The 72089-nt window shown below is 37.0% G+C and overlaps 4 protein-coding genes and 1 long non-coding RNA gene across 7 annotated transcripts; 2 read left to right on the top strand and 3 right to left on the bottom strand.

The window, feature by feature from the left end:
* On the top strand, positions 9956 to 18269 carry LOC109819611 (lysophospholipid acyltransferase 1-like). The gene is made up of 8 exons (XM_020385389.1): positions 9956 to 10323; positions 11873 to 11928; positions 14110 to 14330; positions 14439 to 14847; positions 15776 to 15861; positions 17173 to 17236; positions 17412 to 17530; positions 17889 to 18269. Exons 1-8 carry the CDS (start codon positions 10022 to 10024, stop codon positions 18027 to 18029), a joined length of 1398 nt encoding a protein of 465 aa, XP_020240978.1. The 5' UTR covers positions 9956 to 10021; the 3' UTR covers positions 18030 to 18269.
* LOC109820169 lies at positions 20804 to 21772 on the bottom strand. The gene is made up of 3 exons (XR_002241742.1): positions 21753 to 21772; positions 21326 to 21472; positions 20804 to 21216 (listed from the first exon to the last, which is right to left on the bottom strand). It is a non-coding gene; the product is annotated as an uncharacterized LOC109820169 (long non-coding RNA).
* On the bottom strand, positions 21915 to 22563 carry LOC109820775 (BAG family molecular chaperone regulator 1-like). The gene is made up of 2 exons (XM_020386971.1): positions 22114 to 22563; positions 21915 to 22030 (listed from the first exon to the last, which is right to left on the bottom strand). The coding sequence occupies exons 1-2, from the start codon at positions 22304 to 22306 to the stop codon at positions 21915 to 21917; spliced, it is 309 nt and encodes a 102-aa protein (XP_020242560.1). The 5' UTR covers positions 22307 to 22563.
* LOC109819932 lies at positions 37278 to 41424 on the top strand. Of its 3 annotated transcripts, XR_002241665.1 has the most exons (4): positions 38119 to 40043; positions 40326 to 40400; positions 40489 to 40524; positions 41248 to 41424. XR_002241665.1 is itself a non-coding variant. In XM_020385921.1 (2 exons), exon 2 carries the CDS (start codon positions 38377 to 38379, stop codon positions 40018 to 40020), a length of 1644 nt encoding a protein of 547 aa, XP_020241510.1. In that variant the 5' UTR covers positions 37278 to 37639; positions 38361 to 38376; the 3' UTR covers positions 40021 to 40116. The 3 variants fall into 3 exon arrangements, 1 of the variants encoding a protein (XP_020241510.1); XR_002241664.1 differs by having other exon boundaries at positions 40489 to 41424; XM_020385921.1 differs by lacking the exons at positions 40326 to 40400; positions 40489 to 40524; positions 41248 to 41424 and adding an exon at positions 37278 to 37639 and having other exon boundaries at positions 38361 to 40116.
* Positions 42125 to 43218, bottom strand: LOC109819933 (heavy metal-associated isoprenylated plant protein 39-like). The gene is made up of 3 exons (XM_020385922.1): positions 43076 to 43218; positions 42812 to 42887; positions 42125 to 42719 (listed from the first exon to the last, which is right to left on the bottom strand). Exons 1-3 carry the CDS (start codon positions 43085 to 43087, stop codon positions 42304 to 42306), a joined length of 504 nt encoding a protein of 167 aa, XP_020241511.1. The 5' UTR covers positions 43088 to 43218; the 3' UTR covers positions 42125 to 42303.

The raw sequence follows: 72089 nt of genomic DNA, 5'->3' as shown, positions 1-72089 counted from the left end.
GAGTGTGAGGTTTGTTCTCCCAAGCAATGTGGGACTAAAACCCACTACAATACACTATTATCAACAGCCCCCTTCAAACTCATGTTGGATCAAACAAAGTGAGTTTGCGTACAAGAAACTGGAACCGATGAACAGGTAAGGCCTTTGTGAAGAAATCTGCAAGCTCATCAGCGGATGAAACATGAGGAAGTAGAATTGTCTTGTCCTTGATAACTTGGTGACGGACAAAATGAGCGTCGATCTCAATATGTTTGGTCCTTTCATGAAATACTGGATTATTAGCAATCTGGATGGCACTCTTATTATCACAGTAGAGAGGAGTAGGAGTCGTAACAGAAATACCGAAATCACTGAGAAGGCGACGAAGATGAATAATCTCTTTAGCTGTTGTGGACATTGCACGATACTCTGCCTCAGTACTGGAAAGAGCAATAACATCTTGTTTCTTACTTCGCCAGGAAATAAGGGAATCACCAAGAAATATACAATAACCTGTGGTAGACTTTCTGGTAGTTGGATCACCAGCCCAATCAGCATCAGAATATGCACAAAGCTCTAACTTAGATGTAGCAGGAAACAAAAGTGAGCGAGTGCTAGTACCCCGGAGGTACCGAAGAATCCGTAATAAGACAGCATAGTGTACAGAACGTGGGGCACTAACAAATTGACTGACAATACCAACAGCATGAGAGATATCTGGTCGAGAGATGCACAAATAGACCAACTGACCAACAAGATGTCGATATCGGGTAGGATCAGATAGAGGCTCACCGTCAGTAGAGCAAAGTTTGACATTCTGCTGGAGTGGAGTATCGACAGTTGTATTATCAGTTAACTCAGCTTGATTTAGAATATCTGAGAGATACTTCTGTTGAGACAGTAATACACCCCGCGGGCCTTGAGAAATTTCTAGACCAAGGAAATACCGAAGAGATCCAAGATCCTTCATGTGGAACTGTTGTTGCAACTGAGATTTTGCGTATTGTATACCTGTCATATCATCACCTGTAATGATCATATCATCTACATAGATGAGTAATAAAACCCTGCCACGCGATGTAGTGCGAACAAACAGAGAAGCATCTTGATGACTTTCTATAAAGCCCGCTTTGAGCACAACATCGCGAAAACACTCAAACCAAGCGCGGGGTGCCTGTTTGAGACCATAAACAGCACGACGAAGGAGACATACATGTCCCGGAGGAATATTTGACCCTGGAGGCGGTTGCATATATACGGTCTCTGATAAAGAGCCATGAAGAAAAGCATTTTTGACATCCATCTGGTATAAGGGCCAACGATGAGCAGCAGCGACCGCAAGGAGAGTACGCACAGTGGGCATCTGAGCAACAGGAGCAAAGGTCTCCTCATAATCAATACCTTGTTGCTGAGTAAAACCTCTAGCCACTAAACGAGCTTTTCGACGTTCAATGGTGCCATCAGGACGAAACTTGACCTTATAAACCCATTTACTGCCAACAAGAGAGATCCCAGGAGGACAGGGAACAATATCCCAGGTATGAGTTTGCTGAAATGCTTGAAATTCCTCAGCCATAGCTTGTCGCCACTCTGGAATTTGAACTGCCTCTTGGAAGGACTTTGGCTCAACAATAGTATGAATGGCAGCAAGAAAGTTATGAAAGATAGGTGAATAAGAAGTAACAGAAGCATACCGGGCAGGCATGACATGTGGGCGTTTGCCTCGACGAAGAGCAAGAGGAACCTCAGGCGGGGGAGATGCTGGCGCAGGTGCATGAAGATCAACAGTATTTTCTGGAGTGAGAGTTGTGTCCACAGGATATGGATTAGATGGTGTAAGAGAAGACTCAGGTGAGGAAGAGTCAACAGAAGGAGAGGGAGAGATGTCAGGGAGATCTCGAAAGGAAAATTGAGGTGAAGAAGTGGGTGATGCAGTGGACGGGGAAGCATGATCGGTAGAGTGGAGGAAATTAAAGTCATCAGAAGTAGAATAATATGGAGAATCCTCTTCGAACTGAACATGACGAGATATATGAACTCGACGAGTTGCGGGATCATAACAACGATAACCTCGATGTTCTGAACTAATTCCTAAATAAACACAAGAAACTGCTCTGGGAGACAATTTATCACGTTCGTGAGATGGCAGAAAAACAAAACATCGACAACCAAAAACGCGAACTAGATCATAACGGGGAGGATGAGTATAAACACGACTATAAGGAGTAGCACCGGAAAGAGAGCTAGATGGAGTGATATTAATGGCATGAGTCGCGGTGAGAATAGCCTCAGCCCAGAAACGACGAGGAACAGAGTAAGAAATGAGCATTGATCGGGCAGTATCGAGGATATGACGATGTTTGCGTTCAGCAACACCATTTTGCTCATGAGTGTAGGGACATGACTGTTGAAAGATAGTCCCATGAGAGGACATGATAGAGCGCATGGCAGAGGATAGGTACTCTTTGGCACAATCAGAACGAAAAACTTTAATACGAGATTGCCATTGAGTGAAAATCATAGCAGTGAAGGCTTGATAAGCAGTAAGTACGTCAGAGCGATTCTTAAGTAGGTAAACCCATGTAAAACGAGAGAAATCGTCGATAAAACTAACATAATATAAGTAGCCAGATGAAGAAGGCAAAGGAGCTGGCCCCCAAATATCAGAATGTACTAAATCAAATAAGGAAGTGGATACAGATGTACTCATTTTAAATGGTAAAGCAGTGAATTTAGCCAATTTGCAACCAGCACATGACTCAATACTAGAACTAGATGATACAGGACCAAGTACTCCAGACTGAATAAGACTCTCCAGCCTTTTATTACACACATGACCAAGTCGTCTATGCCATAAATTGGCAGGAAGCGAGGTAGAGGGTTTTGACGAACAAAGAGAAGCAACAAGAGAACGTGGACGTATGGACTCTGGAAGGTGAAGATATTCCAGAAAATACAGTTTGTGCCTCCTACGACCCGCCCCAACCGTCTTGCCCGTCTGTGGATCCTGCACAATACAAGTATCAGAAGAAAATGAGACAAACAGGCCCGCCATGCATAAAGAGCTAATAGAAATTAAATTCAAGCACAATTGTGGAGCCACATAGACGGGACCAAGTGTTAGACGACCAGATGGATCATTTTGTGGGGTAATAGAGCCATACTGAGTAATGGACAATGGTTGTCCAGCAGCTGTGTAGATAGGAGGAAGAGAGGATGAAGTAAAGACAGAGGATAAAAGTGAGGCATTACAAGTCATATGAAAGGAACAACCAGAGTCAAAAATCCAGAGATCATTCATACCAGAGACTGAAGGATTAGCTGAAGAACCAGCAAAATGCATACCAGAGAGTTGTGCGGCGGATGTAGAGGTGATATGTTGAAAAGCATCAAGTTGACGGCGAAGACTTTCAATAGCTTGAATAGTAGAGTCTGAAGTAGTAGAAGGTATAGCATTGGCCAACAATCCTGGTGTACGAGAGGGTTGAGACTGAGGGGGTCGCCGACCACGTCCAGTACCTGAGGAACGTAACTCAGGATGAAGCTTGAAGCATGTCTCAATGCGGTGTCCTTCCTTCTTACAATATTTGCAAGAGAGCTTAGATCGAGCCTGTGGAGAGGGAGCCTGTGGAGAAGTATAATTCATAACAGGAGCAGTGACAGGTACAGACAAAACAGTCTCGAGTGAAGAGGTAGGAGTGTCTGTTGACAAATTGAGTCGTGCTGTCTGCTGCCGGGTCTCATAAGCAGTGAGAGCTCCCATAACTGAGGCCAAAGTCGGAAATTGAGGCTGGTGAAGTAGTTGATCAGCCATAGTTGAATATTCAGGAAGGGACTGAAACAATTGATGCACCTCATGCCGTTCGTACCAGGCTAGCCAGTCTTCATATGTGGAATTACGTCCAGGAAGCATGGAGCGTAACTCTGTCCAAAAAGCTTGCATTTGTCCAAAATGGGACTGCAGAGATGAACTACCTTTGCGTTGTAGAGAAATGCGTTGCAGAAGATATGCCTCCCGTGCACCCGAGCACTCAGTGAAACGCTCAGTGAGACGAGTCCACATGGCCTGAGCAGAGGGAAGCGAGCCAATCTCGACAGTGAGACCAGAGCCAACACAGCGAGTGAGATAATCCATAACACGAAATTCCTGCAATTGCCACTCTGAACTCTCCTTGACATAGAGAGCACGAGCAGTCTGAAGATCGACATCACCACTGCCAGAGGCAATAGTACTGGATGAAGCAACAGTGCTGATGGACGGTGGAACTGGTCCCGTACTGGTGAGATGATCAAGCAAACCAGCGCCACGCAAGGCATTGGTGACAATGGTGGACCACCCTGCCCAGTCACTTTGATCATTGAGGGGCAAAGGTGGTTTGGGAATCTTCTCTGAAGGAGCCATAACAGCAATCTTGAGACGTTAAGATGTCGAGATGCTGTTACTAATGTCGTTCGTTTGAGGCCGAGAGACGGCTTGAAACGACGATGCCGTTAATTTGAGACCGAGAGACGGTCTTGAAACGACAGTGGCGTTAAAATAGAACCCGAAGGTTAGAATGAAACCCGAAGGTTTAAAATAGAACCCGAAGGTTAGAATGAAACCCGAAGGTTTAAAATAGAACCCGAAGGTTAAACGAGAACGCGAAACGCGTTAAGAGGCCGCAAAACGACAAGGCCAAAATATCTGGCAGATGAACGCCAAATAATTAAAAATAAAAATAAAAAAAATAAAACATTAAACGGCTGCAAAGCAATAAGGCCAAGATTTGGCAAAAGAACGCAAAAGCGTTAAAAATTTTATTGAAAGGGAAATAGCCCTAGCTCTGATACCATGTTAAAGTAAGAGAGAGAGAGAGAGAATCTTGGGTAAATTTCCCTTGAATTGAATATTGAGTGTGCACATATATTTATACAAGTAGAGGAGTGTGAGGTTTGTTCTCCCAAGCAATGTGGGACTAAAACCCACTACAATACACTATTATCAACACTTATCAATCCTTTCATACACCCACACAAGGGGGAAAAAAGGACGTCCAAAACAAATGTTGTTGCACTAAGAATTGAATTCCAAAGCATCACTCTACCATCTATATATAGGAAAATTACCAATCATGCAATTCATCATAGCGGCTAATTGCTGCTGCATGGGAAAGTAGATTATCCATCCAAAGTGACTAAGACACTTTTTAAACAGTTAATCTATAGACCAGACACCATTTCATAAGCATGCAAAAGCAATTTTAACAAAATCAAATGTTGTTGATTAGCTTCCTCAAAAACAAAACAGAAAAAAAGATTCCTTAAAAAGAATATTGTTGATAATTAGCATGAAAAAAATATCAGTATATCATCAGCATACTGAAGACAAGGAATCTTGGGGTTTAATGCATCCGGACTAAGCCCAGGGATAAAGACTAGCACATTATGCAAGTTTCAGAATATTTATAGAAGCAACATAGGCTAGAATAAATAAAAGAAGAGATAGGGGATCTCCCTGTCTTACTCGTCTCTTTGGTAAAATTCACTTTCCAAACTTTCCATTATGAATATTAATGGGAGTTTAAGTCACCATACAAATATGATTCGATCCATTTTAACCACCTATTTCCAAGTCTTGTAGCTCTCAGTCAAGTTTGTCATGAGCCTTTGCAGAATCAATTTTAGAGACAAATTAATTTGTTTTACAAAATGTATGTTCTTTTGGGCAACCTTTTCATTATCCTTGGATTTTTTTCCCCCTTTTTTATTTTTGACGCTTTGGGCGGATTTGTCGATCAAGGGATATCCTCCTCAGTTGAGTAGGTACAATTTGGGTTGGATTGCTCGAGATATTCTAGCCCAACGTGAGCATTTTTTTTTGTTTGAATTGTATGTAGCCCATCGGGCTGTACATGTAGCTTAAATTTACTCTAAAAATATAGCAGTCTGGGACTTTGTCCCATATATTTTTTTGAAAGAATATTTTTTCCCTTTTAAAAAAAAAGGAAACTCTATATAAAAAAATTGTAAAATTAAAAAATACATATTATACAATGAAATTTAAGCGATCCATTTCCTTTCAAGATCATCAAAATACCTTAAGGCTGTGTTTGGATTGAGGGGAAATGAAAGAAAAGAAAAGGAAAAGGAAAAGGAAAAGGAAAAAAGAGGGAAAGAAAAAGAAAAAGCAATGGATTACTTTTTCATGTTTGGTTAGGATGAAAATTAGAAGAAGAATTTGAAGGAAAATAATGAACAATTACTTTTTCATGTTTGGTTAGGATGAAAATTAGAAGAAGAATTTGAAGGAAAATAATGAACAACCAGTTTATGTTTGATTGTTCTGAAAATTAGAAGAAGAATTTGAAGGAAAATAATGAACAACCAGTTTATGTTTGATTGTTCAAAAAAATGATATAGATAATACAATTGGTTTATATTATACAATAGTGCCCATCAATTTATTAATTTTATAAATATTTTCAATTTAAAATTATTTATAATGACTTAATGAGGACAATATGTGGATCCTAAACAGGCTTTTTTTTAAAGATACAAGCGTTTTTGTTTTTGTTTTTGTTTTTATTTATTTGTTTGTTTGTTTTATTTTTGTTTCTTTTGTATAGGAAGAAAAAGAGTCTTGCTGAATGCCTTCTACAAAAAAAACTATATAGAAGAAAGTTATATATGTTGCTATAATTTAAATCGTTGAGAATAGTATATTTAATCCATATAAGTGAAAATAAGTACAAGCATATCACATTGAAAAATTTAAACAGCTAGAAATCACACCGAGAAAAAAAATAAACCAAGCGGATTGCTAACAATTTTCTATCAATACAAATAATAAAAAGTCAGTTTAAACAAAAAAAAATCAATAATAACTACTAAGATTCTAAAATGAGTCCCTAAAATTATTGAGACTACTACTAAGTCCCCTTAAGTTATTTCAAAATTTAGACCTCAAATCATTTAAGTTCTATTAAGTTCACCAATTATCATAACTTGTCTCAAATTAGTTCAGCAACAGCAACAATAACAATTAGAGGAAATCTTTTTATACAACTTATGGGAATTGAGACCTAATGGAAACTTCAATGATTTTAGGGACTAATTTTGAAATAGCTTAAAAGTTAGGGTACTTTATAACAAATTTAATGATTTGAGGTCTAATTTTGATATAAGAATGTTTAAAGGGTCTAGTGTAGAAACATCTCTCTTTATGTGTAACTACAAATAGCACGTGTCTAGTGACACATTTTAATGATACCAATGGAGCCGACATGATAATGACTTACATCCACCGCATCCTGGACTCGTGAAGGGGCTATACTTGGCCCCGGCAAAATATTCCGTCCATTTCCTTAAGTTCCGGGAAAGAAAAAATGAAATGAAAATTTTAGAAGCACATTTTCTTCAAGTAATATGGCTTTCAGTTTCCTTTTATATTTCCTTCTAACCAAACATTGGAACCTAGTTGTCCTTTTTTTCTCTCTCAATTTACCTCGAACCAAACATAGCCTAAATCGGTTGTCAATGAAAAATCATACATTGAGTAAACTGCCTTAAAGGTTATTATGGTGTTCAATCACCCAAGATACAGTATTTGCGAAATGATACGATAAGAGTCCTAAGTAAAACAAGCTCAACCCTTTGGCTGACTCCCACAGTCATCTCTTAGTCTTAGGGGAAAAAAGACCTAGTCAACTCTCAAGAGTTCTAGGCACAACGACTCCTAAATCGAATATCAAGAACTCGGCTCTTTATTAAGGGATAAGCCCAATGCACAATTACAGAGGTCTCGGCCCACCGACTCGTCAAGCTAGCACCCTGGTATCAACACAAGAGGCGATACTAGCTGATACAAGAGATCCTGACATGCCAGACAAGTCAGCATCTGTATACTGACTCAAAAGACGGTTATTAAGCTGAGATAAGGTGACGTTTCGCCCAGTCAGACAGACCGACACTCCTAAGTCGACACGAAAGTCGGTGTCGGTCGACCTTCTTATCATGGACGACCCTATTTAAGGCATGATAATCTCTAATGCACATAGCATAAGAACGCATAGTTCTAAACTCCACTCAAGCTTATGTTTATCAGCTGACTTGATCGTCGGAGCAATCACAGGGGAACCGGTCCCTCGCCCTCTCACAAGTTATTTATGTCTGTGCAGTGCGGACATCAGACCCTCATTCAAGAACTAGGCATAAAGCTGGAGAAGGGAACGAGCCCTCCATCTTCCTTCACCACCCCGTAACAATCCTCTTCTGGATTAATTGGTTGTTTGATATCGAACATCAACAAAAGTGGTTGTAGAATTCAACTGTTGCCGGCAACACAACTAAAAAGATGAACGATTCAGACCACTTTATCATAATTTGCTGGCTAAATAACACTTATATACTCTAAAGTTTTTTAAACTTGCACTTATGTACCCTTACTTTTTTTGGCAGCACTTAAATACCCTAAAGTTTTTTACAACTAGCACTTAAATACTTTAAAATTCTTAAAACTTGCATATAAATACCCTTAATTATGCAAACTTAAGGAAATTTAAGAACAAGTTTTAAAAATTTAGGGTATTTAAGTGTAAGATTTAAATTTTTTTGAGTAGTATTAAAGTGCAAGTTTTAATAACTTTACGGTATACAAGTGCTAAAAAAATAAATGAGAGTATATAAGTGTACATTTAAAAAACTTTAGGGTGTTTTCTTGCTACCAAATACAAATAAGAGTATACAAGTGAAAAGTAGATGAAACAGTAGGATATATAGGATATATAAGTGTTATTTAGCCTAATTTGCTATCATAAAAGGAGTAAAGATTAAAAATTGATATCGTATGCGTTCTATCCCTGGCTTCATATTGTCTCTTTAGTTATGCCCTGGTAAAACTATTAATTTTTAAACTACTTTAGACATAACATACAGCTATATGGGCCCATCTCTAGACTCGTTTTGCAGGCTTCAGTCCAAAATGTATTATTTCCTTCCGTATGCTTTGGACTCTAATCATAGCCACCATCGTTGGTGTACCAAACCCAACCATAAAATATGTGGGGCCCACGAGGCAGACCTCCAACTGCACCAAACTAATGTGGGCCCATTACAACGCCCAGGGCCCGCAAAAACTCATAGTTCCGTCGTCGCTGGATCGCGGGCTTTCAAATTTGTAACGGTCCATGACGATAGACATCGCACGTGATGCGCACGCGGCGATATGTTCGAGGGGGGGGAGAGAGGCGCCGAGTGTCACGTGCGTTTCGCACCACGTTGCGGCCTCTCGCGTGACCCCCGACGCCTGAGCTCTGGACCCGACTTGAGGCGTTTGTTGCCTACTACGATGGAATCTTGCAGTAAGACCATCTGCCATTTGCTAGTTTGCAGTATTCAACTTGTTATGTATCTTGTAATACCGTTACAAATTCAAATTAGAGCTCATAACCAATCGAGCTCAAATCATCTAAAATGCAAGATAAGACTGCATAAAACACATTTAAAAAATATATATTTTTTAAACCCTTAAATAATGGAAGATTCATGTACCGAGCTGCTGACCAGTATTGTCATATATGATTTTAATTCTCTTGATCATCAAGAAGAAACTTGTAGTGGAGAACTATATTTTTATACATTTAAACTAGATTAAACTTCAAATGGATGACATAAACCTAATTAAATTATTCTTTTTATCTCATTACAGTTGTTTCTAAATTTTAATTATGTATGATATTATATTGAAAAAAAATACTTCTTAAACTTGTGTACTCCTAAAATTTCGCTAGTGAAAATTGGGAGGCATAATACTAATAACAAGAAAAATTGCATTTTTTACGTGATTAAGTTGATGCGTGGGCACGCTCGACCCGACCAGATTTCTTATCTAGAAATAAATTTCAGATAAAATAAATAAAAATATGTCTAGGGTGCTTTATGCAAAATCCCTTTTTCTTATTCCCACATCTCTCTCCCTGATAAAATCTGGGATGGGATAGGGAGGCTCTCCAAATTCTATTCCACAAATAAAGAAGAATCCCAGTCAAGCTCTCGACTTTCGCCAATGGAGCTCGAGATGGAGTCCATGGCGTCGGCGATCGGGGTCTCGATCCCCGTGCTCCGGTTCCTCCTCTGCTTCGTCGCCACGATCCCTGTGAGCTCCGTGTGGCGATTCGTCCCCGGTGCCCTGACGAAGCATCTCTACGCTGCGATCTCAGGCGCGGTTCTATCTTACCTCTCGTTTGGCCTCTCGTCGAACTTCCACTTCTTGATCCCGATGGCGCTTGGATACGCGTCGATGATCTTGTGCAGGAAGTACGCCGGGATCTTCACCTTCTTCGCTGGATTCGGTTATCTCATCGGATGGTATTTGAACTTCTGCTGTTCTTGATTTGCGATTTTTTTTATTTTTATTTTTTTTGCTAAAATTTAGGATTTTTATGGGGAATCAGGAGGTGATTAGGATTGTTTTAGAGGAGATGAGTGATCTCAGTTAAGGTATTGAATTGAGTGGAATGCGCTTTTTTGGAACTAAATCTGGAGCTTTTATGCGAGGAGTTTCAGTAAATTTGAAAATTTTAGCTATTTCATGGTGCTTTGTGTTTGGCGTTGACTAGGAGTAGGATATTAGGTCTGTTTTCGAGGAGAGGAATGATCTGGAGCTATGTTTTTTAATTTAGTTTGAGTAGCATTGCTAATTCTGGAAGTTTTTTCGTAAGGATCGTTTAAGGTTTCAAAGTTCTAGCTATCTTTTCACTGATCTGCATGATTTTAGAGATTAGGAGACGAGTATAAGTAGAACATGAGGTTTCTTTGGAGAAAATGGCTGGCTGGAGTTATTTTTTTAAACCAAGTTCTATGATTTTTGTGAGTTTATTTGGAGATTAGGACTGTTTGTCACCTATAACAAGCAACTAAAGATTAATTGCATTTGAGTGGTTTGAAAATCGTTTCTGATTTCATGTCAGGATGTGGATGCTTTGCATAGTTTACATGTATCACTATTTGTGTTTAGTTCCTCAGTGACATCATTTCCAATTAAGCTGGTCAGGTGTGGAATATTTTTTTTAAATAATAAATCACCTATGAGTATGTCCTGATTCCATGCGAAAAAAGTCTAGTTTTTAAAGACATGCCATAATTGATGAATTTTGATATTACATGTTTAATTTGGCAGGCTTTTAAGAAAGTTCTTGAAGCATGATGCCACACATAAAAGCTTAATGATACGCCTAACTACCAAACGCCAACTAAAGTCTTGTGTGAAAATGAGAAATTTCACCCCTTTCACTTGATAAGGAGAAACATAGTTGCATTGAACATGGTTCACGGGACAGGAACGGGTAGGCTTATATGCTATGCTTGGGAACGTGGTACGTTTCAGGTTCGGTTCTTACATGTGGGAATCAGAAATTTTGAAGAGTCAAATTTCAGAAATATGCTAGTTGATATAAGTAATGGTAAAAAGAACCTTGAGAATTATGTTGCGCTTAAGGCATGCGTATTTATTTTCTTAATCTATCATTTTTTTTTTGTCTATTCTTTTGAAAAAGAGTTAATTTGTCGAAATTTTGATTGGTTTGAGTTCTATATCGGGTTGCTGGTGTTGGTGAATTGGGTCATGTTCCACCGCGAATCCGGAGCTATTGAGCCCAGGTCGCGATTCGCTAGTGTCCTGTCTTCCTGACATCTATGGGTAGAAATTTTCAATGTGCAATTCTTCTTAAAATTTTCCATATCCGCATTCTGGTGTCCATTTCTGCTCTTAGTGTCAATGCAACATAATTGATCACCTATCTTGGTTCTCACTATTTTAAGTTCTTAGCAGTTAACATTTCAGCCCATATCGCTATCCAGACATAATTTCTTAAATTATTTCTAATTCTCCCAAATACATGTGTCTTTATTTTTGCAGCCATGTGTACTACATGAGTGGTGATGCATGGAAAGAAGGTGGAATTGATGCTACAGGTACTGTCTCTCTCGCATTTGAGGCTCTAATTATCTAGCTGCTTATCATCATTTCATGCGGTTGTCTTTCAAAAACATATTAGCCTTGACTTGTCTTTAGTCTTGATGCGACAATCACATGAACACAACTCATGCTGACATATATACACTCATTTAGTAACATTAAAAGATTAGCAACAAACACCCATAGATGTTTGCGCTTTGTAAAGCTTGTTTAGTGATAGTTGTGCTTGTGTTCACTTCAAGTACAAAAGATATATGAGTACTGTATTGGGTGAGTATTATAGATTTTGGTGCTTTGTATTGAGTGTCTTGAAACCCCTATTCAAATTTTGGTGTCTATATTGTGTGAGTATTTTAGTCTGATCAAAAATTCCTAATGGCCTTTTTTCTACTGTTGAAAGTTTGTGCATTTAGTACCACTTGTTTGTTGTGCGCAGCGAAAATTTCGGCAGCACCTCTGATGCTCGACAAGAGAGTATATCTCAATTAAATCCATGTTTCATAAAGGAAATAAGAACCAAAAGCAAAATATACCAACAAAGTGGGATATCGGCTATTTCTCTCATCAGTTCTAGGACTGACCTGTTGAGAGAACCTAAACTCTCTATTACACATCACAACACGAATAATCAATTTTAACGTGGTTCGGCAAATTGTCTATGTTCACGGGGCAAGGAGGGGGGGAGATCTACTATTAGAGAGAAAAAGAATACAAATAGAGTTTACAATCACACAACTTAAACCCACAATCTCTCAATTCCTCTCTCAAAATCTCTCTCAAAACAGCCAAAATAGCCTCTGTTTTCCCTGTTGCACGCAGCCTAAGAAAATTTCTCCTTTGCAATTTTCCTTTGCTCTTGCACGCAACCCTAGATTGTGATATCAAGCTATATATATATCTTCGGGAATTCGGTTCGTGGGCTCGTGAATCTTATATCTTCACGCTTGAGAACGTGGTGGCTCCCACGTGTTTTATTGGCCTATCTCTTCACGCGCAAAGATTGTAGCCCCCATCCCCACTCACAATAAGTAGTATCAGAGCTCGGGCTCCGCTTGGATAATTTGGAGGAGTAGATCATTTTGGAAGCTCGATTAGGTTTCAATTGGAGTTAAAGGTGGTATTTTTTTGGTAAAGGCTCAATCTTTCTCAAGTTTGGATCTATTCTTCAGTTTGTTCCGTATTGGTTGTTGGTGTGTTGAGGAATATGATCGGGAAAGAAGGTGTTGAGGGTGGTGCTTCTGGTGTGAAGATCATTCAAAGTTTGAATATTCACTCTACAAAAATAGATGTGGAGAAATTTAATAGTACGAACAAAATTTTCTTGGGCTGCGTGCAACAGGAAAAACAGAGGCTCTTTTGACTGTTTTGAGAGAGATTTTGAGGGAGGAATTGAGAGATTATTTGAGGGTTTAAGCTGTGTGATTGTAAACCCTATTTGTATTCTTTTCCTCTCTAACAGTAGATCTTCCCCCTCATTGACCCGTGAACATAGGCACTTTGCCGAACCACGTTAAAATTCATTGTTTGTGCTGTGATTTGTAATAGAAAGTTTAGGTTTCCTCGACAGGTCAGTCCTAGAACTGATGAGAGGAAGAGCTGATATCTCACTTTGTTGAGATATTTTACTTTCGGTTCTTGTTTTCTTTGTGAAACAGGGTTTTAGTTGAGATCTACTCTCTTGTCGAGCACCAGAGGTGTTGCCGAAATTTCCGCTGCGCACAACATTGTTACATCTCAAAACAACATAATTTTTCATGCATAACCATTTTAGATCATATATATCATGATGAACAGTAAAGATCATCCACCAGATGACCCACCAGTTTTCTGACTAGTACAAAAACTGTTTTAGTCCTTAAAGAAGATTCTTTGAATTTGTTCTCATATCAGACTCATGTAAGTTACGTATCTTAATTGGGTTTTTCAGTTCATGACATATGATAGTCACTGTTCTTCATTAAACAGAACACGTCAAACTTATTGTATGCATTGCTATACTCTATACATTCAGTAGTTTGCTATTTTCCTTACGAGTACATATTTCAAAGCATTTTAACCTCCCCAAAATTCCACGTTATCATTTAGGAACCTTTGATCTCTCTAAGTTGAAGGAAAACACCTAATCATTTAATCTTTGTCCAATGAGGCATTAATTTTCATTTTATCCTCAAATTTAGGAGCACTGATGGTTCTGGTGTTAAAAGTCATTTCCTGCGCAATAAATTACAGCGATGGGATTTTGAAAGAAGAAGATCTACGTGAGGCTCAAAAGAAATATCGGTTAATACGCTGCCCATCTATAGTTGAATATATAGGTTACTGCTTATGTTGTGGCAGTCACTTCGCAGGCCCTGTATTTGAAGCTAAGGATTATCTTGAATATACTGAAAGGAAAGGGGTAATAGCAACATTTATTTTTCGTGTAAAGATTGAGGTTCATTTCTTCTATTGTTTTGTTCATGGAGACTCACTTTACCCTTTGCCTTTTCTTCCCTGACTTATCCAGGTTTGGGCACCTTCGAAGGACAAACCAGCACCATCACCTTTTGGCCCGACTTTGCGTGCTTTAGTTCAAGCAGCTGTTTGCATGGGTTTATACTTGTATTTGGTACCGCAATTCCCACTTTCCCGGTTCAGTGAACCCATGTATTATGAGTGGGGTTTCTGGCATAAGCTTTTCTACCAATACATGTCAGGATTTACTGCCCGGTGGAAGTATTATTTCATCTGGTCAATCTCAGAAGCATCAATAATTATATCTGGTTTCGGTTTCACTGGTTGGTCAAACTCTTCTGCACCTAAACCCCAATGGGATCGTGCAAAAAATGTTGATGTACTTGGCGTCGAGCTTGCAACTAGTGCTGTTCAGTTGCCTCTTGTGTGGAATATACAAGTCAGCACTTGGCTAAGATACTGTGAGTTTCTACTACCTTTGCAATACAATTGCATTTATTTCTTACATTGTCTATCTTATGCTGGAAAAATGAGATGAGTGTAAAACCTGTCATGTTCTATTATCATTTTCCCCCTAAATTGCTAATGAGAACTTTTCTGAATTGTCTATGACTGTAGTTAGTCTCCCTTTCTTTCTGTCACACACACACTCATGCACATACACACAAGTGCTTCTATTTTCAATTTGAAATCGTGCATGTGTGCAGTCACACAAGCAATCCCATTTTCCACCACAGGATTGTACACGTGAACATGAATTTACTCGTCATTTTGCGATTGAGTATTCTATGACTTTAGCTGATCTCTGGACAGTTTAGGGTATGGTTTATGGTAGGGGTATTTTTGTGCGCAAGTATGTCAAGCACAAGTACTCCCATTTTTTCAATTCAAAATTGTTGCTTCGTCAAATGGCTAGATGATGTTTGTAGTGAGAGCTCACTAGCTGCAACAGGCCAACATGACAGCGTTACATTCCTATAGCTATAATCATTACAAGGTCCCTTTTTTCTCAATCACAAACATATATGTGGACATGTTTTTTGTTCTCCAAGTTGCATTGAGAACACTAAACTGCTTTTTCTTTAACTGTAGCTGGTCTCTTCCTCTATCTGCATGTGTACATTTAGGTGGTTACATGCAATAAAACAGCGACATGCACACACACACAAACACAAAAGCCTTTCAAACTTTGATCTGAAAACATATGTGCTTGTCATTTGCCAAGTACTGAACTCTCTTCATTACTGTACTCTGCAGCTAATTAGTGTCATTTCTAATTAGCCTGTCTTGTAAAATTTGTAACCTTTTGTACTGAGCACTAGACGATCTACTTGTTTAACTCTGTTCACGTAATTATTAATTATATTGAATGTGTAACTTTCATTGTAGATGTTTATGATAGGCTTGTTCAGAAAGGAAAGAAGCCTGGATTCCTCCAGTTGCTGGGTACACAAACTGTCAGTGCTGTTTGGCATGTGAGTATATTCTTCTATGTCCTCCGTTTTTCCATACGGTTACCCTATAATTGAACACGATTATATTTCTTTAAGTTTCCATTTGTGTATTTGTAAAATAATTTTGTTAAAGCATGTTGTTTACATTTTTATGGTCCATGTGGTCGCAGGTAGTATTTCTTCTCCTTTTTTATATGTTCATTATAATTTCTTTTCTTTTAAAGAAAAAGACTGAGGATATGGTGTTGGTAGAGTACCAAATCTGCTGTTTTGTTACTCCACCGACACAGTATCTTCAGTCTTTTTCTTTTTTGGTCGTTGACCAAGTTAAAACTGCATTTAAAATCAAACATTTCAAGTACAAATTTATTTTATAATTTGTTATTGATTGTTGTAGACTGATGAAGTTGTTACTTTTACTGGTCATTGTATGTGAAAGAACATTCCTTTCTGTGTATTTCCTTGAATTAGAACGAATGGTAACCTTTGAGTTCTAGCCATGTAACCCCATGATGGAGAAAAACAACTCTTTGTGAGGTTGAAGATTTTCACCCATGGCATGGAGATCATTTCTGTTCTTCTGATTTACCGAGGCAGCAATGTTATTTGACCAAATTATATGCTTTCCACCATAACATCAAAGAATTAGAGCAAAATATCTAACTGTCATGGAATTTTGAAGTTAAGTGCCTTCCTGTGAAGGCATGTATCTTCGTTCTTCCTATTTTCACCATCTCAAGTACAATTCTTGTTCATGTTGATCTTGGATTATTTTTCTTTGATCCTTGGCCTGTTCATAGGAAATGCTGAAATAGTTGCAAATCATTCTTGCGCTCCTTGCTTCTGGTCAATCAATGGACTGTGTTAGAATTTAGAATTTGAGCCCGTCATGTCTTTCACCATAGGACATTTTAAGAATTTGCCCCTCCCATTATCTTCTGTTTTATATTTTAACTGAACGAGCCGTCCTGTGCCCACTGATCCGGAGACCTACTCTGATCGTCTAAAGAAGAGATAACTTAGTCATTACACTGCTACTTTCTTTTTTATATTCTGAACAGTTACAAAGGGGCAATTTTCTAAACATTTCATATGAAATGGGAGATTTATTTCTAAATGTTATGAATCTTGTGCATTTGCATCTGGGGAGTTTGGGAAAGAAAGAAGAGGTAAGGTGGGTCCTCTAGTTTTCCAAATCTGAAGGACTCGAGGCATATGTCATTGGACAATCCAAGTAAATGTGGCATATCTGCATCTGTTATTTACTGCATATTTTGATTCCTTGTATTGTTGTGAATGCTTAGTGCATCTAAATTTCTGTTTCTTGTTCAGGGATTATATCCAGGATACATCATATTCTTTGTTCAATCAGCATTGATGATTGCAGGTTCACGAGGTACTTTATTCTCGGCAGTTTCACCATCTGAAATGCCGGGTTGCTTTTATTTTTCGGCTTCTTTTTTAACAGCTTAATTATATGTTCGAATAGCTGATAAAATGCCCTGATGTCTGAGATTGTTTATTTTCTTTATTACCCGCGCTAATTTCTCTCTTTTCTCTTGCTTAAACAGTACTATACAGATGGCAGCAAGCTGTTTCCCCAAAGAATATGCTTGTTCGAAAGATGCTTACATTGACGAACTTTGCATATACCTTGCTAGTTCTGAACTATTCCTGCATTGGTTTCCAGGCAAGCTTTTTCTTCTGATCTGCTTATCTAGTTATATTGATAATTTCCCAAAAGCCAGCTTACTTCTTTAAAGTTACATTCCATCCAAATCAAATTAAGACCCTACATATTATGATTATTGCATCATATTTTGAACTTCAACAAAAATCCCATTCCCATCGTTTTCTGAAAATTAAACTGTGTGATATCTCGACTTATTGTTAGAGTTGTATCAAGGACACTTATAATGTTTTGAGTCATTGCCCCACACACACACACACACCCACACACCCACACACACACACCCACACCCACACCCAAATATTTGTTACTGAGACCTCTATATTTGTCTAACATTTTCGCCTTATGTTATTTAAAGGTACTGAGCATGAAAGAAACCTTGGCCTCATACAGAAGTGTATATTTTGTTGGCACCATCATCCCTATCATTCTTATTCTCCTGGGTAACATCATTAAGCCAGCTAAGCCTGTCAGGACCAAGACCCAGAAGGCCCAATAATATTTGCATCCTTATTCAGCTGCTGGAAGAGAATTGGCAAATAAAAAAGTTAAAAAAAAAGTTATGGAAGAGGGGGCTTAAAGAATTTAAGATCTTGGATATTTATCTTCCCTCTGTTATTTGTGAAAGAATTAGGTGGGCAGTTTTCCTTCTTGTTCGACTGTAGCTTTCCCCCTTTTTTCTCATCAATTTTAAGTTGTGTTGTACGCTAAGTTAAGTTACTTTTTTCCTTCATCTCGATCTTTTCGCAAGTTTTATCATCGTTTTATTATGTTATGATTTATATGCTTTTCTACTGCCAGCTAATACTAGGGAGTTGAGAGACTGTTAATGATATAAAAATGTCATTTCATGTATAAAAGATTAAATAATAGTGGCATAAATAAAAGCTGTAGCAAATTACTATGCATATTGGTGACATTAGATATACAATTAAATATAACTAAAAAAAGTTAATAATTTAGCATGTATTGTGAGAAGATTTATTAATGAGCTTAAATAATGAATCTTGGATTTTAATTATAGTGATAGTTAAATATTTATGATAGTGTATAAGCTTAAAAATTCTGTAGTTAAGAATGACATTTTAGGAAGTTAAATTGTTGAGCGATGATACTTTTTATAGTTTTAATGGTCTATATACTACTATGTCATCTCTTTGAACACATATACACGTTATGAGTTTTGTGACATTTGTATGTGTCATAATGCTCGACATATATATGTATTGTGAGTTTTGTGACACATTTTTATATGTATAGAAAAATGCTCTTCATATATGCTGTAACCACACTTTTCGTATATGCCGCACTCTATTTATAGGCACAAACAAAAATCTGATACGTAGAGACAAAATGTTTAATAACTTACAACTTTGTTGTAGTGAGACTCTTTGTAGTTCTATTTGTGTAGTATTGTAAAATTACGAATAGACTCCTTGTAGCTCTATTTGTGCGAATGGACTCACTGTAGTATTTATCCTAGTACGAATACACTTTTTAATGAACTTTTTCAGATCAAAATAAAATAAACTAAAATAGTAACTGGAATTTTGTCCTCAACTATAGGGGTTATCTCTCTACTCAAAACCCTTTTAATAATTTTGAAATGTAAAAAAGAAGAATAAATCACATAGGAAATCTATTTGCACAAATAGAATTATAAGAAGTATTTTCGCAAGTGGGTGATACTATAGGGGGTTTATTCGCAATTAACCCTAAGAAAATTATTGGCAACGCATGTGATGACTTACAAGAGGAAATTAGATAACGATTTGCTCTAAACGGCAAGTAATAAGAGATTATGACAACATGAACCTCATTCACATGAGCTGCCCTTTTTCTTTCTTCCATTCAAAGAAACGCAAAAACCAAGCTGGAACTACTTCAAAGTCACAGACATTGCTGTAAAAGAATGAACTGTTGTCCATGTGCCAAAAAAAGAAACAGTTTACATGAGACCACCAAATATTATTCCATCCACAAGAAACCTAGGTTGCTCATGTTGCAAGCAATGCCATAATGCACTTTTTTTATATTAATATTTCCATGTTTTTTTACATATCTCATACATTAGTCAATTGGGACATTTTCATGTAAAATGGGATAATTATTAAAGTGGAATAATTTTTCACTAGTGGGATATTTTAGTGGGATAAATAAGAACAATTTTATGAAGTGGGATATTTTGATAAAATAACGTGGGATAAATTTTTATAATCATGAAATATACATTTATGTATTTTAAAGAATATACATTTATGTATTTTAAAGATATAAATACCATTTATGTGTGTTAAACTTACTATTATTGATTGATAATTGCTTACAAGAATGTTCTTTACTATTAAATAGCTTTTGGTTAGACTATAAGATATTGACAATTATTATTATAATGATGGTCTAATGATGGTGATAACCATAAACAATTATTATTATAATGATGGTCTAATGATGGTGATAACCATAATAGGAAAGAAGTAAAGAAAAAAAAAAGAAATATAAAAAATAAAAAAATAACAAAAGAAATATGAGTTCTAGTTTTTTACCATCTAGTTCAAGCTAAAAATTGGAATACTTTGAGAGACTAGAACTCTTATTTTTGTATAAAAAAAATAAAAAAAGTGGGATAATTTTGTATCATTATTCCAATTCTAGTTTTGTTAGAGTTCTACTTAACTAACATTGTAAAATTTTGTTCTAGTTTTAGTTTTATGTGACTAACACCTTAAAAATTTATCCCATAAATTATACCAATTCCAATTTTAAATTTTAGGTGACTACCCCATAAAAGAATGAACTGTTGTCCATGTGCCAAAAAAGAAACAGTTTACATGAGACCACCAAATATTATTCCATCCACAAGAAACCTAGGTTGCTCATGTTGCAAGCAATGCCATAATGCACTTTTTTTATATTAATATTTCCATGTTTTTTTACATATCTCATACATGTAGTAGGTGCTCACGCCCCGTTGAGCCGGCAAACCACTGACTCGCTGCATTCCTCTAGCAAGCTCTTAGCAATAAATAAAAGATGATTTACTTGACATATTTGACTTATGAAAGCAATAAAGATGTGCACTTAGCTTATAATATTGAATGAATAACCAATTTAGGCATCCAGCTACTGTCATGGACGGGTCAACTCTTTATTTGCTTTTTCAATCCCATTTTTGCCGCATGCCCAATCATCCAACTTGACGCAGTCACATAGAGGAATTCCGACACCCGCCCCCCCCCGCCCCTCCTTTTAGTAATTGGAGAAAAGATCATGGAGTCATCATATCCGTTTCCCCCCTTCCTCGGTCTAATTTAGGTAAATCTTCACGCATAAAAAAATAACAAAAGAAAACTCCATCTCTCTCTCTCTCTCTCTCTCTCTCTCTCTCTCTCTCAAGCAAACGTGATGTCTAATTAATAAAATTCTATAGATAACACATTGACTATTTACTCGAATTAAAGTAAGTCCCAATTTGGCCTTGTAGAGTTGGATGTGGACGTAGAGGCCAAGGAATCAAACATCTCCCACTCCGTCGTAACCACGATAGGCGGCGCTTGCGATTTCTGCTGCTGTTGGGTTTTCAGATGCGGATCCTGTCGCTGCGAAGATCTAGACGTCGTCGTGGTCTTCGCGTTTTTGATCTTAAGCACGTCGAGTTTTTCGACGTACTTCCGTATTCTTCTCGCCTGCAAGGGAAAATATCATAACATAACAACATCATATTTTTGAATTAAATATACGAGTCAACTTATCAAAGTATCCATTCGATGTTTCAAGAGGAAATTAATAATTAACCTGCAATCCTCTCTGTAGCTTTAGGTCCACATCTGCGGTGATGCCGTCTAATTTGATCATTTGCGTCATTAATTGCTCGGTTAGACTCAGCAAGTCCTCGTCAGCTACCCTCTTCCCCTTGGAAATAATTGCCTCGGCACTCGATACCTACATTCATAAATCGTCATTGCTACCTAGCTGTAACCTCCCATCAACAGCTCGCTCATGAATTTTATTAGATTTGTTCTTTGATTTAGAACGATTATCATCAGATCAGGAAACTTCGCTTGTTTCAAACCAACAGATCGAGCGAACAGAACAACAATATATATTTGTAGGCTAGAAACAAAAAGCGAATTATTGATGCATGCCAATGTCAGTGCAAACCCACAGCTTTGAGCATCTCTAGAAACATAATCACAATATTATCACGGGTAAGCACGCGCACCTGCAGCGCCAGCCTGTCAAGCGGCTGCAGCATCCGACATCCTTGCGCGGGCCTTGTGGCGGCCCTCTCGAGCTTCGCCGGCGCGGCGCGCCTTGCAGCGGGCGTGCTTCGGCAGCGCGGCAGCACCGGGTCCGGCCACCATCACCACATTCGACCTGTCCCTCACCCGGAAAGGTCAAGGAACTCCGGTCCTGCCCTCTTCTTTATGGCCTTGTACAGTATCTTCTGCTCCTCCGGGTGCAGGCCCGTCCGCTCCGCCAGCAGTTTCTTCAGCTCGCCTGCGAAGTAGTCAGCCGTCAAAAATTCAAAAAACCGCTTTTAATTAAGACGATGGTTTTAATTGTTATCGTGTACTATTTACCGAATGTGGACTGCGAGCTGAGGTAGATCTCGTAGTATGAGGATTCGTACTTGACTTTCACGCGGATGGTGGGGACGGGAGCTGCGGCGAAGGGCGAGGCGGATTCGGAGTCGGGGGTTCGCTTCTGGACCAGCATGCCTCCCGGCCTGACCTCCCATTCGTTCTCTGCTGAGGCCGCCATCGTCGTCGCCATCTATGTAAATGGAACTTCGGCGATTGAGCTTTTTTAGGGAGGAGGAGGAGGAGATGAAGAAATGGGGGGGTGGAAGGCTGGCTAATATATATAATATTTTAAAAAAATGAGATTATAGAGAAGCTTGTAGGATCTTGAGAAATTAGAGGGACAAAGACGATTTTTTTTTTTTAAAAATCAAGAAATGACGGAGAGAAGGAAGAAAAGAAAGCTTCGCGCTACCAACTCATCGTCTCCGCAACGGCCGAAGCTTCCATTTGAAGCGGAGGCGGGATAATTAACCGGTTGCGTTATTATCATTCACCAACTGAAATTTTGCTTATTATTATCATTAAACTTGTGGGGTTGGAAGTGCTTTCGCATGTGAACCTCGAAAAAAACAGTATTTTAGCATATTGATTTTCTTAAGGAATAACACGTAAACATGGTGAAATTTCTTGGTACGTCTTTAATCTTTTATACGATTACAGATTCAGGTATTAACATAATCAAGCAAGTTAATCACTTTATCTCGAAAGAGTTTACCAAAACGATGAGAAAAAAGTCAATTTATCCGAATGGTAAGCTAGCAATATATAGCATACCAATCGCATGCTCCAAGGTGGAGAAACAAATACAAGTAGCCCAAAGAACAGCAACACTGTGAGGTACCGTTTGGCAAAGGGTTAAGTGAGGGGTTAAAGAGACTTAACCCATTATTAACCCGTCAAACACAAAAAATCTATACAATGGTTAAAGTGAGTTAACCCTCAACAATTTGCCAAACATAAAAAATATAGAAGGGCTAAGTTAACCCCTCTAGAGAGATTAAAATGAGTTAACCTCTCAAAATGAGAGGTTTACTAATACTCTTATTTAGAAGGATTAAAAGTTAACCCTTCTAATTATAAAAAAAATAGTCAAAATTATTGTTATTTCCAAACACTAAAACTAATCACAAGGACTAAAATAAAACTTATTTAACATGTTAATAATTTAGTCCTTCATATTATTGAATGAGCTAAGTATATTAATCCTTCTTTTTTAACCTTTCAATAAACTCTGGGGTCTATGCTTGTAAGCCCAAAGATTTACTCCTATTTACCAAAAAATCCACCTAGTTTCAGATGTTCCAAAAAGCCCAAAATACCAAGTTTATTTAACTTCAAACCCAAAATATAAAACACGTGTATAGCTGCACACAGTAGGGTGAATAGCTACATACAATAGGGTATGTAGCTGGATAATATGTGGTATATTAATTGCAACATACTTTGGATGTATAGCTACATACCCTATTCTATAAACTTATACACTCGGTCTTTCGTATTTTGGGTTTAGAGATGAGCAAGCTTTGTACGTTGGGTTTAGTAGAACATATGGAACTAGGTTGGGTTTTCGGTAAAAATAATGTTAGGGGCACATACTGTAGCGATGGGAGAGGGGGGTGTGGTTGATGGTGTGGTAGGGGGTGTGCCCCTAACACCACTCTTTCGGTAAATGAGAATAAAGCATTGGGTTTATGAGCAAAAACCAACCTTTTAGGTGTTACCCATAAAACCCCTTCTGAACTGTCCTCCTCAGAAAACCCCCAAATTTTCAAAGTGTTCAAAATAACCATCCGAAAATTTCAACTTTTCCCACAAAATCCTTCAAAACGTGTCTCTTGCAATTAGAACAACCTTATTATATGCCAAATCCTACTCTTTCCTCGTTTTTTATGGAGTTCATCTTCTCCTATCCTCCTTACTTTTTAGGAGATTTTCTGGCAAAAGTTAAAAGTTTTGGGGGCTTATTTGAGAATTTTTGAAGTTTTGAGGATTTTGTGGGAACACAAAGTTCACGAGGGCTTTGTGGGAAATACGCCAAAGTTTTTGGTGGGGGCTTTGTGAATTTACCCAACTTTAACGCAATTTCTAGATGTAAATTCTCCGCTTTAAGTTTTATCCTTTCGGGCTCAAAACGAAACACAAGACCTTAAGCTGTCACGTGTCTGTCTCTCGTTTATTTATTTATTTGATAATTCGTTTAATATCGATAGGAGACATATTGAAATCTCTAATATTTATGTATTTATTTTGATGGACTTATATTACCACGTCCACATACATAATCGTAACATTTGAAGAATACTCGTCCCTAACTCGTAATTTTCCCAACCGAGCCGTATCCTGTGGTCGTGGGTCCTACATCCACCGACAGTTCATTGCCACGTGGCATAACGGGGTTATCCGTCGGCTGGCTATAGAGACTGTGTAGCGTGATAGGGACGGAGTGACCTACGGTGTATAAACATTAACGGGTGGTGGGCCCCATCGCCCAAGGAGACGCAAGCTTCCGAATCCCGTAATGATTTTTCATTTTCCTTTAATTATTTTTATTTTTCAATTAATTAAATTTCTAGTGCAACAAGAATTAGATTCTCTGCGTAATTGTTCGAGAAAACTCTTTATTAAATCATTACGTCAATGATCTCTTTTACTGCATCAAAACTTTGAACACGATGTGCTGGAGTATCAAATTTTCTTTTTGATATGATAATAAACAATCTAGGTTCAAATTCCACTTTTCATGAGTTAGAAGGAGACCCAAGATGATAAATATATCATTTTATTCGGAGAAAATTTAGGGTATGGAGTGCAAAAGTATAACCCGTAACACTCATCACAATGTTAGAGCTTTTATACGGTACTGAAAAAACCTTTTAACATCTAATTGTTCATTTATGTATGTTGGCAATCATGATTCATTCTAAGCGTATACTTAACCTTGCTCTCTCTTTCTCTCTCTTTATGTCTATCCACAGTGATAAGGATTAGAATATGTGGAATAATTTTTGATATGTTGGACTACGAACTAATATTAGAGATATCATTATCTTATGACGAAAAGGAAGGTGGTGCCTCCCAATCATTCCCTTCGAGTGTTTCTTTCACTGCGATGAATGAACTCACCAAACTAAAGGAAAGTATGATTATTTAATAACTGAAGTCCGTATTGATTTGTGGGAGTTGAGAGGGTCTAAGATTAGTTGGGAGTTCATTTTAATTCTACAGATGATAAATATTGATGAGCCCAATCAAAGAAAGGTAATGTACGTAAAGTATGTCGCGCGCCTTTGCGGAAGCCTTGCACGAACTCACAACGAACCTGTGATCACGAGTCGAAGAAAGCCAAACTCTTGCACAAATCCAACCAATAACGCCAAATCAATCCAAACACAGAGATATACGTGGTTCGGCAATTTGCCTACGTCCACGGGGAGATGATGGGGAGATTTCACTAAATCAAGGAGAGTACAAAGGGTTACAATCACACAAATTCTCTCAAACTAACCCTCAACCAAAGATCTCACCTTGCTCACAATATCTCCCTCTCACAATGCTCAAAAGATTCCTCAATCTCTGATGTAAAACCCTCACAAATCGTTTCCTTATTTATACCAAAACAAAACCCCAATCAGACTGCAAACAGGAAACCTGAATATGCAAAATACCCGTCGTAAGTCGACTTAACAGAGTGCGTAAGTCGACTTGGCAGAGAAAAAAATAGCAACTGGAGAACACTTTATAAGTCGACTTATCAGGTTTTATAAGTCGACTTGGCAGAGCGAAAATTCACAATTCCAGCACAGATCGTAAGTCAACTCGTGCACACTGGCAAGTCGACTTACCATAAGTCGACTTAGCCTTGTGCATGAGTCGACTTATGCCAGTTTTTCTGGTTTTTCTGATTTTTCTGATTTTTTTCCACAATTCTCCACCTCGGCGAATTTTGCCAAAAATGAGCCGACACCAAACCAAGAGCATCAATGTGTCGTCTCTCCAAATACAGCTGCACCACAATGGTTGCCTACGTACCCCCTCTCCCAAGGGATCAAGCCGCCCGTAGTTCATCCAAATGGCCATCAACGGCCTCAACAATCACAAATATTCAACAAGTTTCTGCAATGATCAAACTTGTTGCTTGGAACCACCTTTGTGAGCATATCCGCCGGATTATCCTTCGTATGGACCTTCACAATCTCCACATCGCCATCTTCAAGAACATCCCGAACGAAGTGATAACGAACGTCAATGTGCTTCGTCCTCGCATGAAAAACTTGATTCTTCGCCAAATATATAGCACTCATGCTATCACAATGAATAGTGACGGATCGCTGCGATATACCAAGTTCTTCCAAAAGTCCTCGAAGCCAAATAGCCCCCTTCACAGCCTCCGTAACCGCCATATAGCGTACCTAGAATGTACCTCAAAATCCATCTCACGGCATCCCAATGACCCACTCCTGGATCGTGCATGTATCTCGACACCATGCTCACTGCCTGAGACAAATCCGGCCTCGTACATACCATCGCGTACATCAAGCTCCCAACTGCGCTCGCATATGGAGTCTTCGACATCAACTCACGGTCTTCAACTGACTTCGGTAAAAGGTCAGCTGAAAGCTTCAAATGGGCTCCCAACGGTACACCAGCTGGCTTCGTATCCATGCTAACATGGAATCACTGTAGAACCTTCTTCAAATAAGCCACCTGTGTCAAACAAATCCTGCCCTTCTTCTTGTCTCTGCCGATCTCCATCCCTAAAATGCGCTTCGCCTCTCCCAAGTCCTTCATCTCAAACTCATTCGAAAGCTGAACTTTCAACTCATCTATAGCTGACCTGGAACTAGAAGCAACCAACATGTCATCGACATAAAGCAACAAATAAATGTACGCACCTCCTCTCAACTTGCGAAAATACACGCAAGGATCAAACTGGCTCCGAGTGTACGAATGACCAAGCATAAAACCATCAAATCGCCTATACCACTGTCGAGGAGACTGCTTCAAACCGTATAGCGATTTCTTTAGCCTGCAAACCAACTTATCTTTCCCTGCAGCTCGGAATCCCAATGGCTGAGTCATATATATTTCTTCATCAAGATCACCATGAAGAAATGCTGTCTTCACATCCAACTGATCTAACTCCAATCCATACTGTGCCACCAAAGCTAGCAAAATCCGAATCGACGAATGCTTCACCACCGGAGAGAAAACCTCATTGTAATCAATACCTTCCTCCTGTGCATAGCCCTTCGCAACCAACCTAGCCTTGAACCTCACTGGAGTGCCCTCAATGCCCTCCTTCTTCGTGTACACCCACTTGCACCCAATCGCCTTCCGCCCCTTTGGAAGCTCTACAAGCTTCCATGTATCGTTCTTGTGAAGAGACTCCATCTCCTCCTGCATAGCCACCTGCCACGAATCAGCCTCCGAACTCTGCTCGGCCTCTCTGAATGTAGTAGGCACCATCTCATCGATACTCTCCACCGGAAGTGCATATGCAACTGTGTCGGCATACCGTGCTGGCACCCGTATGTCTCTCCTCTGTCTCCGTGCCGCAATAGAATCCTGAACCTGAGCCGTCGGTCCCTGATCCTGCTCATGAGTACCCGTATCCTCCGCATCACCGTCGTGCTCGCCTGGCGTCACCTCAGTCGGCACTCTCATGGATACTGCACTATCTGGACTCTGTGGAGCTGCATCAATCTCCACCACCTGCGAAATCTCCTCTGTCGGGTTGCTCTCCACCTGATGAGAGCTGGGAAGCTTCAAGATAGAAGCCTCATCGAATGTGACGTCCCTACTCAGCACAATCTTCTTATCAACTGGATCCCAAAGCTTGTATCCCTTGACACCACGCTTGAATCCTACAAATATGGCCTTCCTAGCTCGAGGTTCCAACTTATCAGTTCTAACATGATAATATGCAGGGCAACCAAATACCTTAAGCTGGTCATAGTCATGTGCTGTCTCTCCCGACCACATCTCCATGGGGGTCTTCCCCTCAATCGCAGATGAAGGCAGCCTGTTAATGAGGTGGCTCGCATAAAAAAGTGCCTCAGCCCAAAAGATCTTCTCCAAACCACTATGCGCCAATAAACATCGAATCTTCTCCAGCAAAGACCGATTCAATCTCTCCGCCACCCCATTCTGCTGCGGTGTATGACTAACTGTGAAGTGCCTCTCTATGCCCTCGTCTCGACATAGCTGCAGAAAGGGGTCTGAGGTATACTCGCCGCCGTTGTCGGATCGCAACGTCTTGATCTTTCTCCCAGTCTGCAGTTCCAATCTCTTCTTCCACTCCACAAACAAATCTAGGACTTCACTCTTATGCTTCATGGTGTACACCCAACATCGCCTAGAATAGTCATCAACGAACGTGACGAACCAATGTCGACCACCAAGTGATGCCGTCTTAGTGGGACCCCAAACATCTGTGTGCACGTAGTCCAAGATGCCCCTCGTCCTATGAATGGCCGTCCCGAACTTCACCTTCGTCTTCTTGCCAAGTACACAGTGCTCACAGAATTCTACTTTACCACTCTTGGCTCCCTTCAAAAGCCCCTGCTTGCACAATGCCTGCAGTGACTTTTCACCTGTATGCCCTAGCCTGTAGTGCCAAAGTCTGCTCATGTCCGCCTCTGAAATCGCCGAAGCAACCTGGCCAATCTCGGTGCTCCCCTTCAGATAGTATAGGTTATGTCTGCGGACTCCCTTCATCACCACCAAAGATCCCTTAGCAACCTTTGCTACAGTATCCTCAAAGGTCACCCTGAATCCCTTCGCCTCCAAAGCCCCCACTGAGATAAGATTCTTCTTAAGTTGAGGAACGAATCTCACCTCCTTCAGCTCACGGACTACTCCATCGTGCATCCGAATCCTCACAGTACCTATCCCACGAACGCCACAGGATTGATCATTTCCCATGACCACAACACCCCCATCGAGTCTCTCAAATGATGAGAACCAATCTCGCCTAGGAGTCACATGATAAGTAGCGCCAGAATCAAGCATCCACTCCGATGCATCCAAATGGTTCACCTCCGGAGTAATCAAAAGAGAAAAGCTCGAATCATCGGAATCATCGCCTTTCGCAACATTCACCTCATTGGCCTTCGGGCCCTTATTCTTGCTATTCTCCTTTTCTTTGACTTTCGGGCAATCTCTTTTCCAATGTCCCTGCTCCTTGCAGAATGCACATTGATTCTTTCCAAGCTGGTGACGACCTCTTGACTTTGACCTCCCTCTGTTTCCACCTTTCTGATATGAGCTTCTACCTCTCGCCGACAAGGCCTCTCCTGAAGTACTAGCGCGGGAAGTCTCCTTATCCTTCCTCCTCAAATCATAGTTCGTCAATGCGTTAGTCACTTCACTATAAGTGATAGAAGATCTCCCGTTCAGCAACGTAAGCACGAAGGTATCATACTCCTCATCCGGTAAGGAGCCCAAAAGAATAATAGCCTTGTACTCATCTGTGATCTTCTCATCCACGTTCGCCAAGTCCGACAACAACTTAGTGTAGTTGTTCACATGAGCCGCAAGCGAGGTACCTCTGGACATCTGGAATCTGAATAACCTTCGCAGCAAGTGCAACCGGTTCTCAACACTCTTCGTAAGGTACTTATTGTTGAGAATTTCCCACATCTTCATCGCAGACGTCACCCCAATCACATCGTATTTCAGCTCCTGTTCCAAACAGGACCTGATCACCCCGCAAGCATTTCGATTCATCTTTTCCCATATCGCTTCTTCATACTTAGGTGGCCTCACATCGACCATGATGGTCTCCTCCAGATTTTGAGCATTGAGCGCATCCTGTACGTCGCTCATCCACAAACCAAAATTGATCTTGCCGTCATATTTCACAACACTAATCTTAGTGTTCTGAAAACCCACTTGAACTGTGCCTGTCATCTTGCTGCTTTCACCAATTACTTCACCCATAATCACAACTTCCAAATTGTAGAGAAAGATCCAAACTTTGAAAGAATAAGAAATTACCCAACTGAACCCTAGATTGGATTCCAAATAGAACTCCTAACCACACGAGGAAAGCGAGATCTTCAACGGCAACTTCAAACCCTAACTCCACCAAAGCCTAGAACTCCAAGAACCAAGCTTCAAACTGAATCTTCCTCCACCTAATCCAAAACCCTAGATCTGAATCTGAGCTCTGATACCACTTGTCGCGCGCCTTTGCGGAAGCCTTGCACGAACTCACAACGAACCTGTGATCACGAGTCGAAGAAAGCCAAACTCTTGCACAAATCCAACCAATAACGCCAAATCAATCCAAACACAGAGATATACGTGGTTCGACAATTTGCCTACGTCCACGGGGAGAGGATGGGGAGATTTCACTAAACCAAGGAGAGTACAAAGGGTTACAATCACACAAATTCTCTCAAACTAACCCTCAACCAAAGATCTCACCTTGCTCACAATATCTCCCTCTCACAATGCTCAAAAGATTCCTCAATCTCTGATAAAAAACCCTCACAAATCGTTTCCCTATTTATATCAAAACAAAACCCCAATCAGACTGCAAATAGGAAATTAACAGAGTGCGTAAGTCGACTTGGCAGAGAAAAAAACAGCAACTGGAGAACACTTTATAAGTCGACTTATCAGGTTTTATAAGTCGACTTGGCAGAGCGAAAATTCACAATTCCAGCACAGATCGTAAGTCGACTCGTGCACACTGGCAAGTCGACTTACCATAAGTCGACTTAGCCTTGTGCATGAGTCGACTTATGCCAGTTTTTCTGGTTTTTCTAATTTTTCTGATTTTTTTCCACAAAGTATGTCTTTTTTTTTGTAAAGTATGTCTAGAAATTCTACAGTTAGGCGTCAAATATTTATTTTTTGTAACTTCTGTTGCACAAAAAATCTACAATATATGTACAATTGTTAAGTACAGTGCTCACACTGTATCTCAGCATTTATACTCTAATTTGTTTGTCTCTTAACAATAGTCAATTGTTTAATTTGCATTATGTGATGAGACAACATACATGCATGCATCAAGTTGCCTTGCTGATTCGAGTTGACTTCAGATTCTGTCTATTGCTAGGCCTACAATAAAATCTTATAAACCCATTATTAAACCCTTTTTTTTTCCCCCACCTCCGCTGCTAACCCATTATTAAAACTTTTGTGTCATAATCATTACTAATTAAATAAATAAAATCAGCAGAAAACTAAATTGGACGATTCGAGCAATTTGCAGGTAGCTAGTCGAATCAAACTCGTCCATCTCAGGCGGTCCATATATCATTCTCTGTTCCCGATTCTAATCATCTTCTAAATTTATGGATGATGACAATTACAGGGACGTTTTAACCTTATACTTATGACTGTTTTCATCAATATACGACGCACATACTATATTAATTATAGGATCTTAGTTATAAAAATCATTCATTAATAAATGATTCATTAGTGGTCCATAGAGAAAATATGGACTCACGCATCGGTGTCAATTTTAGAAAATTCATTTTTAATTTGTCGTCATTGAGATTTAAAACTGGATTGCTCATGTGAAAGTTCTTAGTTATTGCACCAAAATTTTGAAGTTGTGATAAGAGTTGAGGCTTATATTTTTGTATTCTAACATCATCATTGTAAATTTGTTGGATTCTTTTTTCACATCTTTAAAATTTTTATTTTATTAAACATGTGTCTCTGAATTTCGAATTCCCTAAAGACGTCAGTTATTTCTTGCTGAAAGAAACTGAAGCGATGAATATGTATATGTCTGGAAGAATGAAATATTTATCTCTTTCTTGAAATGAAAGACAAAAGATACAATTATTTCTTTGGTTTAAGGTGATATGATTAGTTTATAAAGGACGATTACACGTGCTTAATGATATCAAACGTCATTTTAGGTGGACAAGTAGCACATGGCTCATACGTAATGGGTAATAAATTGAAGGGGTAATTCTTTTTCTTTTTTTTAATGACAAACGAATATACTACAAGAATTATTTTGGTCAGACGCTACAATAATATTTTGCATCGCATTGATTCCAGATTTCCAGGTGGAGACAATGGGCCGGAATTGTGTCGGTTTTGGATTGGGTCTAATATAATCTCAAGTGATAGTTAAAGGCTTTAGATTTCTATTCCTTGCATAGGTGTGAACTCTCTTGCTCAAGCTCAAGCGTTGCCCATGACAGTTGATTTTTACTACTTTGTAAATTTGAGATCTTTTTAGTTAGAACATTAGCAAATCGTCACTCAGCACTAATTACTTGATGGAAGAGTAAAAAGGCATACAAATACGTTGTCTTTTTGTTTAGAAAACACTAGTATGTACCCCGTGCCAAGCACGGCCCTCGCCTCTTTTATATCATTGCACTTGAAACACCCCTCATCTTAGTTTTAATTACATATTATTATTGTACAATTAAAATTATAAAGCATATTAAACTTTATGTTTAAACAAATTTTCCATATGACACGTACATGAAGTTGCTATAAATTATTCCCTTGTGCTGATAGGCACACGTGTCTATTGTGACTTATTGCCTAGTTAATCGAGAGTAATGGTTGAGTTTCTGATTCTTGAACTTGAAAGTATAACACTTTGATTCTTAAGAGATAGATCTGAATATACTTAGTTATTAATGCAACCAAATTGCAAGGAATAGGCTAAAGCCAAAAGAAGAAAATCTAAAATTTTAAATTTTATATATGTAGGAATTATATTAGAAAAGGAACAACATTAAAAGACATAGTTGTTAATTAAAAACATAGTTAAATAAAAGTTGTTATGATATTATTATTCTAAGAGTAATAAGAAACCATGGGTATCTAAATATTCGATTCATTATAATTTCAACTTCTACTTGGAAAACAACATAAACCTGATTTGTTTAGAACATTAGCAAATCGTCACTCAGCACTAATTACTTGATGGAAGAGTAAAAAGGCATACAAATACATTGTCTTTTTGTTTAGAAAACATTATCAATATTTTGATCTAAGTGATATTGCTACTTGTTAGGCTTTGGTTCATGAAAAGTCAATTTTGCCTTTGTGAATAGTCACACATCGGAAAATGAGAAGAAGTCCAAGATATTTATATTGGTTCACATTTTATTGGGTTTTGACTAGTGTTTTGGGTTTTGTGGGCTTTGCATTACTCACACACACACGCGTGCGCGCGCCACGCCGCACAGGCACACTTCCTTTTGCTTCACGAGTTTTATTTTTTTGACTGTTTCTTCCGATTGACCCGTTCGTAATGGATGCGGAGAGTAAGGCGCGGGGAGTTACGCGGATGGGGCGTAACAGACGCGGGGAGCGCACGGATTGGGCGTAATGGGTAACTCTTCGAGCCCTATATAAAGCTAGCCTCTCGTCCTCAGAAAACACAGAAAAAAAGAACATCATTCTCATTTCTTTCTCAAAGCTTCTCGCTCTCTATTTTTTTTTTTGTGTTAATCATTTTCCGGTCAACCATCTTCATCTGAGCAGAAGCTCTGCTACTCATGCCCGAGTTCAGAGGCCTGTCGCTTTCCGGGGGCTTTTACCGCTAGGGGGTGAGGATCGACTGCGTCAGGGCGATAGGCGGTTCATCTATCTTCTAGGGCAGTGAAAACACGACTGCACTCGTTCAGACCTGATTTTCTAACCTTTAATTTCAGATTTATACTAATTGTTTTTAATTTTTGACAGCATTACTCCTATGTTCAGTTGACAGAGCAAGGAAAACACCGCCAAAAATTACCACTCCAAGGAACTAATGATATTTCACGTATTACCGAGATAATAGCTAGATTATACTTAGATTACGCAAGCTTGCCGTATAAGTACATGACAATATTGCTTAGTAAATGCACGTAGCTTCGCTAAATTCTTTCCCACGCGGATTCTACGTGACTAACCTAATTTTAATCCCAAAATACCCTTGACTTCCCTTCTTATTACCTCACTATGTTTCTCGAATTTTAGCAAACATGTAATACATAGAGTAATAACAAATTAGATACGACTCAGATATGATACTTATTATATTCGTATCTACCTGATATATGTGTGTGTGTGGTAGATACGAAATGAATGGGAGAAAACTAGATAAGATTGAAAAAAATATAGCCGACATGATAATAAATTATAGTTACATATCTGAAAAGTTAAGACTAGATTTCCTGATTATTAAAATTAAGTCAATTAACCTCAAAATCATTGATCTAACGATCAAGACAATTATAATGATATGTTCAACCTATACTTGGATATTTTTGAGATATGAATCCATATATTTTACTCTATACAAATATGCATCCGTAATTATTATATCCGTATTTTTTTAATATGCGCTCTTTCTAGAGTTGAAGAATATACAGCAAGTGTCACGATCCACTTAATAAAGGGGGTCTACAAGCAATTAATCCTTCTCGATCTTTTAAAGGCGATTCGTCATTTCTTATGCCAACTACACTACACTGTAGCTGAGACAAATAACAACACTTTGGATCATCAACATTTCTTCACCAACTCGATCGTGTTGCATCAATATTCTCAAGGTCCTAATTAATCCTTCAACGTCTCTCATCATCCGTGTGATGTTTACTAATACCAACTCTCTCCATTCACGTACGTTCTTATTGTCACCAAACTTGCGTAAAATAAAAAAAACTTAAAAAAAAAAATCTCCCTAGAAATCAATAAGAATGGACTCTTAACCCTAGCATACAAATGTTGGACGGGACAACATCATCTTCATTTTCTTTCCCTTAATTTGGAAAATATGAAGAGGAGATCGTCTCACGTCAATCCTAAAATAATTCGACAACCCACCCATTAGAATGTTACTCCAAACTAATTTTATTGATATAATTTATCTTGAAAATGAATATATATATATATATATATATATTTACTATAATATATATGCAATAATATTATATATACCATTATATTAAAATCTTAGTGATGATACCAAAAAGATTAGAGATTTCCCACCATAGTAGAAGTGAAGGGGCATATTGGTAATTTTGCATATGAAATATGTTTTTCCTTTTTTTTCCTTCTCTTATTTCTAGAAGATCCTAAATTGTGAATGAGAATTGAATTTTACTAACAAAACTAAATATTCATCCTTTTCTTATTTTTAGAACATCCTAAATCATGAATAAGAATGGAATTTGAACTAACATAATTAAATATTTATCAATTTATATGTTATAAGAGATTAACATATAAAATGATAGTAAGAGATAAATATAAAATATTATAAAATAATAAGATTATTTTCCGAAATGATTAGTAAATACATCTCAATGCAAAATATAAATGATTAGAAAATGACAACTTCTTATATTATTAACAAAAAAAATATTTAGGAAAATTATGTCAAGGCCCCACAAGCAATAACATCATGTGATGTAGCCCCTTCACTTTTTTCCTATGTGGTTCAGCCCAAAAAAGTGTCACATACAACCATCTTTTAACAATTATTACCCGCCAACTAAGCATAGAGAGAGAATAAAAAGTACAGAACCCTAAAATACCCTTATCTACTCTATTCTTTTATGTTAGGTCTATTTAGTGTTCATGTTAGATCTAATTTCATGTTAGATCTATTTAGAGTTCATGTTAGGTCTAATTCAGTTTTATGTTAGGTTTATTTAGAGTTCATGTTAAGTCTAATTTGGTTACATGTTAGGTCTAATTTAATTCTTTTTAAGTCTAATTTAAATCATGTTATGTCTAATTTAACTTGTTCTAAGTCTAATTTAATTCATATTAAGTCTAATTAAACTTGTTTTAAGTCTAAATTTCATGTTAAATCCAATTTAATTTATATTAAATCTAATTTAATTTCTTATAAATCTAATTTAGATCATGTTATATCTAATTCAACTTGTTCTAAGTCTAATTAATTTAATTGGACTGAACATGAAATTAGACTTATAAAAAGAATTAAATTAGGCTTAATATAAATTAAATTAGACTTTGAACAAGTTAAATTAGACATAACATGATTTAAATTAGACTTAATATGAATTGAATTGGATTTAACATGAAATTAGACTTAAAACAAGTTGAAGTAGACTTAACATGAATTAAATTAGACTTAAAACAAGTTGAATTAGACATAACATGATTTAAATTGGACTTAAAAGGAATTAAATTAGACCTAACATGGACTCAAAATAGACTTAACATGAAATAAATTAGACCTAACATGAACTCTAAATAGATCTAAGGGCATTTTGGAGTTTTTACTTTTTTATTCTCTCTCTGTGCTTAGTTGGCGGGTAATAATTACTAAAAGAGGACTGCATCACATGATGTGATACTTTTTTAGGCTGAACCATGTGAGAAAAAAAGTGAAGGGGCTTCAACACATGATGATATTGCTTTTGGGGTCTTGACATAATTTTTCCAAAATATTTTTTATAATGATTTCAGTTGATATTTAGTAAATGGAAAGCTATGCTCTCATGCTCGACTAAGATTACAATATTACATATTGTTTAGTATGTTTGAGCAAATTTTAACTTCAGGATGTGAGGGTTAAGAAACTAATAAAACTTCAGGTTATGAAAACACAATTAGCTCTTTTTAAATAAAATTTAGAATAAATAAGTCCAATATCTACGACGCGTGCATTTGCACGTGCGATGATGCTAGTATATACCAATAAACTAGGCTGCATTACTCGGGTTACAACAGGAGAGAACTAATACTAGCTCAGGTGCTACTCTTGCCGGGCGTGAGGGGGAGTTTCACTGTAGTGGTTTGCTGTTTGCTATTGACGGTGAGATTATAATTGATACCGTGGAGTCCGACCGACTGAGAGCTGTTCATCTTCCATCTAGCAGTCGAATATTTGTCGAGGGATGCAAACAAAGTAAACCTATTGTTTGGTGATGATTGGTCATGATTCACAGTCCGCTAGATATTGACTCGAAGAGGTTTCAACGAAGATTGGTTCGCTAATATTTATTGATATATCTAATTAGTCGAATCATGGTCAAATCATGGGCCACTATTTTAATATGTCTAAACAAAGTTACAATTAATTAATTAATTTGAAAATAAAAGAAATTTCTTTATGGCAGAGGCGTCGGGAATCTTCAATACTGAAGGAATTTTGAATTATGATTTTTTTTTTCTGATGGTCAGATGACTCAGATCCAAATTTCATATTCGAGCCGTCTCGGTGTCTCATCTTCTTATTAACGCCTCAGCTCAATCTGCTAATTAAGCAGAAGCCCTTCTGTTTCTACTAAATTTTTATTTGGTCCGGATATTATTATTCCTGCTCCAAACTCAATAACTTCGCTTCCAAACGAAACCTCAGCTTTCTTCAATAATCGCTTCGGTGACCGTTTGCTTGTCTCTTTGTGCTTCGATTCGAAGGCAGCAGAAGCTTGAAGCCACTTCAAAACAAAAGGGAAGCGAGAGAAATCGACGAAAAACAGCTCTTTCTTTTTTTTTAAAAAAAAAGTTTCAGTCTTTTTGGAGATACCATGGACTTCTCCAGTCTACATTTTGATTGATTGAGGTAATTCAATATAGCCTAGCTCTTTTGCTCGATTTCTTCTTCTTCTTCTTCTTTTACTTTAGATCAGGGGGTTTTTTGGGGTGATCCTAGAGATTCGAAATTACTTGTCAAAATTTCAAAATTTGTATTTGAATCGGAAAAAGCTGAAATTTTGTTTTAGGTTTACTAGTTATTTGGTTCTGAATTGGGTTACAAAGGATTTTTTTTTGGTCGCCGGTGAAACTGCCGGTGAGGGGGAAGGCGGTGATCGTCAAAATACCAAAATGCCCTTTTGCTGACGGCGCAGTTCGAAACCTGGAAGCTGGAACCTTAGTTTTGGGCATTTCTGTAATCTTACGCCAGCTGTAATTGAAGTTTTGAATTCAAAGTTACCATCGTGTTTTACTAGTAATCACGTGGGCATTATTGACGAAAAGGTGTCTCCTTTTCTCTGCTACCGCTTTTATTCTCCCTTTCTAATAAAATTTTCAGAAGAAAGATTAAGATTTCTGAAAAGAAATTCACTTTACTTTGCATCTCAATTCAGCCCATTAATTTTATGCTTCATGATCAGCTGTCACTTGCCCTTCTTTCAGCAATATATTCGTTGGGTCTTTACCCAAAAAAAAAGAAGAATAATAATATTCTCTTCAGGAAAACTAATCACAAAGACTTTTTCAACTAACCCCACCTTCTTCAATCTCTTTCTCACCATAATTCCTGCATCACAATTTCTATACAGGATCAGTAGCAGCACAATGGAAGAAGAATCTGAATCTGTGGACCAGTGGCTTGCCCGTGCTCGCCATCTGGTTCCTATAGCCATCGAGAAGTCTAAATCCACCAAGAATTTCGCAGGTCGATGGAGTTTGATAATCTCCAAGCTCGAACAGATCCCACATTGTCTTTCTGATCTCTCGTCTCATCCGTTCTTCACAAAGAATTCTCTAAGTCGAGAACAGTTGGAATCGATCTCCATTGCTCTTTCAGAAACCATTTCATTAGCAGAGCAATGCTCATCCAGAGAAATTTCAGTTGGGAAGCTCCAAATGCAGAGTGATCTTGATTCACTTGCTGCGAAGCTAGATCTATGTATTAAAGATTGTCGCCTTTTGATCAAGACTGGAGTCCTCGGTGAATTGAATGCGCAATCATCGCCCTCCTCTGACTCGATGATTTGCAGTGTGCAGGAGTTGCTGGCTAGAGTTCAGATTGGGAACAGCGAGGCAAAACATAAGGCTGTTGATGGGCTACTTGAAGCCTTGAGAGAGGATGGGAAGAATGTGATTGCTTCGCTTGGTCGCAGCAATATAAATGCCCTTGTTCAGTTGCTCACTGCACCTGCTCCTAAGGTTAGAGAGAAGGCTGTTACGATAATTTGCTTGCTTGCTGAATCGGGGAGTTGTGAGAGTCTGTTAATATCAGAAGGGGTAATTGCCCCATTGATTCGGTTGATGGAATCTGGAAGCTTGGTCGGAAGAGAGAAGTCAGTAGTAACACTGCAGAGGCTATCGATGTCTGTTGAAAATGCACGATCAATTTCTGAGCATGGAGGAATTCTGCCACTAATTGAAGTTTGCCAATTTGGGGATTCAATTTCACAGTTAGCGGCGGTTGGAACTCTGAGAAACCTCTCGGTTGTGCCTGAAGTGAGGCAGAGTTTAGCAGAAGAGGGGATTATCCGGGTCATGATCAATTTGCTAGATTCTGGAACTGTGCTCGGGTTGAAAGAATACGCTGCAGAGTGCTTGCAGAATTTGACATCAAGCAGTGACAGTCTAAAGAAAGCCGTGGTTTCTGAAGGAGGAATTCGCAGTATCTTGGCTTATCTCGATGGCCCATTGCCTCAAGAGTCTGCAGTTGGTGCATTGAGAAATCTTGTTACTGTTGTTTCAACCGATAGCATAATTTCTCTTGGGATTTTACCTCGAATTGTGCATGTTTTAAAGAATGGATCTTTGGGTGCTAAACAAGCAGCAGCCTCTGCAATTTGTAAGATCTCTAATTCTATGGAAATGAAGAGATTGGTTGGTGAATATGGTTGTTTGCCTTTGCTGTTAAGTTTGCTTGAGGCTAAGTCAACTTTGGCAAGAGAAGTTGCTGCTCAAGCCATTGCCAGCTTAATGAGCTGCCCACATAACCGAAGAGAGGTTAAAAAGGACAAAAGGAGCATTTCGAATTTAGTTCAGTTGCTTGATCCGAGCCCTCAGAATACAGCGAAGAAGTATGCAGTTTGTTGCCTTTTGTTTATGACCTCGAGCAAGAAGTGCAAGAGGATTATGATCTCTTATGGGGCTGTTGGATATCTTAAGAAATTATCGGAGATGGATGTCCCTGGTGGAAATAAATTGCTCGAGAGATTGGAAAAAGGGACTTTAAGGAGCTTGTTCAGCGTGAAATAATTTGAATTTGCTACTTGCTCACTGTATGGTGATCCCTCAACTCTTTGTAACCTTTTTGTTTCACTTCCTCTATGAAACATAAGCTTAATCTGTGAACTTGGATTTCTAACTTTTGCTTGTTTTGCGACGCGCAAACAGTTGCTTCGTGGATATGTTGTGTAAATTGTCACAAGAAGTTTACTGTGAAGTTTATACATCTCAATCTTCCGAAAACTCATTGCAGAATACACACACACACACACACAAATTGTGCTTTCGTCTACTTATTTTTCACATGTAAGTTCTTAAATGATGGTGGCAATTAGGCGATGATGGTGGATTGGAGACTTGAGATCTTGCGCTCATCCAGTTCATGATTTGCTGTAGTAGCATGAGAAAAGGTACAAAATCTTTTAACTAGTTGAGTCTTTATTTTTTTGCCTTTGATAAAGTAATAAACAAACTTATTCATTTTAATTTTCATGATAGGTTCTGGCATCTTACAAGATTAGGTCATAAAGCTAGGTATGTGATCGTCTTTCAAATATACCATCATTAGATTTGTTCTTCTATTTTTGTTGAACTATATGTCATATGTGCTCTTTACTGTTTTTTGGTTTATCTGAACAAGTATAAAGAATGCGAACCTCTTCAGTATGTTAATATAATTTGTCACATATTCAGATATGACAAGAACTAAATACTAATATTAGTATGAAAACCATTGTATACAGTTCTCGTACACTATGTTGTCTCATGAAATTTGGAATTTTCTCAAAATGATTCTTTCCCAAACAGCTGCCCATGGTTGCCTTATTCAGGATAAACAGTTTAGAGATAAGCATTACTAGATCTGGTTAATTTTTCTTGAGTTTATATATCAAACTAATATTTGTGATAATCACTAGCAGCTCGATAACCATTGTGCTTTCTTATTTTCAAAATTTGTATCTGCTATCACCAACTCCAGCAACACAATGCCAACGGTTTGTCTGACAATAAAATAATACAAAAAAAGTTCAATAAATGACAATTCTAAAGTTTACATAGTTCTGGAATCTATATAAAGCAACACATGAATAAAACAGAATATGACAACTATATTGGTAAAGCCATAATATTTTAGCAGGAATAAAATTCATTATTCCATAATATATATTTAACTTTGAATGCCTTGATTCTCTAAAGAAATGAAATCTTGGACTTTGATTATATCTGACAGTTTCAACTGTTTGCTTTTTTTGGTAGTTGGAATCAAATGGTCGGCTGATCTTTGAACACTCTTGGACTTTGATTTCCTTTATATTCCACCCTCTTGACAACTGAAATTTTCTCGAATGGATTGAAAAAAGAACAAAAATTTGCTCTTCTTTTGTTTTTGTCTGTATATTTCTTATTGAATATGATACCTAATTTCCTTTTTCCCTTGAGACTACGTACTAGTACAAACTTGATGGACGAGAATATTTCCTGTTGTGAGTGAAATTAAAGGGGTTACATTTTTTTTTGCAAGTCAAGTTTGTAGAATTCTTCGAAGTCTGTCAACTACCCACAATAACAAAGTCATGGGATGGGTTTTTTCACTATAGATTCAGTGTACAACATTGTCACATTTGTGGAATTTTTGTGCTCCGAACTGAGAAGAGAAGTTCTTGATTTCTTTTAATGACTTGTTCAACAACATCATAGTCAATGACGTCATTTATAGAAGCTATGTGCACTGTTACCACTACCAACAGTTCTAGTTCATCATTTGTTCACTTGTACAAATTAGAAAAAAAGAAATAATAGCAGTTGTAATATAATAACAAATTCAAATTTACTAATAATAATATTAAGAGATTTTGATTAGCTTAAGTTTAGTTGCGAGGGGAGAATACAAGGCGAGCAAAAGACATAAGTTCACACCAAGCGGACCGCTAAATATGATGAAGATGGCAAAAAATAAAAAAATAAAAAAATAAAAAAAAATCTATCAGCATCCAATCTTTATGCAATGACAAAAAACTCAAACTGTTCATGATGTAAAAGTTTTTATAGGTAACCTTAATTCTTCCCTAGCTGGACAAAGCCCTTGAGCGTTCGAGTTAGTCGACCAAAGAATAGAAGATCGAGACCAACAACAGGTAAACTTTGTGATAATCCAATTCCTTGAAAACTGGGGAAAGAAAAACACTCATTATCATCAAAAATAGCAAAATCTATATACTAGGCCAAAAAGAATAACTCCCTATTAATTACCCAACCAATCTCTCTACTATATACAAAACCAATCTAGTGATCTTCAACACTGCAACTACGTACTTAGCAAATAACACAACCATTAGGATTCTCCTCATGAACTTGAGCGTAATAAGGTGCAGGCATTGGGGGATTGTACTGCGGAGGAAAATTTTGAGGATAGCTCATGTGAGGGCTGTAAGTCACAACCTGAGGATGATAAGGCATCATGTACGGGTTATAATTCATTTTGGGCTCATTTTCTTTATCTTTTTTCTTGTTATCGCCGCCGCCGCCTCCTCCTCCTCCTCCTTCTTTCTTATCATCATCTTTTTTCTTGTTGGGGTCGTCTTTCTTCTTCTCCGGCTCCTTGGCGGGTCCCACGAAGGATATCTCGGTGGCCCAATACTTCCGGAGCTTGTTCACGACGTTGATTGGGTCGATATCTCCGACAACCGTCATCTTTCTGTCTTTCATGTCTATGGTGATCAAATCGACGCCTGAAAAGGTACAGAATTAATTATTAGTTCTAAGCCACAAGATCGAAATTCAGAAGACACAGATAGACGGACAGATAGATAGATCGATTTACAAGGAATCTTGGAGACGGTTTTCATAGCCTTTTGCTTGTCTTTGTCATCATGCAAGTCCAATTTTAGGATAACCTTCTGCAATTCATAGATCATTCAAAAAGTTAGAATCAAGGAAACTCTAAGTAGAAAGAAAAGGGTAATAATTTCATATTAACAAGTTAACGGATTAGGACCATAATTAAGCAAGATGATCACTATGAGCTAAAAGAACATGACCTTTATATATATAAGAGGCTACAAAAGCAAATCAAAAGGATACCAACCTTTGCACTCATGCTTTTGATATCCTTGAGCAGCTAAAAAATTTGTAGAGAGAGAGAGAGAGAGAGAGAGAGGAATTGGAGAAATTATTAATAGCAAATTTTGAGGAGAAAAGGAGAGGGGTAGACGCAAGTTATATAGCGGAAGCTTTAAATGAGGGAAGGGGAGAAGTCACTGACGCTGAAGTCAAGGGAGAAGAAGGAGAGGCGAAGGGTCGTTCTCTTTTGACGTTTTGTGCCGCGTCATAGAAAGTCTGAGCCGCCCGCAGTCAACTCAAAACCTGGGCAATTGATCCGTACGCTCACCCACCCGCTCTCATCATTGATCCTTTTGCTCTTTTTCGCTTTTCTCGTAGGCTAAAAATATATATAAGAAAATCATTTACTTCCCTAGCCATGGGATTAATAAAAGGGTAAATCTCACAATATCTTGAGTTTTCCCACAACCTTGCCAGGGGACTGCTTTCCTTGGTAAAATATCATATTCAAATCATTCATATCATCATATCATATCATATCATATCATACTCCCTTTAAAAGAGGGAGTTGTGAAAAAACTTTTCAAGGACTGTACTATCCCTATTCTTTGTTGATATTACATTCTATTCTAATACTAATTAAACTAAATTAATTATCATTGTTAATTATAATTGCATTATATGTCACTTTAAGTTTGTATAATTTGGTCCTTAAAACTTCCAACGCTATTGTAAAACTCTACATCATATCAATTATTAGTCATGTAAAATAATATATTAATAGATAATTGCATGTTAATAAAGTATTTATGAAAGAGTAGAAAACATAGAATTGTCCTAAAATTATACCATGAAACTCATATAGGAAAATTACAAAGAGCATTTTTATGTTTATGTAAGAGGACAGAATGTAAAAACATTATATTTTGGAAAACATTAGGATATTTAACTGCAGCAAGCTAGATATGTTATCTAAAATTTAAAAAATGTGCAACAAGATACAAGTGGAGGTATATAAATATAATTGCTGTAAACTATAAAAGATTTAAGTTCAATTAAGCCTTTATCATTGTTAATTATAATTACATTATATGTCACTTTAAGTTTGTATAATTTGGTCCCTAAAACTTCCAACGTTATTGTAAAACTCTACATCATATCAATTATTAGTAATGTAAAATAATATATTAATAGATAATTGCATGTTAATAAAGTATTTATGGAAAGAGTAGAAAACATAGAATTGTCCTAAAATTATACCATGAAACTCATATAGGAAAATTACAAAGAGCATTTTTATGTTTATGTAAGAGGACAAAATGTAAAAACATTATATTTTGGAAAACATTAGGATATTTAAGTGCAGCAAGCTAGATATGTTATCTAAAATTTAAAAAATGTGCAACAAGATACAAGTGGAGGTATATAAATATAATTACTGTAAACTATAAAAGATTTAAGTTCAATTAAGTCTATAAAAGATTTAAAACCTTTGTTATCCATAAACAATAATATATGAACCCATTGATAAATAATATTTATCATATATACAATATGAGGCCCAATGGTTAGCTTATATTTATATAGTAGAGGAGATGCTGAAAAATTGAAGCATCATATTTTGAATGAGTCTCAAGATTTTGAATTATTTCCTAAAATTATATACTTCGCTTAAAAAACTTTAGAAGAGGCTTCTGAAGGACTACTACAAAGGGTTGGACATCAGATAAATATTAAACAAATAAAATTCATGATATCAGATTGTAAAGTTCAGGGATGTCTATGTAATATTGGGTGTCATATGAGATAATATTCATACATAACATGACATTGTAATATGTAATCTAACATATTAATGAAATTTAAATATAATAATTTGCATCAAGAAATATGCTTAAGATTTGGGAGAGCCGAGAGTGGAGAGATTTGGAGAAGAATTGTGGCCTTTGTGGGTTTTGTAGGTTCCAATTTTATTTCCCAAACACGATCCAAACTCGAGTCCACAATCAAATTAAAAAGGACATGATTTTCTCAATATCTTCAAATAGATATATTGGCCATATTTTCTATAACGGTCGATATATCAAAAAAATCACCAAACAAAAGAAAACAATAGGAAATATTACATAGATAAAGTCTTTAACCCGATATATTGGCCGATATAGCAATATATCGACAAATATTTCATAGGATACCTATAAGAGCAAATATGTAAAGGTTATTTAGATATTAGTTCCTTGATTTTAAATATACAATGATTTTATGTTATTCCCTGAAATATTTTAAATTGCTCATAATTTAGGGACTAATATTAAATTATTAAATTTTTTTGATGTTGTTTGACATTAGATAGATATGAATTATTTTGTTAAAATACAATCAATATGAGTGCATAATATGTATAAATTATTCTCAGACTATATTTATAATTTTCTAAAACTATAGAGTAATTATTTTGATAGATCAATTAGTAGTTGGGAAGATGTAAAAAGAGCAACATATTTTAAAATTGATCATATAATTTATATTTTCTTTCTTGATTGAATTTGCACATTATAACTTAGAGAATTCTAGAAAAAAGTTCTTGAATATCTATAATACTCGGTCGCCTGATAAATAATAGGTGGAAGTGATTTTTTCATAACCGAACAAAATCCTTACTAACTAGATAAATGCTACCATTTTTCTTTGATGAATTCAAGAATTTATTTTTTTATTAATAATTATATGTATTTTTCGTATTGGTCCCTTACATCACTAATATTTTAAAATTATACGTTCAAATTAGTAATGAATATATCTTAAATCGTTAATATTTTAAGGTTTTAAATATCACTATTTTTTTGGAAGACAAAAATGTTAAAACCATACATGGAAATATCCAAACAAAAATTAATATATTATGATATTTATAAAGTTTTTTGCAACCATATTATAGTAAATAAATAAACCTAAAAAATAATTATGATATTTGATCACGTGCAGTGCACGTGCATTCCACCTAGTCTACATAAATAACGTAGCGCGGAAATAAGAAACAGTAGAATCCATTAAAGGGCCTACTTTAAACTCGCAAAGAATAATTTTCGAATCTATGAAGAGACAACCTAGAACACATGAAGTAATAAAAAAGATAATTTTATTTAAAAAAGTTATTTAATTAATAAGGTTTATAATTCTTCTTCTTAAATAGAAAAATAAAATCTACTCATAATAAGAACAAAATTACAAATAAATAGAAACTGTCAAATTCTATCCTAAAATGACTCTATAATAGCGGAAACAAATCATGAATCAAAATTAAATTCATTTCCTAATTTAAGTTGACTTCAACTTTATTACTAAAAAAATAAAAAAATTGATTAATTTTGGATTTCTACCAAAAACTAGTGATATTTATGTGATTTTGAGAATATGTCAATCCCGATGGCTTCGTCTCGTCGAGATAGATATTTTTCATATATAATATGTCAGAATCTGCCTTTCGAATTGAGAGATACAGTCATTTCTTTACAGGCAAATTAATAATTCATATGTATCCGCATTTGACTCGTGAAATTTTCACTTCTCTATGAATTTGCCCGTTATGTGCCCTACATCAGTCTCTCGTTGTTGAAAGAAACTCGATCCCAAGCTTATATTTTCTTGAATAGTAGCTTCCTTGATAAATATTTTTATTCTCATACATCAGTCTCTCTTTTTTGAAAGAAGCTCGACCCCGAGCTTATATTTGCTTGAATAGTAGCTTCCTTGATAAACATTTTTCTTCTCCCTGCTTCGATTAACATTTACCCTGTATTTAACATTGATCTTTTCCCATTGTTCTTTTGTCTCCTCGCCTAGGACTTCTTTTGAGTCAAACTTGAGTATGAATCTTTTCCAGGTCATGTTTATGTGACTAATGACTTGTGGATCTACAGATGACTTGAAAACTCCTCTGAATATTTTTCTTATTGCTTTTCATATTCTACTATAAGAAGTATCATCTCAACATTGTTGAATCATTGATGATCATTACTTCAAAGAAGAATTTTCCACATACTCCATTCCTAATTTTTTCGTCTTCTTTGCTTTTGTTGCTTCACCAAGCAAGTTACACATATATCAATTACCTCATTGGCTATTCTTGTCTTCCATTGGGGCAACATCAACATGTGTAATATCATTTATGATCTCTTCGGGAATATCCTTGGAAGGGATCTTGATGGTGGCTGAATCTTTCTTTTCGGTTGAAAGCGTCTCATTGTTCTCCACTAGAAAGGCCTTTTCCTTAGATGCCTCGGGTTCTATAATCAACATAATTGATGAAGTCTTCTTTGTTCCATCTTCAGCGCTCTTTATAAATCTATACTCTTTCTCAAAGATGAATTGAGATTTCTTAGTTTTGCCACTATCATAGCTAGTGCGAGAACTCTTTGAAAACATCCATAATAAAAAGGTCCTTTGTTGTTCTGCTCAAGTTCTCGCTCCACATTCTTTGCTAGACAGATCGTGTCAGCTAAGGTAAAAGAATATTGTGAAGGCACTGGATATTGTTTGTAGTTAGAAGATAGAAAATGGTCTCTCAATAATTTCTTCATTTTTGCCTGTGTTTGAACTGGATCTATTCCATGATAATATCAATTCATCAATAACTCATCCTACCATGCATATGCTTTTCCCTTAAATCTATAGGCCACTAACTTAATATTCCAATCTTCTTGGATCATATTGTACTCGAAATATATTTTCACCTCATCAATCCAATCAAGGAAAATCCTCAACATGAAGTCTTCTGTTGAAGGGTGGTATCTTTAATCCTCAGCATCATAGTTCTCCTCTCTTCAGTAACTTCTACGGTCATGTTTGCGTTGAAAGTTAGTTTATTTGTCAAATACATTACACGCTTATCGATTACAGATTCAAAGTAAAATTAGTCTTTTTATAAGATTTTCTTATACAATAAATATAAAAAAAAGTTACAACTCTTTTCAAACACACACAGTGAATGTTTATTACCTACTGCTTGTGTGAGATCTTTGCCTGTGTCGGAGTTTATCCGTGGATCACCGTGGATCAGATCTGGTTGTTCAGAATAAAAGATCAATGCTCTTGCTTCATAAAGGAAATAAGCACAGAAGTAAATAATCTCAACGAAGTGAGATTACTACTCTTATCGAGATCAAAACAAAGTCCAATCTCAAGGAATGATGAAACTTCAGATCTCTCGAAATCCACTCTTTATGCACATGAATTCGCCAATATCTCGCTAGCCTCTCTCAAATTCATCAGAATCTCGCCCTAGCTCCTCTGAAATTCATGGCTCCCTTCAGATCTGCCTTTATGAGGATGCAAGGGGTGTATTTATAGATTTAAAATGTTGTGTTTGTGGATAGGATCAAAGAACAACCGTTATTATCCTTTTATGTGGGTTTTCGATTGTGTAACAGCTTCCACTCGTTTAAGGATAACTCCACATATTTATGGATGACCCCAAAGAGTTCTAGAAGCTAATCTTATTAGAAAACGTCGGGAGTTGACCTGGGTATGAGTCACTTCGAAGTGACTCGGAATTTCCGAGTCACTTTGAGGTGACTCGGATTTTCCGAGATAGTTTGTACTGTCATCGGTATTTTGGCTTTAATTTTCTCATCCAACCTCGAAATGAGGTGATTCAAGTTGAATTGGAAAGCTGGAGAAGAAACCTACAACTTTTATCTCTTGAGATTTTTCGAATTCGAAGCGAATCATGATCAAAATATCAGTTCTTCTCGAACCATGCATTCTAAATCTCGTTGTTGCTTCCTCGCTTCGTATTTTCACGCGTTTCTTCCACTTTGTGCGCTTCTTTGCCTCGCGCATTCATTTTCTTCCTTTTGGCATCGAATGATCCTCTTTGACTTAGATAATCCTTTCTGACTTGGATAATAACGTTCATCATCTTCTCTTCGCCTCGAGCTGCGTGTGGGAACCCATAGTTAAATTTTAATGTTTACAGATACCCTCTCCAAAGTATTTTAATCTCATTCTTTTATAGAGGAGGATGGAATACTTTAGATATGATGGGCCCAACTTTCAATTCTTTGATTTCTTTAGCTTTCATCCTATTTAGTATTTTTGTCGAATAGTCTAAAATTCTTCCGGTGCTGCGTTTATCATCTGACCATTGTCGAAGTCTTAAACTGAAAACCAGTGTGTTGATTTCTGAATTAGCTCGTGTCGTTAAATCAACGTTGAACTGATCATCTTCATCGAGAATTCGTATCTGAATCACGATTGAACTCCCAGGGATTATCCTTTGACCTGGAATTTTTTCTGAGTCTTATTTCGGCGAATCTATCGCTACGTTGATCAGTATTGACCTTCATTGTAGCGCGTTTTCCGGTGTTAATGCAGTTTATACTCATACGTTTATTAGAGTCTATACAGTTTAAGCTCAACCGACATTGTAACGCGTGGCAGGCCCAAGTGTAGAGGCTGCAGGACCAACCATTGATGCTAGTTTATCTGTAGGTACGGATCTTACCCTTACGTCCCGCTAGTTATTTGCTTAACCATAGGAGAGTTTTGGTTGTAGGACCAGCTATTAGAGCTGATACGGTTACCATTGTGAATGCTTTAAAGGTTCCTCATGGAGGCTTTGGCTAGATTTGATATTGTCCCGGGTGCTTAAGTCACGAGATCAACTGATAAAGCTGGTGCATCAGTGACTATCGTACTTATAGGATTTTTGGTAAACCCTCAGTCATCAACAGATTTGATAAGCCTCTACCAATTACCATTTGAGTCGGGTTAGTATGCAGATTGTCTAAGTCCGTTCCACATGTAACGTTGTGCTAAAAGAGTTAACTCTCTTAGACTTAGTGCTATGATATTGAATACATTGACTTCGCCATTATTATGGGAATAGGCTACCTGACAACGTGTGTTGGGCGTAGACTTGAACAATCCTTTAATCTCGGGTTATCCTTAAGAATATTATATTGTAATATTCTCCAGGAACTTTTCGTTGGAAATAAAGGAAGCAATTTATCCTCATATACCCGTTGGAGGTTGGGAAAACAAATTATACTCGTATATCTGTTGGAGTATGAGAGCAGTTTAACCTCATATACATGTTGGAAGATTTCGTTCTCATTTGGCTTATTTTGTCGTCATGATATCAGCGTCAACCAAGGCTTGAATACTATTTTTAAAGTAATACAAGCCTTGGTGGGGTGATGAACCCTCCTGTGATATGCACAGTACTTCGGATCCAAAATCTTGTTTGCTTCCTCCTGATTTGTAATCGGTGGTAGCTCGATTTTGTTGTTGATGAGGAGCTAATGAAGATGGCTGAAACTTCATCATCTTCGACTGGACCCACAACAATCTCCCCCTCCAGCACAACGAGGGGGTATGCCAATCTATAACTCCTCAATGGGAGTTCATGCCGACCAATCGCCGACACAACTCGGTCTTCTCTTTGGAAACGATCTTCGTTAAAAAACATGCTAGATTTTTATCTGTGTAAATCTTCTGTAGCTTCAGCTCCTATTTTTCAACGGCTTCTCTAAGCCAATGATATCTCACATCAATGTGTTTCTTTCTGGAGTGGAATATAGAATTCTTGCTAAAATCAAGAGCACTTTAACTATCAATGAAGATTTGATAATTGTCCTGCTACAAGCCTAACTCCTGCAAAAATCTTCTTAACCAACTCATCTCCTTATCGGATTCTACAGCTGCAATATATTCCGTCTTTGTTGTAGATAAAACAACACACTTCTGTAACATGAACTGCTAAGATATTGCCCCCTACAAAAGTGAACAACCAACCTGAGGTAGACTTCCTGTGATCAAGAAAACCTGCCATATCCGCATCTGCAAAATCATATAATACTGTATTCGTACCTCCAAAACTCAAACACAATATGGAACTACCTTTCAAATATTTTAAGATCCACTTTACAACTTCCCAATAAACTTTTCCTGGATTAGAAAGAAACCTGCTCACAACGCCAACTGCATGAGCTATATCTGGCCGAGTGCAAACCATGACATACATCAAACTCCTTACAACTAAAGAGTAAGAAATATTCTCCATCTCACTCTTTTTTTCATTTGTAATCGGGCAAAACTTTTTGCTAAGCTTCAAATAACCTGCAAGAGGAGTACTGACTGACTTGACATCTTTTATGTTGAATCTATCAAGTAGCCGTTCAACATATTTCTCTTATGATAACCACAACTTCCTAGATTTCCTATCACGAGCAATATTCATACCAAGAATCCGCTATGCCGAGCCCAAATCCTTCATGTCAAAAGATTTAAATAACTACTTTTTCAGCCCACCGATTATCTAACTATCCTAACCAACAATCAACATGTCGTCCACATAAAGTAAAAGGTTAATGAAGCTAGAATCTGAAAATCTCCTAAAAGATACACACGAATCTGTAACTGTCCTCTGGTAGCCATGACTCAATATAAAAAAAAAATTTTCTTGTACCACCACCTAGGTGCCTACTTCAAACCATAGAGGCTCTTCTTCAACCTGCAAACCATGTGTTCTTGCCCCTTCACTTTAAAACCCTCTGGTTACTCCATGTAGATCTCCTCCTCTAAATCACCATGAAAGAATACAATCTTCACATCAAGCTATTCAATCTCAAAGTCTAAACTACCTGCTAACCCCAAGATAACTCTAATGGACGTCATCTTCACAACCGGTAAAGAAATCTCATCAAAATCAATGTCCTTTTTTCTGACTAAAGTCTTTCACTACTAATATGACTTTGTATTTCTAAATCTCTTTGTAGCCATCCTTCTTTAACTTGAACACCCACTTGTTCTTCAAAGCTTTTCCGTCCTTCGGTAAATCCACCAACTCATAGGTATCATTCTTCTTAAGAGACTTCATCTCTTTCTTCATAGCTTGGAACCATCTGTCATTGTCTTTATGAATATGTGCCTCCTTATAGCTTTCTGGCTCCCCCCTACTGTCAGCAAAGAATACTCCGAAAGAGGATATCTCGTGGATGGTCGATGCTCTCTAGCTGATCTCCTAAGTTGTGGCTCTGCAAACTCCTGCTGCTGGTGATGCTCCTACTACTGAGGAGCCTCCTGCTCGTGATCCTGGTCACCGTCTCCCTGCTCTGGTATTTGACCATTATCATCAATATCATCATCATGCATTTGCTCTATATCTGTAGGATGTAACTGTACTGGAGACAAAATATGTATCATATCTAGAATCTCACTAGCAACACTCTCTGACTGCTCTGCTGTCTTGAGGTCTGTAATAGTCCGATCCTCGTGAAAAATCACATTTGTTTGTCTAATAATTCATCTCTTTTCTGGATTTCATAGTTTGTAGCCGAACGCATCTTCTCCATAACCAAGGAAGATGCAAGGAACAACTCTATTATCAAGCTTCTGTCTCTTCTCCTTTGAAATTTGTGCAAACGCCTTGCAACCAAACACCTTCAGATGAGAATATAAAATATCTTTTCCGGACCAAACTCTTTCTGGAATATTAAAACCCAAAGGAACTAAATGTGACCTATTGATTATGTAGCATGCAGTGTGAACAACTTAAGCCCAAAAGCTCTTAGGTAACTTCTCCATCTTCAACATGCATCTGACTTTCTCCACAATGGTCCTATTGTACCTCTGTGCAACTCCATTATGATAGGATGTGCCGGGCTCTGTCCTCTGATGTCGAATATCATGCTTGGAGCAATAATCTCTAAACTCAATGGAAGTGTACTCTCCTCCATTATCGGTGCACAAACACTTCAATTTTTTTCCCGTCTGCCTCTCCACCATAACATGAAACTGCTAGAAGACTAAAAACACCTGGTCCTTTGTCCTCAATAAGAAGAACCATATCTTCCGTGATGCATTATCAATAAAAATAACAAAATACTTATTGCTACCCAAGGACTCCACCTCGATAGGACCACAATCATCAGAATAAATCAAATCCAGGATATTATCTTTTCTTTTAGAAGGTTTACTAAAAGAAACTCTATGTTGTTTGCCAAACAAACAATAATCACAAGGGGTGAGTGACGAACCTTTAACAAAGGAAATGAGAGACTTCTTTGCCAATATCTGTAACCCATTCTCGCTCATGTGTCAGAGCCTCCTATGCTACAAACTGAGGGTGTCACCGTCTTGAGCCACGCGCAAAGAATCATATGAAGCATTTGCTTAAATCTTATATAAATTGCAACATATACTTCCTCTAGCCATCACAAGAGAGTCTTTTGTGATTTTATATTTTCCTCCACCAAATTGAATTTCATATCCCATTCGGTCCAAAGTAAGACCCGAAATCAAGTTGAGCCGCAAATTGAGAACATGCCGCACATTCTTTAAGATCAATGTGTATCTGGTATCTGTCTGTAAGTGTATATCACCAAGTCTCACAATCTTTGAGTAGCTGATATTACCCATCTTCACATTACCAAAGTCACATGCTTTATACGACGTGAAAATGTCTCGATTGGAGGTAGCATGACATGTAGCTCCTGTATCCACTATCCACTCAGAATTCTGACTTATAACATGCATACAGTCTTCTTTCCTGCAAATAAGAATAACATCGGTATTAAACAAAGTAGTTGTAGTGTCACTGTCAGCTTTTTTCTTCTCATCTTTCTTTTCATCTTTGTTCCCAGCTTGCTCTTTCTTCAATGCCTAACAATTCTTCTTGATATGATATGACTTCCCACAATAAAAACATCCTCTCCATTTAGACTTTGATCTGCCCTTGGATGTGCCACGACCTCTGGACTGGCCCCTGTACCTGCTCCTGCCCCTGTTCTCTGCGACAAGTGCCTGTGAGTTATCTGTCCTGGTAGACTTTCTCTGAGTCTCCTCATTGAATAAACTACTAGTAACCATACTCATCGATAACACACCATCTGGAGTTGCATTACCGTCTGTCAGAACCAATATCTCCCAACTGTCTAGCAAAGAACCTAATAGCAATAAAGTTTGTAGCTCGTTATTGATAGTCATCTTCATGGTAGCTATCTGATTAATCAAACTCTTGAACTCATTCAAGTGCCCTGCTATGTTGCTTCCTTTTTTGAATTTGAAGTTCACCAACTGCCTCATAATAAACGTCTTGTTTCCTGCGGTCTTCTGCTCATAAAGATCATCAAGCTTCTTCCAAAGATACTTCACATTAGTCTCACCCGATACATGATGAAACACATGTTTGCGTTGAAAGTTGTTTTCAATGCTGAATCCATTACATATTTATCGATTACAGATTGAAAGTAAAATTAGCTTTTTATAAGACTTTTTTACACAATGAAAATAAAAAAAAATACAACTCTCTAGAAACATACGCAGAGGACGTTTATCACCCGCTGCTTACATGAGGTATTTGCTTGTACCGGGGGTGCGTTAGCCCGTGGACGACCGAATCACAGATCTGAGTTGAATCATGAAGAAGGATTAAGGTTGATACTTCGTTTTAGAAACAAGGTCAGAAGTAGATATCTCAACAAGGTAAGATAAAACACTCTTCTCAAGATCAAGTCAAAGCTTAGATCTCAAGTAAATGCCGAAGGCTCTTGGAAGTGCTTGAAATTGATAAAGACTCTTTCTCTCTTGCTCAACATTCGCCAAAAGCTCCAGTCTCTGCCCAGAATGTGCTTGGTCCTCGTGCATATGGGTTATAAGGAAGTATTTATAGTCCCTAGAAGCAGTTACTGAAGGTAGAAAGCCGAAACCAACAACCTATGTTTCCGAGACAGTGTCCACTGTCTCGGAAGAAGGGGTTGCTCCAGCCCGTTTTGTAACCGACATACCCTCTTTAAATGACATGATTTCTGCAATTATGGACATATTTTCTATTTGTAATGGTCCTCCCACGTTCATAGGTGATCCCTAGCAGTTAAGAAGCCACGTGGGTCGCACAAAGTCTAAGAAATCCATCAGAAAACGCGTCATCAGCTTCTCAGTGTGTGAGACACCCTGAGATGTCTCGCACTTCCGAGACACCTTGAGGTGTCTCGCACTTCCGAGACAGTTTGTGCTGCCATTTGGTATTTTTGTTTTAATTCTTTCATCCGACCTCGGAATGAGGTGATTCAAATTGCGTTGGAAAGCTGGCTAAGAGACCTACAACTTCCCATGGGCGAAACACACATGGTGTTTTGCCCCTTGTGGCCGAAACACAACTCATGGCTGAGTTGTTTCTTCGTTGTCTTATCATTTCACATGTTACATTGACTTGTACACTTCACCGACTTGCTTCATGCACTTGTTAGTTTCTCTACAGCATTGGATAATCCTATTTAACTCGAATAATGACGTTCATCGTTTTCTCTTTATCTCGAGCTGCGTGCAGGGACCTATAGGTAATTTTTGACGTCTACAACACACTAACATCGATCCATATCCAAATATAACCGATCACTTACTGTGTTGTTTCTCCCATTCTTTATTAGTCATCTTTTCTGGTTTGGCTTCATCTCCCTCAATTTGGTCATGTAAATCTTTACAATACAGAATATCTTTCATCTTGGATTTCCATACGTGCTAATTGGAACCATCCAATTTCATCATTGTGACGAAACTCTCCACCTTTTCCATCCCAAAGCATGCCTTTAACCAGGACTCTGATACTACTTGTTAAGGATTTTATGGAGATTAATCTGCAGAATTAAACACTAAACGAATAACAACACCGATGAAAATACCACTAGCAAGCAAACACTAAGATTTAACGTGGTTCAACAAATCATGCCGACGTCCACGAGGCAATTCAAAGAGAAATATTTCACTATGAATCAAGAATACAATCTCTCCAAGTTACACCTGAACTTGAGGATTAAATCATAAGAGAAAGATACAGTGTTACTTCTAGGGCACCAAAACCCTAAAACCCGTCTCACTAAAAATCTCTAATACTCACGGAGAAATCAATACCGTACCCTCGACGGCGTCGTCATTCTGAAGACAACTGCTTTTGAATCACTACAATCGGACAACCGAGCTATACGAAATCTAAACCTCTCTCTGGTAACTGTAGCTGGGTTACTGTAGCTCCAAAAAACTGTAAGGTTCTCATAAGTAGAATTTTCCAAACCTATTCCTATTATAAGTAGATCATCCAAATCCTCTTCTAGAATAATTCATGTGGGCCTTATTTTGGGCTGGACCCACAGCATAGAACTCAGTGAACTCTGTTTAGGTAACATGGGCTTCGTCGCTTGCCATCTAATAGGAGAAATAAGGCTCTGATATCAATTAATACAGCGAGAAAGTAAGAAACATCAGAATCCAACAAGGGCGGTCTTTGAATTCACAAAAAACTTTGTGTCCACAAAAAGACAACCTAAAATCCACATAGTAATATAAAAGAGAATTTTATTGAAGAAAAATTATCTAATTTATAGAATTTAAAATTCTTCTTCTTAAATAGAAAAATAAAGTCTACACCTAATAAAAACATAATTACAAAGAAATAAAAAGTATCATATATTATTACAAAAAGACTCCCTATGATAGAAGAAATACATCATTAATCAAAATTGAATTTATTTTCTAATCTAAATTGACTCCAATTTTATTACTAAAAAAAAGCTAATTACTTTTAGATTTCTACTAAAAACTGCTAATACTGATATGATTTTGAAATTTTGTTAATTTGGATTGCTTTCTCTCGCCGAGATAGATGATTTATATATATAATGATATGTCAGAACCTGCCTTCTAGATTGGAAGGTATAGTCGTTTCTTTGTGGGCAAATCAATATTCATCTGTACTTGCATTTGACTCATGACTAGGGGTCATTTGGTCTCGGCACAACTCAGATATGATACCTACCATGTTCATATCCGCTTACCCATCACGGATATTGATATAAATATAATTCGGTAAGGGAAATTCATATCTATATCCGCTAAAATCATATTAGGATATAGATATACAAGTGGATGTATAAGCAGAAATGCATGCAGATATGAAATGAATGTGAGAAAAATAGATAATATTCAAAAAATATGGTTCATGTGATACCATATGTTTGTTTTATCTGAAAATCTAAGACTAAGAATCTTATTTCATCAAAATTAACCTCAAATCCATTTATTTAAGAATAGAAACTATTTCAACATTATGACTAGTATGTATTCAGATATTTTGAATATGCATCCGAATATTTTACTATAAAATCATATCCATAATCTTATCCTGTCAGTTATAGATTTGAGGACGCATATCCACATCTTAATGAATAAAACTACAAATATTTTCTCAGATACAGATACTGTTTAGCACCCATGCTCGTGAAGGTTTCACTTCTCCATGAATTTGCTCGCTATGCATCCTACATTAAGAAAGTATTATATACTATTGGAAAATGACATCGAAGTTTCATGATAATACCTATGTTCATGGTATTTAATTAATAGACAAATTTTCTTGAGATGTGAGATTTGCTCTCAGATTAATTTTGAGATTTGATAGTGGCTTAGAATTGAAACAGTTTGAGACTTTGATTAGGAGTGTCCAAAAAGCCCGCGGTCCGGACTCGATCGGGCCGGAACCCAGCCCGGGCCAAACCCGGGTCCGGGCCCGGCCCGGGCAACAACGGTCACCCTGGGGTGACCGTTGTCGAAAAAAACCGGGTCGGGCCGGGCCAGCCCGACCCGGTCAATTCTGACCGTTTATGCCGGGCCGGGCCGGGTTGCCCGGCCCTTTCTTTCTAATACTCTCTTATACAATCTTATACTCTCATATACTATCTTATAATCTCTTATATTTTCTAATACTTCCATCAAATGGTTTCTGGATCTGATTATGAAGAGCAAAATCTATCTCCTACCGATCCAGAGATGAGTCCTCCTACAACAACTCCTTCTCCTACCGGTGTTAATCCTGAATCTGGTGGTGACGAATCTACTGCATCAAGAGCTCCTAAAAGGCCGAGATCCGATGTGTGAATTTTTTTTGAGAAGATAGACGTCACCAAGGATGAACACGGTAGGATCATCTCCCAGAAGGTAAAATGTGTGTTGTGCGGCCAGGTTTTCCAAGCTCATCATAAGAGCGGTACCAACCATCTCAAACATCATATAGAAAAACACAACAAAGGCCAGAATCTTCAAGATGATATCTGCAGTCTATGATTTCCTAATCCTCCTCTTCTGGTACCCTTGGTAGTTGGAATTATGACGCTGCCCGAGCTAGGAAATGCGTAATCAGGTTTATTGTTCTTAAAAACCTGCCTTTTAAATTAGTAGAAGATGATAAATTTAAATATTTGTTTAGAGATGGTTTTTATCTCGCATTTACAAAATTTTCTCATCAAACCTATCAACGTGATATTTTAAAATATTATCAGGAGGGGCAAGGAAAAATAATTTCTTATTTTAAAATTTTAAAATGTAAATTTTTTTTAACTTTTGATATTTGGACATCTAGAGTGCAAACTGGTTATTTATGTATCACAACACACTGGATTGATGAAAATTGGCAAATGTTTAAAAGAGTTGTTTCTTTTATTGCAATTGAAGAGTCACACACTGGTATTAATATTGCAAATTTAATAATTGAAGAACTTATGAAACTAGAAATTGATCAAAGAATATTTTCTCTTTCACTAGATAATGTAAGTAATAACAATGTAGCTGTTGATTTTATTAAAACAACTCTGTCATTGCCATATCATGGTGACCTTTTTCATGTTAGATGTATCTGTTATATTTTAAATTTAATTGTTCAAAGGGTATTTTCTGAAATTAAACTCATGATAAAAAATGTTAGAACAGTTGCTAATATGCATAATGCTTCTGAAATGAGAATTAAAAGGTGGAAACAATGTTGTAAAAGAAAAAATTATAAGCCTAGACTAATTCCAAAAGATGTTGACCATATATGGAACTCCACATATGCAATGTTAAGTGTAGCAATAGAATATAAAGAAATTATAAATGATTTTATAAATTTTTATGCTTCTAGTTCTAGCTCTGGTAGCACTTATGGAATAAGTGAAGATGAATGGACAATTATATGTAAATTAAATGAGATGTTACAAGTTTTTTATGATGCTACTATGTTATTATCTGGTTGTTATTATCCAACTATTACTTTAGCTGCTTTACAAATTTTAAATATTCAAATTTTTTTTTTGCCAAATATCGTATGGATGATATTTTTGGAAATATAATTTTTCAAATGGAGAGCAATTCAATAAGTATTTTAGGCATATTCCTCATATTTTTGGTTTGGGGGTTCTTATTGATCCATGTTTGAAGGATATTGGTCTTCGAAGTTTGTTACAGTCATTGTATGGTGGACAGATTATAGACTTAGATGATGGTTCCATCCTTACTGCTACTTCTCATCATTTATCTATTAGAAATTATTTTCAAACATTATATGATAAGTATGCAGCTAGACATGATATAGCTGCACAACAGTCTACAGGTTCAGTGCCTTCGGCTTCGAGCACAGGTCGAGGTAAAAGTGTAAGTTTTGATAGGTATGCAATGGTAGCTGAACTAACTGGTGGATCTGGAATTGGTTCAGGATTAGAGGTTTCTGAATTAGATGAATGTTTTTCTGCTTCCTTAGTTAAATGTTAAGGAAATGCTTTAGATATTTTACAATGGTGGAGAGTATATGGATCAGTTTCATATCCTATACTTTCCACCATGGTTCGTGACTTACTATCAGTGCAGGTTTCGACGGTAGCTTCGGAATCCACCTTCAGCACAGCAGGATGTTTGATCGACGACCACAGGACATGCTTAGATCCGTATACTATACAAGCGGTGATGTGCTTATAATATTGGTGGATGTACGAGAAGCGAACACAAGGCATCAATCGGATTGCTATAATTGAAGATAAATTTAAAGAGTTGGGACTATCAGATAGATATAAAGATTAGATAATATTCATCAAATTGTAATTTTTATTTCTTAGCTTTAAATTTATAATGAATTATTTTAGAAAAAGTTACAAATGATAGTGATATGGGTGAGTAGGTGCCAACCTAGTTGGGATTTACTCATCTATTGTGATGCGACGAATTTCGAAATAAATTTATACTTGTAAAGGATTTACTGATTATTAATAAAGAAATTATTTTTATCATCTTTTATTTTTATAATTTTTTGTACTTGTAACTTATGTTATTTCAAGTTATTAAAAAAATTTATGTCATTTTCTGTAATTTTTATGTATATTTTATGATTTATTATTTTTTTATAAATTTAAAAAAAATTTAAAATAAAAAAAACCGGGCTGGCCCGGAGCCCGACTCGCCCGAGTTCGGGCTCGGCCTGGGTCGCCCGGGTCCGGGCTTCGGTTTTGCCCGGCCCGGATGGACACCCCTAACTTTGATCAAGTTGCATGCACCTACAATTGCACTAAGAGCCCGTTTGGATAATAGAAGTATTGGGAGTAAGAAGTAGGTTATAGAATTAACTTTTAAAACTATAAAGTAGGAAGTAATGGAAATAGCATTTTTTTGTTTGTTTCATATATTTTTAGATGTAATGAAAGTAGAACTTCTTCCTCTTCATTTACTTTTTTTGTTTGGATAACATTTGGAAATATTACTGTGAAGTAATTAATAACACATGTTGCTTCCACAATTTCGAAGACATGCCATGCTCTTTAATTTGATCTAGCACGTTACAACCAGTTTCATGTCGCTATGACCCCTTGCCACTTGAGAGTAAGAAGAATCCTTCAACCACATTGCTTCAAAATAATTGTTTACTTCTTACCTACGATGAGACTCTGGATGACCATAAATTCATATGAATTTCTAATTTCCCTCCTCCCTCGCTCCTTTGATCATAACATCAACGTGGTATTTAGACAAAGAATTAATAGACAAACTATTCTCTTCATCCCAAAGAAAAGTTGGCCGACGACCATCACAAATTACTACAAAATAATTATTAAAATTAAGAGCAATTTTATCAATGAAAAGTTGTTAGAAGTAACTAATAAAAGAAATATTAATAAAAAATTATTTATTTCCTAATTAATATGTATTTCAACTACTTCCGAGCTACTTCTGAGTATTGAGGATTGGAAAAATATTTTAAAAGTAAGGATGACACGTAGGCACCACATTAGCGTTTAAGGAAGTATTGGAAGTAAGTTTCTCAGAGAACCAAACATACTTTTTTGCTTGAAAGTAGCAGAAGTAGCATCTACTTATTTTATTTCAGCTACTTCATAATTACTGCCGTGCAAACAAACTAGCTCTAAATCAACCTCTATATATTTTGGTTCAATTGGTTAGCTTAAGTTGGATTTGTAGTAATTTCAATAGTATATCAACGCCTAATTTAATTCAAAAATTGATGATACTTTTTGAATACGGGAAAAATATTCGTTTCATTAACTTATTTGTGAAGTTGTATGCAATATTGCTTAAGCCAATGCATATATGTTCTCTGTCTATTATAACAAAAATAAAATAATTTCAAACGAAAGGGAAGTGTGCTATAAGACAAGATTTAATTATATAAAGAATCTCACGTTGATATGATCATTCTAGACAATTACCCACTAATAATGAAAAGAAGTTTGTTGTTACAGCGGCATGCAGAGAAGATGAGAGGGTTGTTTTTGTCCTTAATTACCACTAAATTTAAAACACTATGGGCCTACTTTTTAACCGTACGTCATCGAAACCTCACTTATAAATAATAAAATTAATAGATAATAGTTAATAACTAGCAATAATAGGCTAATGTCTTTTTCATTAAATAACCGATATCAACGACTTTAATTCACTAATAAATCAATATGGAAAAATAAGTAAAGATAAGATCTTCAGATACTTTGCAAATAAATAATATATATACTTGCTAAGAGACATCTAATTAAACTCTGCATTGAACTAATCTGCAAGCCTCATGCACACGCAAACATAAGCAAGTGGTTCATCAACGCAACGTGCACAAAACTACTCTATTTTTTACTTAGAAAGCAAGTCTCTTTCTTTTAATTTTTTTCCTTGACGAAAGAAATAATAAGATAGCAAAAGTTTAATCATAAAAGGAAGCAAAATTTGTCAAACATATGGGGAAAAGCGATTATGTCTAAGATTTAGAGCTGTTTCGTGACTAATTGGTAGTATCAACTATTTGAATGTATTTTAATTAGTCTTGTCTTGGAGAAACCTTTGATAGTTTTATAGAAAATATTTTAGTTTCATTACTTTATTGCTTTATTCATGTTTTTTAGTTTCTATTTTTTAGATTAACCTATTCTTGTAAGCTTACAGCTATATTTTCGAGCAAAATGGGACATAATGTTTGGGGTCTACCTTGATGGAGATATATTTGAATGGTAAGCTATTACCAATAAGAAAGTTATTGAAAACGACTAGCAATAGAGAACATTGATTTCATCACTGACTCATTTGTTTTTATTCTAGTTTTTTATATGAGATCAATACAAAAGAGTCGGCCACATTATATTATTTATGAGGTAAGTGAAGGCTTGATACTAATTTTTATTATTTTTTTATTTTTTTATTTTTTTGTGTCCCGGTACTATACATCTAATTGCATTGAATTGAACAGGCCATTTCCTTGCCTCGCACGCATAAGGCATTTGGATGCTTATTACTCTTGGTTTGGATTTGAAAATAGGGTGGGCAGCTGGCTCGTCCTCCGGGCCGGCCCATGCGGGCTCAATGACAAGGCGAGTCGGCCCACGACTTGCAGCGAGTTGAGCGAGCTGTGTTTTGTCGCTTGTTCTCGAACCTAGAGCTCAGCGTAGGCTGCTCGCGTGCTCGAGAACATGCAGGATGCCTCGACACGAGTCAACCACCTAATCTACTTAATTATTTTTTGTTATTTTAATATTTAATTATTTTTAATAGGTTTTTAAATATTGTTTAACACTAACAATTATATGTAAACAACAAACTAACAATGACATGATTATAAAAATTAAAAAAAAAGATTAATATTATTAAGTAAAATTGCATATTTGCATCCAATTAAATAGAGAACGATCATAAATACAGAGATTTAATTGCAGTTCGAAGTAAGTTTTACATCAAGGAGTAACATAATATTGTTCCACTAGTTAAATAAAATACAAGAATAAAAGAAATTATAATAAACTTTAAAGAAAAAAGATATTACTACTAACTAAATTGCAAGCCCACGGACTAAGACAAGCAAGCCATTCCGCTCACACGTAGGGCTAGCCTGCTCGTTAGGCCTTGTAAGCTGGGCGGGTTGTTGGCTTGCGTTTGGCTTGGGTAGACCAGCATGGTCCCACGGCCCACTACCTTAGCGAGATGAACGAGGCTTGTCCCGCTTCGAGCCGGGTTGAGCTGGGCTCAAGAGTGAGTGGAGCAAGCGGGCTCATGGTGGCGGACCCAGCCCAGTGCCCATCCCTATTTGAAGACTAAGAATTTTAGTTGGTCATCTCCATCACATCATGTAAACTAACAGAATAGAGAATAAGCATTGGTGTTATCGAATTTGTGTTGATTATATATATATATTCCCCAAATATTGAAGTTGTTATCAATATTCAACAATAAACTAATTTGAACTTGGATTGGTTCTAAATTATAATCAAGCTGATATTATTGAACGCAACGAATTTTGGAAATACAACATAACGTAACACAAATTATAATCAAGCTGATTTCTCGTGCAGCAGCATCATTTACGAGTCATGGGTAACAAGTAACAAGCCAAATAGGATGCACGTAAACTTGGCTGATCGAGCATTTATTTTCCTTTTAAATTGTACAAAACCGCTTACCGCCTTCAAAGCATGCGCTCGAGTTGGAAGGACGTTGCTTTGGATAGCTTTAAAGATTAAGGTTGCGTGCAACTACGACTGCAATCTATCATCTGAGTTTATTTGTTCTAGCGCAATCCGCGATTGAAGTTTCTTGTAATTTGATGTTGTTCAAATTATAGGACTACTTGAGAGTTGTACTACTTGAGAGTTGTTCTCTATTTCTTCAGATTTGTGTTATCGTGTAGGAAGTCTCCATGGCTTCAAAAGTTGGGAGGGAACCAGAGAAAATGTCAAGATCTTGAACCTGGAACCTTCACCGATTTGTCACTGGGCCATGGTTTGCTCAAAATCCTACCTCTCATTATGTCATGACTTATATATTTCTTCACGAGCAAGCACTCAAAATCCATAGTCCAATATGTACCCTGTTTCAGCTTCACCTCCTAATATATCTGGCTGAAAAATCAAAAGGATCATGTATTAGTCTCAAAAGTTAAAATTCAGTGGCTAAAGAAATCACAAGAATCCCCCTCAAAAAAAAAAAATTTATCAAAGCTGACGCATGTAAAATGAGGGCAAACTGATGAGTTAGAATGCCTAACCCAACGCATACGTACCACGATTCTTCTAATGATAATGATTGCATTAGAAACTTAGAAGATATAGCAATCACAATCAACCCTAATTCAGAGATAGAAACAAGTCAAGTAAGCTCAATAAAGGCGGCTAGCGACCAAAAATCATTGAAATTAGCCATCTGTCACAATCGAAGTATAGCTTGTTTAAGGCTTTTCATGCTCTAGAAATGAGCATAGTGCAAATATCAGGTTTTAGTCCCTTTAGAGTTTCACACTGGATGAAGTTTATATCACAGAGGATACGTTGAATGTAGTCAACCTCAAATATTGAAGGCGACATTCTGATCAGAAAGAGACCCGGAAGATGGTTGTTTCACGAACTGAGTACAGGCAAGAGAAGAACACACCCAATAAATAGAACCATTCTATGCAAGTGAAGAAGCTAAGAACAGAGTTCGGTAAAAGGCTAACCCACATCAATCATAAGTGATCATTGATATATATATATATATATATATCGGTCCTTTGAGAAGTATTGCTTTTGATTTTTGATCCTTAATCACAAAGAAATTAGGATGAAACTCAACAAAGCAATTATTATCTCTAGAAATATGATGAACAGAAAGGAGACGTTTATTAATGGAGGGAACAGAGAAAACATTTGAAAGTTTTAAAGATCTTGAATAAGAGTGAATATGAATTGAGCCTACTTGAGATATGGACAGTCTCTTACCATTACCAACTTAAATTTGATCTCCTCCTTTGTACTCTTCAGAGGTCATAAAATTATTGAAGTCCGGGGCAATATGATGGGTAGCACCAGTGTCAGGAAACCAATCATCAATAGGCGCATATGAGGGCAATTGTGCAGAATTAGTCTGAGGATTGGGCGGACCACGGCTATGGAACCGACAACGATAAGGACTGTGACCATGCATACCACAAACCAGGCAAGGATCACGATGATTAGAGGAGGCATGACCACATCCACGTCCACGTTCACGGTGAAAATGATTTTCATTGGTCATTATTGGTTGAGCATGAGCAACATTTGCTACAGGAACAATTGAGGAAACCACAACAGATTGTGCTGAGAGACGAATTTCATGGCCAACGAGTAAACTACAAAGTTCAGGATAAGGGACTGGTTCCGACATAGCAGACAAGGCCGAAATCATTTCACCGTATTCACTAGCCAAGGTATTAAAAACAATTGCATTAAAGGTAGCAGGAGGCATTGGTTGTCCAACAGCAACAAGCTCATCGGCAAGATATTTTTCTTTGCTCAAGTAGGAGGAGACAGAATCATCTCATTTCTTTAGATTTTGCAATTGAGTGTGAAGTTGAAGAATTCGAGTGTGCGACGGAGAGCCAAACGCTTGGTGTAAAGTCTGCCATACTTCATGGTATGTCGCAAGACCAACAACTTGTTTGAGAACTTCTTCCGAGAGTGAATCGATAATCCAACTGAGAATGAGTTGGTCTTTGCGAACCCAAGCAATATATGCTGGATTGAAGGATGACAGACCAGATCCACTAGTAACAATGGAAGGGGAAGGGCAACAATCTGTGCCCTCCACTAATCCGAGGAGATCGAAACTCCTTAACAAAGGAAGAAACTGCGTTTTCCATAGAAAATAATTGTTGGAGTTAGCTTTAAAGAAAGAAAATGATGAATATTACCGAGATTGGGATGAGGCGAGGCAACGGAAAAATCAAATGATGAGGATGATGTAGGGGAAGTAGTAGAGCTGGAAGTTGTCATGGTAATGGAGGATTTGGATCGTGGCTGCTCTGATACCATGAAGAAGCTAAGAACAGAGTTCTGTAAAAAGGCTAACCCACATCAATCATGAGTGATCATTGATATATATAGTGTTGTAGAGTACATGAGATATAGATGAGTAGTTACAGGAGATATACATGAGAAGATACATAAGATATCTAATCTTATCATCACAAATCTTTTTATGGATAAGCATGCATAACCAAATAGATTTATCAATCGAATACAGTTGTGCAGAGCAGAGCATAACAAGGGTTCGTTTACAACAAACTCTATCACACCCCTTCAAGCTGAGGGTTCATAGAGGCGAACACATAGCTTGTCACGAATTGCAACGAAACATTTAGTCGGTAGAGGCTTCGTCATAATATCAGCAAGTTGATCCTTTGTCGATATAAAACGAGCGTTTAACCAGCCCTTTGCCACTTGATCTCGAACAAAGTGAAAATCCACCTCGATATGTTTAGTGCGAGCGTGAAAAATTGGGTTGGCAGTAAGATATATATCACCTATATTATCACACCATAAAATTGGAGGAGATTGAAGTGGAATCTGCAGTTCATTAAGCAATGATCGAAGCCATATCAACTCTGCAGCTGCATTAGAAAGTGCATTATATTCAGATTCGGTCGAGGATCGAGCCACAGTACGTTACTTGCGAGCTGACCATAAAATAAGATTATTACCCAAGAAAATAGCATAACCGCCGGATGACTTTCTATCAACTGGGCAACCAGCCCAATCAGCGTTGCAGAATGCATGAAGAACAAGAGAGGGTGATATAAGATAAATAAGCCGTGAGATATTGTATGCTTTAGATATCGTGGGATGCGCTTGACTGCTTGCCAATGATCAATAGTTGGCATGCTTATAAATTGGCATACCTTATTTACTGCAAATGCTAAATCGGGATGAGTGACGGTAACATATTGCAAAGCACCAACCACTTGACGATATAAGGATGGATCGTTGAATAAGGGACCAGTACAATTGAGCTTGGTGGAAGTTAATAAAGGTGTTTGAATAGGTTTCATTCCTTCCAAATTTGTGCGAGTAAGAAGATCCACAATATACCTCCTTTGAGAGATGATTATTCCTTGTGGCTGTTGAATAACCTCAACCCCTAAGAAGTATTGAAGAGGACCAAGATCTTTCAAAGAAAATTCGCGACCAAGACTTTGGATGAGATGAGTGAGGGCCGCATTGGAGCTTCCTATAAGCAAGATGTCATCAACATATACTAATGCATATAGGAATATATTCTCATGAGAGTATATGAATAATGACGCATCTGTCTTGGATGCCATAAATCCTAACTTAAGAAGAAAGGAACTGAGACGATGAAACCATGCTCGTGGTGCTTGTTTAGGACCATATAAAGAATGTTGAAGTTTACAAACATGTTGAGGGTGATTACTATCAAGGAAGCCTGGCGGTTGCGACATATAAACCTCCTCCGAGAGATGACCATGAAGAAAAGCATTGTTCACATCTAGTTGACGAATATGCCAGCCTTTAGAGACTGCTACAGAGAAAAGTGTACGAATAGTTGTAGTCTTGATGACTGGACTAAAAGTGTCAGTGTAATCAACTCCTTCTTGTTGATTGAACCCTTTTGCAACAAGGCGTACCTTGTAATGATTGATACCACCGTCTGGTTTGTATTTTATCCGAAACACCCACTTGCACCCAATAATGTTCATGGAGGGAGATCGAGGCACTAATGTCTGTTGGCCTCATTGTTTATGAGCCTACTCCTTAATCTTATTTTGATGATTACAAATAATTTTTAATGTTATTTGTCTAGTGTTTGTGTTTTCTTATTAGGTATTCTAGACAAATAATGTGTTAGAGGATGAATGGAATCGAGCTTTCACGATCATATTTATTGGAGGATAGAAGGAAAAGTGGAGTGAAGCCTATACACAATTAAAGTCAAAGATTCAAGTTCAAGCTTCATTCACAACCAAGTTGAGCTACATCGAAGATCTATAGCTTTGGTACATTTAGTTTTAGGTTTATACTTGTGTGTAGATACTTCAAGCTCAATCACATACACACATACACGTTTTGTTTTTATATATATATAGTTATATATATTTACATGTTTTGGTTTTATAGTTTTTAAGTTTAAATATGAAACAAATGAATATAATTGGAAAATACATATGTGTTTCATGTTTATATGCTTATATATGATTTCATCAATATCAAGTTTATTTAATTCAATGAAATCATGTTTTTTTCATGTTTATATGCTTATATATGATTTCATCAATATCAAGTTTATTTAATTCAATGAAATCATGTTTTATTGCATAGTATATGTATTTTTGAGAAAAGTTAATTCAATGAAATCATGTTTTATTGCATAGTATATGTATTTTTGAGAAAAGATTGTGTTTTCGGTTTGTGGACTTGACAATACTAGTGTATATATTTTCCCAATTCTATAAAGTCATACAAGAGTTTTCAAAACTTTAATTTATGTCAAAACATCAAATTTCAAGTATCTCAAGTTTTCATGTTTTGGACATTTTTTGTAAAATGAAGAGATTTCTCTTTTGGGAGGTACAATTTGAAAAATACTTTTTATAACATGTGTATTATCATGTTTACAAGCATTCCCCAAAGTTTTATATTTTTATAAATTTATTTTCTATTTTTAAAGAGGTCTAAAAATTAGTTTTATTGTTCATTTCAGGCTGATATTATGTTATCAGTCGACTGATACAAGTGTTCGGTCGACTGAAGATCTCATCTAGAATAACAAAAAGTTTATGTTTCTTATTTCGTCGGCTGACGACGTCATTGGTCGACTGACGAGTTCATCAGTCGACTCATAATGTGTTGTTGGCCTGTAACGATCAGCTCATTAGTCGACTGATGAACAATATCAGTCGACTGACGACCCAAAGGCTAGTTTTTTTCAGCTTTCTATTTTTTTTTGTCTTTTTGCTGAGTTTTCTTGGTTTCTTCTTGGATTTGGGGTTTCCTATATTACCCCATACCCTCTAACTTCTGAGGATAATTAAGAAGTGTTTTAAACAAGTTTTAAAGGGTGTTTAAGTTTTGTTTAAATGTGTTTTTCAAGATTTGTTTTGTGAAGAAAGGTTCACAAGTGGAGGAGATCATCTTCATTGTTTGAGCCTCAATTTAATCCATCTCTCCATCTTGTTTTTCAAAGAAGAATTTCTAAACTCAATTCTTGCTTTGTATTTATTTTGTTTATTGATTATCATTTCTATAAGCTAGATTTTCATATTGAGTTTAGTTTAATTTTTACTCTTTGTTTACACACACAACCATTAAGCTTATAGTATTTGCATACATTGTATAATTTGGGTTATGGTGAGTGTGACTTAAAGAGTGAGCCTACATTGTGTTCTTATCTTTTGTAGAGAACAAATTATTTGTATTTGAGCCTTATTGTGAGAATCATTTTGTATTACACAAGTCACCAAAAGGGGTGTAGAGGTGAGAGACATGATCGGTCCCAAGAGGAGTGACGTTGGTAGTAAAACCTAGTGAGAGGTAGTAATTCTGAGCACTTGAGGGAGACACGTGAAAGGCCAACATTTGAGGTGGTAGTTATGTAGTTACATTGTGAGTGATTGTGAACGTTGATCGGCGAGCGTTAAAAACCGATATTGTGTGGTGTAAACGTTTTCAGGTGAGCGTCGAAAACCTGGTGTGATAGTGAATTTCTCCCTAAGAGTGAGGAGCGGAGACGTAGGACGGAAGGTCCGAACTCCATGATCATATTGTTTGTTTGAGTTTGTATTGGCGCACTCTTTTTTGTTCATCTTTTTAGCCTTTACCTCTTTGTTTATATTGGCCACTATTTTGTTTATCCTTGTTTATATTGCTTATCCTTGCTAATAATTCATTGCATATCTTATTTAATAAGATAACTTGTTAATAAGTTTTAATTGGTATTAAATCGGATTAGATTAGCATAAGACCATATTCACCCCCCTCTAGGGTTCTTTCCTGGTGGCATTAGGGGCTAAAATGTTCAAATGCCATTTGACAAGAGCGCTGAGATTTCCTCTGACATAGCTGCTCCCCATTATGGGTTTTTATTAGGTTCAATAAAGCATGTTGGCTCTTGAATAACTACACTATGTGAAAGAAGTGCAGCAGGAAGAGGGTACGCTTTGTTGTAAAGAGCGCTCGAGAACTATGCAAACCAGCAAGTTGACGATAATCTGTAGGGTTTCTCGAACACGACTCCATCGGGTGAGTTGAGAAGGTTGCATTGCTAGTAGGCAATGGAAGAGATCCAGAGTCAATTGGCTCCAATGGAACTTATACATGTGAATCAATTTCAGTAGGTTGAGATGGAGTGAGTTATAGTGAAGTTGATGCTTGTCTTTTTGTATTAGTATGCAAGAAAGAGGTGGTAGATTGAACTTGGTTAGATGGAAGTTGGTTAGGGATTACAGGTTGTGAGGATGATGGTGATGAATTTGTATTTGGAGAGGACCATGGCACAACAACTGAGAGCCAAGGATATTAAGGAGAGTTAAGTGGAGGAGCTCCAAGAATGGAATCATCTTTAAAGGGATATGCAGACTCATCAAATCGCACAAGACGAATAATATAAATACGTCCACTACAATGATCAAGACAACGGTAGCCTAGATGACTAGGGCTATATCCTATAAATACACAACGGACAGAATGATATGCGAATTTATGCTTATTGTAAGGACGGATAAATGGATATGGTGCACAACCAAACACCTTGAGAAATTGATAATCTGGAACAACTTTGAACATGGTTTCAAAACGGGATTTGCCCTCTAGAACAAATGTAGGTAAGCAGTTAATAAGATAGATAGCCGTTTCAAAAGCAAAGTGCCAAAAACGATGAGGTACAAAAGCATGAGCAAGTAAAGAGAGACCAGTTTTAACGACGTGATGAATTTTCCGTTCTGCGAAGCCTATGTGGACACGCAACTTGATGAGAAATACCATATTTTTGAAAATAAGTGGAGAATTTTTGATATTCACCCCCTAATCAGATTGAAGTGACTTGATTTTACAATTAAATTGAAGTTCTACAAAATGCTAAAAACGAATAAAAACATCAAGTACTTCATATTTCCGATAAATAGGAAACAACCATGTAAATTTGGAGTAGTCATCAACAAATAAAACAAAATATCTATGACCATTAGAAGAGAGTATGGGTGATAGACCCCATACATCACTAAACACAAGATCTAAAGGACCACTACTTCTAGTACATGTAGGAGATAAGTGCAAACGACTTGACTTGCCAAGAAAACAATCATGACATTTAGTTGTCCTACAACTCAGCAAATAAGGAAGCTTGGTTCTATGAAAAACGTGGTGCACAATTAGATCACTTGGATGTCCTCGACGTTGATGCTAAAGATCTGAAGAAACACACGAACTGACAAAAGTAGATGGAGATGAGTCTTTATTGGAAGAAGATTGACTTGGCCAGCGATAGAGACCGCTTTCATTCGGTCCTTTGAGAAGTATTGCTTTTGATTTTTGATCCTTAATCACAAAGAAATTAGGATGAAACTCAACAAAGCAATTATTATCTCTAGAAATATGATGAACAGAAAGGAGACGTTTATTAATGGAGGGAACAGAGAAAACATTTGAAAGTTTTAAAGATCTTGAATAAGAGTGAATATGAATTGAGCCTACTTGAGATATGGACAGTCTCTTACCATTACCAACTTAAATTTGATCTCCTCCTTTGTACTCTTCAGAGGTCATAAAATTATTGAAGTCCGGGGCAATATGATGGGTAGCACCAGTGTCAGGAAACCAATCATCAATAGGCGCATATGAGGGCAATTGTGCAGAATTAGTCTGAGGATTGGGCGGACCACGGCTATGGAACCGACAACGATAAGGACTGTGACCATGCATACCACAAACCAGGCAAGGATCACGATG

Source organism: Asparagus officinalis, chromosome 8 (assembly GCF_001876935.1).
Source record: "Asparagus officinalis chromosome 8, Aspof.V1, whole genome shotgun sequence".
In the NCBI taxonomy this organism is placed as follows: domain Eukaryota; kingdom Viridiplantae; phylum Streptophyta; class Magnoliopsida; order Asparagales; family Asparagaceae; genus Asparagus; species Asparagus officinalis.
Note: the sequence above shows the minus strand (reverse complement) of the source record. Positions and strands in the feature narration are given on the sequence as shown.

What these genes read in the sequence shown, in the direction of transcription:
- LOC109819611 (XM_020385389.1), top strand. Translation starts at nt 10,022, where the DNA reads ATGGAGCTCGAGATGGAGTCCATGGCGTCGGCGATCGGGGTCTCGATC. An exon ending in CAGCACTTGGCTAAGATACT is followed by an intron (nt 14,848 to 15,775) that starts GTGAGTTTCTAC and finishes CTTTCATTGTAG; the next exon opens with ATGTTTATGATAGGCTTGTT. An exon ending in CTGTCAGTGCTGTTTGGCAT is followed by an intron (nt 15,862 to 17,172) that starts GTGAGTATATTC and finishes TTTCTTGTTCAG; the next exon opens with GGATTATATCCAGGATACAT.
- LOC109819932 (XM_020385921.1), top strand. Translation starts at nt 38,377, where the DNA reads ATGGAAGAAGAATCTGAATCTGTGGACCAGTGGCTTGCCCGTGCTCGC.
- LOC109819933 (XM_020385922.1), bottom strand. An exon ending in AACCGTCTCCAAGATTCCTT is followed by an intron (nt 42,720 to 42,811) that starts GTAAATCGATCT and finishes GTACCTTTTCAG; the next exon opens with GCGTCGATTTGATCACCATA.
- LOC109820775 (XM_020386971.1), bottom strand. Translation starts at nt 22,306, where the DNA reads ATGGCGACGACGATGGCGGCCTCAGCAGAGAACGAATGGGAGGTCAGG. An exon ending in CAGCTCGCAGTCCACATTCG is followed by an intron (nt 22,031 to 22,113) that starts GTAAATAGTACA and finishes ACTACTTCGCAG; the next exon opens with GCGAGCTGAAGAAACTGCTG.